This window comes from Lissotriton vulgaris, chromosome 3_1 (genome assembly GCF_964263255.1).
Source record: "Lissotriton vulgaris chromosome 3_1, aLisVul1.2, whole genome shotgun sequence".
Taxonomy (NCBI): Eukaryota; Metazoa; Chordata; class Amphibia; order Caudata; family Salamandridae; genus Lissotriton; species Lissotriton vulgaris.
In genome coordinates, this window is record NC_141689.1 from 217,501,100 (window position 1) to 217,573,188 (window position 72,089).

The window sequence follows — 72,089 nt, forward strand, 5'->3', positions numbered from 1 at the left end:
CTCGACAACATGGCATGAGCACAATTTACATTACAGAAGAACATATTCATTTGTGGTAGGCACGGGGAGACAAAGCGATTTGGCTGGAATCACAGGATGTTGAGCTGATGCCGAGATTCGAACGTAGCTCCCCAGCTCTAAAGTTCGCAATTCTAGAACTTGTGGCGGGAGGTGTGTCTAAAAGTGTCTGTCGGTGCTGGCCATCAATGAGAGAGACCTGTGCATTTTTCAAATGGGTGGTGAAAAATTATGAGTATGTTGCTGGAGATTTTTGCTGCTGTGCCACCAATGTACTTACCGGGGGAGGGTAAACACCCAATAGTCCGCAACTTTCTTTCTGCATACCATCACTCCACATACTTTGATTATGAAAGTACCATGACTACGCAATTCCATTATAACACATTTATATGCTTTTACCACGCATACATTTACAACGGAATTCATTGTAAATGCATGAATGGTAAAAGCATGTTTTTTTTTAATGTTTGGATAAGGTACAGGGGTATATGTTTTGGGGTACTGAGGTATATGTTTTGGGGTGTTTGGGTATTTTAAGGGTTCAGATATAGTTTTGGGTTATGGGGTACAGGGGGAGTTTTAGGGTTTAGGGATAGGTATGGGTTTTGGGGTACAGTGGTATTTTTAGGGTTCAGGACTAGGGTTGGGTTTTGGGGTACAGGGGTATTTCTAGGGTTCAGGGGTATGTTTAGTTTTTGAGGTACAAGGGTATTTTTAGGGTTCAGGGCTAGGTTTGGGTTTTTGGAGTACAGGGGTATTTTTAGGGTTTAGGGATAGGTTTGGGTTTTGGGGTACAAGGTATATTTATAGGGTTAATATGTGTTAGCGTTTAAAGGGGTTGGGGTATTTTAAGGAGTAAGGTTGGGTTATGATTATGGGGTGCAGGAGTATTTAAAGGGAGCAGGGTGGGATTAGCACAGGATATGAGACATGGCATGAAGGGTGGAACGTACCACACGCCCCCAGCATTAATCACACCCCCAGCACACGCCCACAGCACAACGCAGACACGCCCACAAGGGACTACTTTGCTGGCACGGTTCTTTTACCTTTTAAATGTATATGGTGGGAGTCTGCATAGCCTATGTCCTTCTGCTGCAACTGCCCTTTCCAACGCTGTATTGGGTGTTGTGATTGATGCTGTGGTTCCTGAGATTACCCGCCTCAAAGGTTTGGGCTCTCTCTTTCTTATATTATTATAGATAGACATACACGTCAGGAAAAAGACAAACACAAGAAGAGAAAGGAAAGCTGTTGAATAAGAAGGAAGCAAATGTAATAGACAGGAAACCTAACCAAATGTGTGCAATGGCCTACCCAAAGGCCATTGTTAGTATTGGTATTGTTTACAAAAGGTCTCAGAGGTGATGCAATTTATGACATGTATCACATTGTATTAGCACTCTTCATTGCTGTACCAATGAATGTATTTGTATTGTATTGTATTGTATTGCTACTTGTTAAGCGCAGCTGTCACCCAAAGGGTATCCTGGCGCTGAGACCACATCATTCCATCGGGTGAAACACACTACATTGCTCTAGGAAACAGATAGGTCTTGAGGTCCCTTTTGAAAGAGGTAAGGTCTTGTCTACGCCTCAGCATCAGAGGTAGGGTATTCCAAAGCGTAGCAGCTGTGAAACTGAAGGCATGGCCACCCATCCTCGCTCTATTAATCCTAGGGACCGTCACTAGAAACGCTGAGGAGGATCTCAGAATTCTGGCAGCTTGATACCAAGAAAAAAGATTATGAAGCGGTATCGGTCCCAGTCCGTGCAGAGCCCTGAAGACAAGGCATGAAGCCTTGAAGGCAATCCTCTGCTGGACAGGTAACCAATGAAGATCAACCAAAGCTGCAGATATAGAAGCAGAATGTAGGCGAGATAAGGCCAATTTAGCAGCCATATTTTTAATCCTCTGTCACTTTAGGATCAGAGTTTTGGGGGCTCCCAGAAGTAGTGCGTTGCAGTAGTCTAATAGAACTACGCACTACCTCTGCTCTAGCTTCCAGGGAGAGTAACGGCAAGATCTTACGTAGGGCACGAAGCAAGCCCATACAAATCGTCGTGGTCCTGTTCACAGAGGCGTCCAGCTGCAAATTAGGTTCAAACAGAACCCCCAAATTGCGGGCCGAATCATCAGCCTCTACTGTGCCTGGGATAGAAGTTGGCCAGAAGTCGTCCGATAATGGACGAGGAAGACGATCTAGGGAGCAGTGAAGAACCTCCGTTTTTGACCCTTTAAATTGAAGCGAGTTGACTCGCAACCATTCTGCTGTTGCCGACATACAACGGTGAAAGGAATCCCTCGACACTGTCTCTGTGCCCTCAAATGAGAAAATCAGTTGAGTGTCATCGGCATAATTGATGACAGATGTGCCGAATGACTTTTTCAGGTCTACCAGGGGTCGAAGATAAAGATTGAAAAGGATCGGACTGATCGCTGACCCCTGGGGGACACCCTGATTCACTTGTCGTGTGGCTGATCGAAAAGGTGGTAACGCCACCGCTTGCTGTCTGTTGCTGAGATAAGATGTTAGCCATCTCAAAGCCAGGCCAGTTACTCCTACGCTCCGAAGGCGGCTCAAAAGGACTGCATGGTCCACCGTGTCGAACGCGGCCGACATGTCAAGTAGCACTAAAAATGCTGACTTGCCCCTGTCGACATGCGTTCGTAGATCGTCCAACACGGTAACCAATGCCGTCTCAGTGCCATGAGCCGGCCTAAACCCGAATTGTGATACATCCAGGCTGGAGTTAGTTTCCAGGAAGTTGGATAATGTTCTTGTGACCCATTTCTCGATGATTTTTATCGCAAAAGGTAGAAGCGAAATGGGCCTATAGTTGGCCCGACATGAAGGGTCCAGAGAAGCCTTCTTTAGCAGAGGTGTTACTATTGCCAACTTCCAAATGTCTGGAACTGAAGTTGTAGTCAATGACTGGCAGCAGATGGAGTAGGGCGGGGAAACAGCTCATCTTGGAATGCCTTCCAGATCTTATGTGGCATTGGGTCAAGCTGTGATCCTGAGGACACGCCATTGGCCAGAACACAGAATTCCTCCAGGGAGGGGGTAGGAAAACAGGACAGCTGAGGAAATTCTTCCTTGTTGTTATCCCACTCAGAGCCCAGATGAGGGAGGGATTCTGAGGAAGAAGATAAAGACAATATGGACTGTCCAGAAATCCGGAGTCCATTCAAGATTGTCTTAATTTTCTCCTCAAACGCGAGGGCCAGGGAATCACATAATTCCTGAGAGGCCGGGATAGCTGGTACAGTACAAGACGGATTGGCTAGATTATTGACCAACTTAAACAGGGTCTGTGACTTATTGGGGGCCTTAGCCAGAGTATCTTGCAGAAACTGTGCTTTGGCCTTTCTTAACTGGGCCTTGTATTCCTGCAAGGCCACTTAATATGCTGCCTTGTCCGACTCCCTGTATCCTCTCCTCCAGGCCCACTTCGCCTGTTTACAGCAGAGTTTATGCTGTCTAAGGTCATCGGTAAACCAGGCATTAACTCCTCTAGGTCTATCCCTCACCCTCCGTAATGGAGCCAGCTCATCCAAGGATGTCGAAATTTGCTGGCAAAGGACGGCGTAGCTTTTGTCCACACTATCTTCCACCGTGAATGTTCTGGGCAGTAATGTAGGTATGTTCGGTTCCCTTAAAAGATGAGACCATTGCCTGTTGATCTTAATACCACCCGGGACACCTGTACTTAACGGACCAGACAAGGAGATAGACATACGAATCAGTGCATGGTCGATCCAGCATTGATCCACGACCTCTCCAACTGTAACCAGTTCCTTATCAGGAAATACAAGGTCTAAAGTATGTCCCTTAGCATGAGTAGGTGACATAACCAGCTGTATGAGTTGTATATTGCTGCATGCTTGACAGAGTTCTCTATAGGCCAGATCTTGAGGGCCGGAGGGCCAAAGATAGAAATCGCCCAACACTAGAAATCTAGCATGAGAGTTTGAGAGGTCATAGATCAGATCAACCAATGACTGGAGGGCCGAGGTGGTCGAAGAAGGCGGTCTATAACATAGAAGACCCGCTACCAGAGTGCCGCCCGGGGCCATAATAGAGAAGCCCATGAGCTCAAACCCCAAAACCTCTTTTACCACCAGCTGCGTAAGGGAAATTGAGTCTTTAAAGATGTATCCTATGCCGCCCCTTCTGCCAGATACTTGAGAGGTATGTCTTATAAGATAACCCGGAGGACAAGTCCATCCAAGTTCCACCCCACAATCAGCTTTGGCCCAGGTCTCTGTAACAAATAATATGTCCAGATGTGAACTTTCTATTAAAAGAGCAATCTCAGCATAGTGCTTTACAAGAGAACGAACATTCAACAGACCACAGGAGAAGGTTCTAGAAGAGGAAGGGGGCGGAATGCATTGCTCACCAGCATCGATGTCAATCAGTGGATCATAGTATTCCTCTCGGAGGTCTATCGAATGTAGAGTCGCTGTAGTGAGCACACCGGGAGCACCCGGGACGCGAACGGGCGCAAACGGGCTTACCTCTGGCGCACCTCCGGCGCTCCTACGGTGTTCCCCCTGCACGCACACGCTGCGCGCCTGCTTCCCCATTCCCTTTTATAGTATTACGCCATGCGGGGTTCCGGCTCGTAGATCCTCTGTACCCAACCAATATGGCGCCTGCAAAGTGGCCCAAGCCTCAAAACCCACCCAAGATGGCGGTCGGAGCGCCACACACAGGGACCCCACTGTCTAAGTCCCGCCAAGTGCGGATGTAATACAATTATAGTGCAAGGTAAGCCTGACTGTTCCCCACAAAGCACTGTATGACAAGCACCTAATAAGTAGGCGAAAATACAGCAGCGCGATCAGCGTGATCAAGGCAGCGCGATTAAAACCCTAGGTAAACAAAGATAGAACAGAATAAAATCCACAGCAATGCGCGCGATGTCAAATTAGGTCTGCCGAGCGTGCTGGATGAGCAGCTTACATAAGCTCACCAATACGCGGGGTTCCGGCTCGTAGAGCCTCTGTACCCAACCAATATGGCGCTTTGTGTCAATTACGTGCACCTCATTGCTGCACTGTGTTTGAATGTTAGTCTTTGAGTGACGCTTTGGCAGAGGTATTGTGGTGGAATTGTGAGCCTTAGCTGCCTGCTGACTATCATTGTACTGTGCCCTCACTGCTGCTTTTAGTTTCACTTTGCCCTCCATTTTGTGTTTGTCCTCTCCCCTGACCAGCCTCTCTGACCCCGCCTCCCAGCTGACCCTCCCACGCTCCGCCCCCTCCAACGACCTTTTAAGCCGGATGGTCCCACGCGCAGCGTCCACGCGCTACGGACACGCCGAAGGTGCGCCAAAGGTAAGCCCGTCTACGCCCGTCCGCGCCTGGACCGCGCCCAGCGCCAGACCCCCTGTCCCTCACGCTGCCCAGCCCCCCCGCGTTACCTACGATGCCGCCACCCTCCTATCCCTTAACCCCGGTCGCGCCCCCAACTGCGTCCAAGCCGCTCCTGGACGCACCCATGGACCGTTCTCCTGCTTCTCCTGCAAATTTAGCGGCACCGACAACATCTCCGCTACGACCACACCACAGACTCCCGACCCCAACCACCTACAATGCATCCTTCTCAACACCCGCTCGGTCCACAGGCACGCCATTGACCTTTGGAACCTACTAGACACCATCTCTCCAGACGTCGCCTTCCTAACGGAAACATGGATGAACGCTTCCTCCGCCCCTGACATCGCCATCGCTATCCCTGATGACTATAAGATCACACGCAAGGACCGCACCGACCATACAGGAGGAGGAATCGCTATCGTCCATAAGAAATCAATCCGCATCTCAACCAGCTCTGACGCCAACCTCGCTAACTCCGAACACCTTCACTTCCAGATCCACATCGACCCCAAGACCACACTCAGAGGCACCCTCCTCTACAGACCACCAGGACCACGCGCAAAATTCAGTGAAGACATCACGGACTTCATCACTCCACACGCGCTCCCCTCCAAAGACTACATCCTTCTGGGAGACCTCAACTTCCACCTTGAAAAGATCAACGACCGCAACACCGCCACCCTCTTGGACAACCTCGCCAACCTCGGACTTAAACAACTGGTCACTTCCCCCACCCACATCGCAGGTCACACTCTCGACCCCATCTTCACCTCCAGCAACCATGTCTCCTTCAGCCACACTACGCATCTCCTCTGGACTGACCACAGCTGCGTTCACTTCACCTACAACAAGCCGAAACCCATCATCCACCTCCAACCAACTCTACAAAGAAACTGGAACAAAATCACCACGGAGCAGATCTCCACATCGCTCCTTCAAACCTCCCCAGCCCTCTCTTCTAACGCCAACGAAGCCGCCTCCAACCTCACCCTTTGGTTATCCAAAACCGCCGACACCTTAGCACCACTGAAAAAACGTCAACACAAACTTGGCATCAAGAAGGCCTCATGGTTCAACGATGACCTCAAGAAGTCCAAGAAACTGTGCCGCTCCCTTGAGAAGGCCTGGAAAAAAGACCCATCCGCCAGCAACAAGAACGCCTTCAAAAGCGCCATCCGTACTCACCACCAACTGATCCGAAAAGCCAAGAAAACAGCATTCAAGGATCGACTTGACAACAACGCCCACAACAGCAAGGAACTTTTCAACATCGTCAAGGAATTTTCCAACCCCTCGGCCAACTCCAACGACATCACCCCCTCTCAAACCCTCTGTGATTCCCTAGCCTCTTTTTTCCACAACAAGATTGCAGACATCCACAACAGCTTTGACAACCAACCCGGTAGCCAACCCACCCTACCATCAGCTGACCTCCTTCCCCCCGTTAACACCCTTAACGCCTGGAACCCAATCTCCACTGAGGACACCATCCGCCTGATGAATTCCATCCACTCTGGATCCCCCACAGACCCATGCCCTCACCACATCTTCAACAAAGCAGACTCCGTCATAGCTCCACACCTCCGAGACGTCATCAACTGCTCCTTCAACTCCGCCACCTTCCCAGAAGACTGGAAACACGCTGAACTCACCGCCCTTCTGAAAAAACCAACAGCAGACCCCACCGAACTCAAAAACTACCGCCCCATCTCGCTTCTTCCATTCCCGGCCAAAGTCATCGAGAAAGCTGTCAACAACCAGCTTGCCGCCTTCCTCGAAGCCAACAAATCACTCGACCCCTCACAATCTGGCTTCCGAGCCAAACACAGCACTGAGACCGCCCTCATCGCAGCAACAGACGACATTCGAACTCTACTGGACAATGGAGACACAGTCGCCCTCATCCTCCTCGACCTCTCTGCAGCCTTCGACACAGTCTGCCACAACACCCTTTTACAACGCCTCAGAAACATCGGAATCCAAGAAAAGGCACTGGAATGGATCACCTCGTTCCTCACCGGAAGAACCCAGAGAGTCCGCCTCCCACCATTCAAGTCCGAGGCCTCTGAAATCATCTGCGGCGTACCACAAGGATCCTCACTCAGTCCCACCCTCTTCAACGTATACATGAGCCCCCTCGCGGCCATCGCCCGCCAACACAACCTCAACTTCATCTCTTACGCGGATGACACTCAACTGATCCTATCTCTCACCAAGGACCCCAGCACCGCAAAAACTAACCTACACGAAGGAATGAAAGAAGTCGCCGAATGGATGAAACAAAGCCGTCTGAAACTGAATTCAGACAAAACAGAAGTCCTCATCTTAGGTAAATCCCCCTCTGCATGGGACGACTCCTGGTGGCCGGAAGCCCTCGGAAATGCACCCACCCCGACAGACCACGCACGGAACCTTGGCGTCATCCTGGACTCTTCACTCTCAATGAACAGACAAGTCAGCGCCGTATCCTCCTCCTGCTTTAACATTCTTCGCATGCTCAGAAAAACATTTCGCTGGATCCCCTCCGAAACAAGGAAAACAGTCACCCACGCTCTAGTCACGAGCCGACTGGACTACGGAAACACCCTCTACGCAGGTACCACCGCTAAACTCCAGAAGAAACTACAACGAATCCAAAACGCCTCAGCCAGGCTCATATTAGACATCCCACGCAACGAACACATCTCTGGTCACCTTAAAGACCTCCACTGGCTACCCGTCAATAAGAGAATCACTTTCCGACTGCTTACCCACGCACACAAATCACTCTACGACATCGGACCAGATTGCCTAAACTCTCGACTGTCCTTCTACACCCCCTCCCGCCAACTTCGCTCTTCCAGCCAAGCCTACGCCACTGTACCTCGCATCAACAAGACCACCATGGGAGGCAGATCCTTCTCATACCTGGCTGCCAAAACATGGAACTCACTCCCCGCTTACCTTCGCCTCACCCAGAATCACCTAGCGTTCAGAAAGCAGCTTAAAACGTGGATATTTGACAAATAATCCTCCTCCCCTCCCCAAGCGCCTTGAAACCCTCTGGGTATGTAGTGCACTATATAAATGTTATGACTTGACTTGACTTGACTGCAAAGTGGCCCAAGCCTCGAAACCCACCCAAGATGGCAGTCGCAGCGCCACACACAGGGACCCCACTTACCCCCCATATTTACCACAATATGTTTTATATTGCAAGATTATGGTAACTGGTAAACTACTTATCCTGACAAGCAGAAGTAGAAATCAAACAAGTTTCACTTAAGACTTGGCAATGCAAATGTGTGATGTTAATAACCTTATACCTAAGCAAATTGAGACGCACTGTTTGCGAGTCTACGAAGAGTTGCACAGCCTTACGTACATATGTAATCCAAATATCTCATGTAAACCATAGATTTTTTCAAAACTTCATCCTCTTCATTCAAATCTATTTTTCACAGTTTATCCAGCACGTCAAAAGGTGCTCTGTTACATTAAATTCATGAGGGTTTATTCACTCAATAATTGCCCATCCAGGCCTATTCATGAGCTTGTTGAAACATTCGATTCCTTCGTCATATGCAAATTCACCCATTTGTTTCGGTCTAAAACCTTCGTCAGGGGTATCTATAATGTAAAAGATGTATGTCAACCAAACATTTCGTGATGTTCATAAGAAGGATATTAGCTACCCTTTCTTTTCCAAACCTCGAGGACTTTAAATAAATCATTGTCTCCCAACTTAAACACAGGCAATAACATTAATTTACAAACATAATATCCTTCTAACCATGCGTGTCTATCCCTACTTTCCTGTACCTTGTTTATCAAACTTCTCTTTTCAATCAGACTCCAACACTATACCAATGTATTCCTCAAATACCCTCTGAGTGAAAACATTATGTATTAACCATGAACACTCACTATCCTGTCCTAAGCAACTGTTGCAAGCTTATATCTTTCGTATTTCGTACCTGCGATATTCACCCACGCAACCTTCTTCTCTGCGTGCAAAAATTCAATGTGTTAGGAAGCAACCCTAGTGGCTTTTTACTAAACCACATGCTAATGTCATGTGGTGTTAATTATTTTGCCTTCAAACCCCCAATATCCACCCCAGAATGCACCAACAGTAACATTGTACTCCCCACACTCCCCAATATGCCCCTGCTTCACAGATAACAAACATTTACTACAATTTTTCGCTGATTCTGCCTATAAGGAAAGGGTGGGCTTCAGTTAAACGAACTGGTGAATAACCTTATATCACCATAATAGAGAAGGGTCACGTCAAATGGAAGAGGGTCTAGAGGATCAGAAAATAAAATAGCTATCTTTTGTATTTCATTCCTGCGTTAATCACCCATGCAACCTTCTTCTCTGTGTGCAAAACTTTAATGTGTTAGGAAACAACCCTAGCGGCTTTTTACTAAACCACATGTAAGAAGGTTCAGGGGTGATAAAGGCTCCAGACAGATTGACTCATATGGCTCAAAAGGGATTCTGTGTTATCCCTGATGTTTATATTGACATTTCATGTGCGTGCATGTGCGATGGGTATATAGCAAGTGCGTAGTAGAAAGACCACTTGCGTGATGAAAGTCTACGTGCATGGACCAGTGGGATGCATTTTGCATGAAGTGATGGAGAGTAGATCCAGCTTCCCTACACAGTGGATATGTATTGACTGAATCTCTGTGGATGGAGGATGGAGACCCAGAACGAAAGAGATTGAGAATGGAGAAAAGGCTACCCAAAACATTCTGTGAAGTCCTTTTTCATCAAAGAGCTGCTGATTCATTTTTCCTGAGTGATGACTTAGGGTAGATGGTAGGAATACAGGATAGGCCATGTGTTTTTTTTTCTTCTTGGTTTCATATAGCCCCACTTTGACTAGCAGGTATCAGAGTGCTTTACATGAGCATCAGTTGCATTACATTGGGACACATTCCTTTTTTTTTAGCGCTAGGCACTGGAAGATTAAGTGATTTTCCCAGAATCACAGGATTTTGAGTGTTCTTGCTGAGACTCGATCCCAGTTCCCTATATTTGAAGTCGACCTCCCGAGCCGTTAGGCCACATCCTCTCAGAGTGTTGCTCTTGTTGGTGGTGTCAAAGCTTTTAATCAGGGTTGCCCTTATGTCTTTTACTGATGGCTGCTCATGAAGGTTGATTATAGCCTGGTGCTGAGATCTTATGCTTCATTATGCCCTTGTTTTGGATACTTCCGCTTAGAGCAATCACTATTGCTACTGCTGTGAGAGCCATCGCCTAGCACAAAGGCTGTGCCTGAGCCACTGACAGAAAATAATTGAAGGAGCATCAGGTCTGAAAACTAAATTGTGGATCCACATCCTCTGTTTGGAAATAAGTATTAATATGGAACTATGAAATGATCGATCTGTAGGTCACAAAAATGGAAGCATCAAAATGTCTGTTTATTTAGCATCTTATTTCTTACAATATTTGTAACCAAGTCAATGAATGAAAACCTCAGAGTTTTTTTTCTTTGGTGTCTTTCATGCTTATGACTTTCTCTGATTTACTGTGAAAATTCCTTCATATTTCAATTGCATTCAGTTCAATTGCTCATAGTTTGATTCCTTTCCTCGTGGCTACTCGACTGAATACTTTGTCTAATGGCTCAAGCAGTAGGGGTTGTAAAAGCAAGAACTTTATAATGTATACCCTATTTAGAGATTAAACCTGGCTGTAAAGGACAGGGAAAAAATGACTCCTTCATCTTGGGAGAAATCTTCCAGCGAGTGGGACCGGTAGAGTTTTTGCTTTTCAAAAACAAGCTCCCTCTTTGGAGGTTTGCTGATATAAAAAACAAATATTTTAAAAATGTGATGGCCAGCCATCATGGCAGATGGCACTGTCCTTCAAACATTTGATGCATAGACAGGAACCTCCATGACAGTAGTTCTTGTAAATGTGGTAAGGTGCTATAGGGCCAGCAGTTAATTCTAAATTTGGTGAGCAGTGGTCCCTCAAGATCGCAGAGGTATTGTCCGTTGCCATCCAGATGCTTCTAACTTTGCCCTGGAAACTCTACTCAGGCCCATAAGTTTCTTCCTTCCATCTTGAGATGGGATTTGAACCTCCTAATTGAACTGTGTTGGTCATTTCATTGTCTTCTTTTGAATTTCTTTTAAACTCCGAAATATTAGATGGATCTGCGTCACTGGGACTTAACATTTCCAGTTCTAGTTTTTGTGTTTACAAATCATTGATTTTAGGTGTTTAAGTCTGATTTGTTTAATTGAACTGAGTCAGAATTAATAGTTCCAGAATGCACTGATTTGCTGCAAAATACAGAGGTGTTCTGATAACTCGGAGCCTTTTGGTAATCCTATATCTGGTCCTGGTGCATTACCATGGGTTTGTGAGTAAGTGTGGGTATGTAGCCTTAGATGACTAAACAGCTTTAAATAATCTTGGCCATTAGTAACCCCTGCAGGTAAACTTAAAGGAGTAGGAGCATTTGTGGAGCATAAGAAAGCTCCATAATGGGCCTCCCAAGTTGCTATGTCTTGGTCCATGGTGTATTGCAGTGTCATTCTATATATTCAAAATAACTTGACAACTTTCAAACACTTGGGACCTTTAGACCTATAAGTTAATGTGCACATCTATCTGAGCAATTTTTTGAACTAAGTGCCTTGTGTCATAAAATAATTAAATGTTCCACATTTTGAAATACAGTCATAGATAGATGAAAGTGTGCTGTCCCTTGCAAGTCACAATCTCTATGATTACAGCCAATCACAAAGGGTCACAAAAAGCCACCTTTCTAATAAATATTAATTAGGTAGGTCATGTTACAGCCTTCTATGACTCATTATTTTGTGCACTGACCGAACAGTGCATATGTGGGTTTTCAAAATAATATTCCATTCACAAAGTATGAGCCTTATTTGTGACACCTTTTGCAAATAAATGATACATGAGGACCCTAACTTTCCTAAGGAGATGAATGGCAGTTGTGCTTACTCCTTGTTTGCAGTTCTATTTGATGGAGACCTGAGAAGACTGTGAGCAGCATTTACAGCACCTCTAAAAGTACCTGTTACTCTCTTCTGAAGAAGGACAACAGTCCTAAAACACATGTCTACAGATACACAGCACTGGCTGCATTAGTATAGGTGAAAACAAAATACTTTTACTGAAGAAAGTGTTGCCGTTCACTGCATTCACCATAATGTATCTAAGCAAACTGAGTGCTGAGATAGGAGGCAGCATGCTCCCTTTCTCCTTTATTTGATAAGGCTTCCTTGAGCTAAAGAGCTCTGGTTAATGCACCTGCGTTCAGTGAGGGGTACAGAGACCTGAGAAGACTGTGAGCAGCATTTCAAGCGCCTCTAAAACAAATTGTTTCTCTGTACTGAAGGACAAAAACCCTGAAATGTGTACCTAGATAAACACAGTACTGACTGCACCAACAATGGTGAAAACTGAATACTTTTACTGATGTAAGTGTTACCATGTTTACCATAAGGCATATGAGCAAACTGTGTGCTGGGATGTGAATTCTCTAACTCATTTAAGTACATGTTGAAATTTGCATAAGGTATAATAAAACAAAATGTAAGATGTTTAGAAGGCAGCCGGGTAAATAGTAAAGTTAATCTGTTATTTGCTCGGCTTCAGGACAGGTTATGCACACTGTCTACTATTTAGCGAGGCACTAGTTAAAATAATGAAGTTTCATTTCAAGTTATATGCTTGCTCATCAGCAGTACAGTACATATTTCTGCTATGTAGCCAGCTGCAAAGTAAATATTGAAATGTCTTTGCTACATGCTAGGATACTGGTCAAATAATATAAAATGTATTTTACTTATCCAGCAAGACTGTTGGCCTAATTATTTTTGTCCCCTTTTTCGCAAGCAGATGGGCAATGTGTGAATATTTTTTGTTTACTTGACTGCTGGTCAAAAAACACAAAGCCTCTGCTATTTACCAAGTGGATATGTGAATAATAAAGTTTCCTTCTTATTTGCTTGGCCACTGGTCAAACAGTGCAGAATTTCTACTATTTTGCAGCAGCTGGGTAAATGCTGGAGTTTGTTTTTTGTTATTTTCACGGCTACTAGCCAAACAGTGCAGAGTCTCTACTATTTAGCCATGGACCAGGTAAATAGTAAAGATTCTCTGCTATTCTCAAGTCTGCTATCCAAATGGAAAGTAATTTATACTATTTAGCCAGTTAATAGTAGAGTAAATTCACTACTTACCTTGATGCCGGGTAAATAGCCGCTACCTATATAGAAACACAAAGGCTTGAATACTGGTTACCATTGACTTCAATTCCGGCAGGCACTCCAGCTACTACTTATGTTAGGTTTAGTTGGTAGGGGGCTTTAGCACGATGAATTGGAAGACACTCATTCTAAACAAAATGCACATTTTTAAAAGCTATAGAGTCTGCAGACATTGCAAAGTCTGGCTACAGATGTGAACCGAAATACATGAAACGTTACTGTTAGACCTGACAGCCTTAGGGTGTTCTCCCCCGAACTTTTGTGCCTACCTCCCTCTATTTTCTAACCTTGTTTTGCTGGTTTTAGGACTCTGGGCACTTTACCACTGCTGACCAGTGCCAAAGTGCTTGCGATCTCTCCCATAAACATGGTAAAATTGCTTTACCACAATTGGCATATTTACTTTACCTATAAGTCCATATTACAGCATACTATATGTGCCCAGGGCCTGTAAATAAAATACTACTAGTGGGGCTGCAACAATTATAGTGCCACCCACTTAAGTAGACTGCTAACCATGGTTAAGCCCTGCTATTGCAGAGCCTATATGTGTAATTTTACACTGCTTTTTCGATCTGGCAAGGTAACCCTCTTGCCAGGCCTAAACCTTCCTTTATTGTACATATAGGTCACCACTATGGCAATCCCCGTCTAACCCACAGGGCAGGGTGTAATGTATTTAAAAGGCAGGACATTTACTTTTAAGTTATAGGTGTCTTGGTTGTGAAAAATTCCCACATTTGTTTTGTAATACTGCAAGGCCTATCTCTCCCATGGGATAACATTGTATTTAGCTTATAACATCTTTTAAGTGTAATTGCCAATTGTAAAGAGAGACCTTTAAAGTTTAGTGTCACTGGACTTGCAATTTGAAACCACAACTTATGGTGAAGTTGGATTTTAAATTACAGTTTGCTAAACTTGGTATTTGCTTACTTCAGCATTTTGGTGCCTGATGCCTGTCTCTGTTCAGTCTGGGTTGGATGAAAGCTGGGCTTTGTGCATTGCCTCTAACAAGCCACAATCAAAGGGAGAAGAGGTGTGTCTTGATGGGCCGTCCTGGGAGATGTGAGGGAGGAGCTGATCACAGCTGCACACTTACACCCGAATAGGCTGTGTCCTGTCCACACAGACGCCTGCATACCCCCCTGTAATGAGTCTGGAACCAGGGCACGAAGAGAGGATTTTTGTGCACTTCAAAGCTTTCTTCGAAGCCGTCCCCCCTTTACAGGCATAACTGGGTATAAGCATTGATCCTCTGACACCATTACCTTAGTCCACTTCTGGACCTGCAAAGACTCTGCCATGAAGAACTGGTGTGATGCTGAAAGGACTGCCACTCTGCTGAACTGCTGCTATGCTGGACTCTTACCTTGCTGAGCATCCCTGCTGCCTACTGTTCTCCTGCTTGGGTGAGAAGGACTGGACAAGCATCACTTGAACCCAGAGTCTTGCCCTGACAATTGGTGTCAACCCAGTCCTGGGCCCTTAGAAGTGGGTATAACGTGCTGTTACAAACAGAACCCACACATCCTCACCAGAACCAGAAAACCAAGGCATCCCCGTCCTTGTGTGGAGCAGACCAGGCACATCGCCTCCATAACCAGTGCAGTTCCTTCTGAATCGATGCATCGCCTATTGCGGGAGCAGAACCCATGCTTCACATTCAAAACCAGTGTCTCAACTCGGAACAGACGCATCGCCTGAAGTGCGTGGAGAAAATCAACGCTTCTCGTCCACTGCGTGGCTCAACACCGATGCATAGCTTTAAATACACCTTGCATCTTTGTCGACATTGCATCCTGGATCAAGGTACTTTGATTCAGTGGGTCCCTGTACCTGGCTCAGGCTCCATTGCGGTAGGCCTGAACTTTTATAAAACTTGCCCCAGTACAGCACGACCAGATATACCATTTAAGTGCTTTTTGCTTCTAAGAGCCATTTTACCTTTAATTGTAAATATTAATTTCTCGATTTCTACTTGTTGGATGTTTGTCATTTTGGTCTTGTTCTATTTATAAAAGTATTCTTTATTGTTCTGACCTGGTGTGAAGTCATTATGTCATGTGTTCAGTGTGTTACTGTTTGAAGTGTTGCATACATACTTTACACATTGCCTCTTAAGGTAAGCCTGACTGCTCTGTGCCAAGCAACCAGAGGGTAAGCACAGGTTAAGTTAGGGTATTTTGTGTCTTACCCTGACCAGTATTGTGGTTCCTGCTTGGACAAGGTGCATAGCTCTGCCAATCAGAAACCCAATTTATAACAATTACTTATTCATGCAGAAATACTTGTGGTGAACACCTTACCTTCTTAATGACATTTTCCTCCTGTGGTAAATTGCCCAGTCGTTTGTGCACAACTTGTAATATGGGCCATAATATGGGCTATATGTCTGTTCCTTGCTCATAATTTGATGGCTTCCCTTCATATCTTATTTGCTCCCTCAATATTCTTGTGTTTATCTCACAGAAGATACATTTTGATCTCACTGTGTTTTGATTCAATGAGTTTCACTGTTGATGCAAGGACCTGGCAGTGCATGAGGGGCTGTACTCACTTCCTCTTTTGGGGGTATATCACTCAGATTTAGCACCATGTTTGCATCACCAGTGATGCAAACATTTCTTTTATAACCTACTGCACTGGAAAATAACTTCAAAGCAGAGCAGTGCATAGCGCTGCTTTGCATTACTTAGCACCAAGGGTACATTTTATGGGTGGTGCATGGGAGTTCTCTTGCAACCACCCAAGGTGTCTGATGCAAAACCCTATTTAGTTAGAAAGTAGACTGGGTTTTGCGTAAATAAATAGCACTCACTTCAACCAGGTGCTATCAAGGAGAAATGCTTTTATTTCTCCTTTCTTTTCCGACTTTGCATGTGTACTGCACTAGGCAGGACACATACAATGTGGAAAAAGTTTTAAAATTAGTCTATGCATAGTATTTCATACTCGAAAGGTATCCTTCCAATAACAAGCCTATGCTAGCCTCATGCAGTCACCATTGCACTATGCTGCAAATGTGTGTACATGGTGCACGGCAGTTCATTTTTGTGCCGCCGATAGGAAGAGGGGAGGAGAGTGCCATATTTCTGTAAATATGGCGCTCTCCTGCTCTCTCCTCACTCAGCTCAGCATTTGTGGCTGTTGCACTGCGCTGCATGATAGTTTAGTAAATCTGGACCTAAATCTTTTCTTCCACCCTCCTTTGCACCGCACTTGCTCCCTTTATTAAAATATTTGCCCGCTCACTCCCTGTATCATTGTAGGGTTATTCCATTCCACAGAGGGAACCTGGGGATGCTTTTCATTTGCTTTAAGAAAGAAGAAAAACATTTCAAGATGCATGCCCACACGGGGCGCTAGAGGGCGCACTGCAGGATGGCTTCTCTCTAGGACAGCTCCGCCGGGCAGGAGATTGCTAGCGTCTAAGTAAGCAAATGCAGACGATGTGACCTGAAAATAACGCTAGGTATGGATGTCGGAAGGTGTTGAGAGTAAGATTGAGGCAGCAGCGGTGTTAATATGTGCTCCACGGTGATATAAAATGGCAGAAATCAGAATGGCTGAGCACTACCTCTGATGAGCTCAAGATGGCGGCGCCCTGACGAGACGAGGAGATCCGTGCCAAAAGCAGACTGGAGATCGGACATCGGATGATTAGGTTCAGTGAGTACCTACACTTGGGACTGCGCTGCTGTGTGTTGAGCTGCAGCAGCCATTAAATGAACACACCTTGCTGCATGAAGATAATGAATACATGAGCCGCGATCGTTTCTGCTCTTGCAACTTATCATCGGAGGTGGCGGGTGGACGATTCCGACAAACTGTACCGAGAGCGCTGTAGAAGATATTGCCGAGTCTAATGCTTGGCGGTCTTACATCACGCTGCCCGTTGCACTAATTAAAGGCGGAGCGAATTTCCACATAGCGGTGCTTAATTCTGAAGCAAAGTGCTCCAGAGCGACAGACATAAGGTGTCGCCTTCATGGAGGGAGTTTGCTCTGCGCACTGAAGATTGTCTATATACTGTGTATAGGCCGCCTCACGTCTCCTGAACTGTGTGTATCTCAGTTTAGCACATTTCAATCTGACACCATATCTCATGTGTGGCAGGCAGGTCTGGATAGCATGCATTGTGCATGGACATTTTGAGCACGCCAACAACGGCTTAAGATGGCGGACAACTAGTACCCCTAAGCGCAATATTTCATAAAATGGTGATAACCCATGCTGCTCGTGCCCACTGCATGCACTGTGTACTATAGAAGTGTGGGTTGCAGGGTCCTATGAAGGTACATAATACTACTGCTGCCTGCAAGCAAGATTACAAATGCACGACGTCTCAGCGCTGCTGCTGCAGGTGCGACTAAAAATGGCGCCTCATAGCGGGCGCTTTGTTAAGGGCTAGTGTGAAAGCAACCAACAGATGCGTGTATATCACTGTTTGCCTGCACGAAAATAATATCTGCTTAGTCTCCCACCAAATACTGGATCAGTGACTATCTCCGGTGCCCTTTTGTTGGGTGATCAATAACACTGCCCCAGGGGATGCGGTCTCCCCTCGTCTAGGCGTGCCAGTTACAGTGGTGATACCGGTGCCACCTGAGTGGTGCAGTGCTTGTGAACCACGGTGCGCATTGCTGGGTCGAGATATCTACTTGAAAGGGCGACAGAAGCACCACACTAGAATCTCCAATTGTAACGATGAAGCTGCTGCGTCGCAAACAGATACCACCAAATACTTGTGTGTAGTTACAGTCTACATTCGAATACACAACCGGTCACCATGGGCAAGCCTGATGCGCAACAATCTAAATTGACTTTCGAAAAGAAAAAAGATGCAAAAACCTCAACAGCTACATCAGATGATGAACCAGACACAGAAGCGTGACGAAATGCTGGAATGGAAGGGGTACTGCTAGCAATACAGAAAAGCCTTCAGGATATAAACGAAAAGTTGGATACCATCACCTTAAGAGTTGATAACATGGCTGCAAAACTGGATAAACACAGTGAGCGATTTGTTGAAGCTGAGACGCGGATTTCTGCAGTGGAAGATGAGTCTCACGGAACGGCCACGAGGTGCGCAGAAATGGGGAAAACGTTGGACATCATTAGGAACAAGGCGGAAGATTTGGAAGCCCGCTCTCGCAGAAATAATGTTCGAATAGCTGTCGTTCCGGAGTCCACCGACACTAGAAAAATGGAAAAATATGTTGAAGACCTGATCCGCAATATATTTGGCACGGAGGAGCTCTCATCTGTTTTCCTAATCGAAAGAGCGCATAGATCACTGGCCCCGAGGCCTAAACCGGGTACCCCCCCAAGACCCATAATTGTACGAGTTCTAAATTATAGGGATTGTGATGCAATTCTCAAGATGGCCCGGAAAAAACAGACAGTAACCTATCAAGGCAACAAACTGGAATTTTATCCGGATTTTACAATGGCACTCCAGCTGGCGAGGATAGAATTCAACCCCATGAAAAAGAAATTACGAGGCATGGGGATAGATTATGCCATGCTATATCCTTCAAGACTGAAGGTTACCCATGTCAAAGGCTGCACAGGCATATCTTAAGAAGCTCAGCTCCAAGAGAAGGCCACGAAACAGAGATGACCAACTATGTGGATATGCAGATGAGATGAGAGGGCATTGTTGGCGGATGAGTGCCCTCCGGTACATTGAGGCGCCTCCGTGGAGGCCGGTGCCTTACTGTGTAGGTGTGGCGTTACTGCTGACAGTGAGGAACTGATGCATAGCGGTCGTACACAGAGACAAGTGGTTGTAGATATTGCAGAAGGAGGTCCTCACTCACTGTACTGCAGTCCCAGAGGTGTCTACATTGCAAAAACTGATAAGTATATGTCGCCGCATAATGCCTGACTTTACCACTATATTATGTAAGATGCGCTGTGAAATGGTGATACTGACTCACACAGTTATGGTTTTATTCGTGCTCACATTTGTGTTCTGTAACTTATGTCACTGTCTGTAATCAAGCAACACACCTGCCCACATCCATTAATTTGCATGGAGTTGTGTGACCTTTGCGGACCCCTCCGGCGGGTGTTCCCCAACACAAGTTGAGTTTTGGTACCAATGTTCAGGGGATCATATCTTTGGCATAGTTGGGTTGCTGAAGTGGGTGGGGGGTGGCGGGTGACAAGTAGGGATAGTTCTTGTTTTAGACCAATGCACTTAAGAGACATTGCCATGTCACAGACTGATACTAAACCAGGCGCTAACTATAGAACTCTTCAGGAGGCTACAGGCTGGAAGTACTATGGAGGTCATACATGTTCAGGCATAATTACTAAACTCGTTGATGTCTACTGAAACCCTGAGATCACAGAAATTATCCATGATAACTTGGAACATAAGGGGGTTGAACAATCCAAAAAAGATACGCCAGGTCTTTGCTTATTTGGATCGACATAAAATAGATATTGTTCTCCTACAGGAGACCCATTTGGCGCCAACGGATACCGGTAGTGTGGGTCGGCGCTGGGCAGAATCTGTACACAGTTCCTCCTACTCCTCGTATGCCAGGGGGGTTTGATATTGATCAGGAAAGGATTACAATTCCATATAATCAATACTGAGTCTGACACACTGGGACGCTATGTAATAATAATGGGTACACTACGAGGTCATGACTAGCCGTAATTGGTACATACGGGCCCAATGTGGACGACCCTGCTTTCTATAGCGAGCTGAGAAGGAAAATATGTGCCTTGCCTGAAGTCCCGATCATTTGGGGTGGCGATTTTAACATTGCGCTCCAAAACAATATGGATAGATCAGGGGTGACAACTGAGCCACATAGGCAAGCTCTGGGTAAGCTGAAAGATATTATGGCTGACGGTAGACTAACTGATATCTGGAGTTTTCAGCACCCTGAGGCTCTGGAAGCAACGCATGTATTGATGGTGAATAACAGTTGGTCCCGCATTGACTACTGGCTAGTCTCAGAGGATGTCATGTTATGGACAAACTCAGTACAACATTTAGCTAGGACGTTATCAGACCATAATCTTGTCATGCTAACTATCACGATCCCTCACTACAAGCCGCCCCCATACAGTTGGAGATTTAATGCAAAGGCACTGCTAGATCTGATATACTTGGACACAATAAGTCGAGCTATCACAGAGTATTTTGATATTAATGCGCCAAGCACTGAAGACCCGGGGCTCCTGTGGGAGGCCTTTAAGGCTACAATCAGAGGTACATGTATAAGTATGACTGCGGGTATACTAAAAGATATTAGAAGACAACTGGCGCAGTGTGAAGAAAAGCTGCGCACGTTGGAACTAGAAGATGGGCGCACTGGATTTAGCAAGTTATTGGGGGATATCTGAACTACACTGACAAAGTATCAAACATATGCTAAGGATGAAGTTAGATATGTAGCGAAAAGACAGAAAGAACGCACATATGGGGAACGCGGAAGGCCAGGTAAAGCACTAGCTGCTAAAATATGCTCAGGACATGCACCACAAGTAGTGAAGGCAATCAGGGAAAAAAACGGGGACTTAAAACATGACACGCAGGATATACTGCGTGAATTTGTGGCTACATACAGTGCATTATATACTACACAACATTCTGTGAATACAGAGGACATTCTGTCGTACCTGGCAGATGTCACCATAGCGTGGCTATCTGATACGCAGAGAAACTTTTTGTCCTTACCAGTTACGGTGGAAGAGGTGACCGAAATTATCAAAACATTACCCAATGGGAAAGCACCGGGTCCCGATGGATTCACTTGTGAGTTCTACAAAACATTTGTGGATCAGTTGGCGCCCTATTTAGTGAAACTGTATGGTGATGCGCATGAGAAACAGTTGTTACCGCTATCGCTGCGTGAGGCCATGTTGATTGCACTGTTAAAACCCAACAAAGATCCGGAGTCTTGTGACTCATATAGGCCACTGTCTTTAATAAATGTAGACACGAAAATCTTAGCTAAAATCTTGGCCGTCAGACGCTGCCGCATCTAGTTATTGCTGTTTATTGCAAATGTTTTGGTTGCAACTGAGTTACGTTTACACGAAATGGCACCCCGAGTGGAGAGGTGACGCAAAGACTTGCACGAACTATGACCATGCACGAAGGCCCGAGACTCAGTCGACTGACGCTTATGTCATAATATAACAGTGTCTAAATAGAAAATGGATATGTCGGGGTACTGATAGCGGAACACTGGGATAAAACGTTTAATGTGCATGGTGCGTGCAATATGTTTTTTGAAATGGAAAGGATAAAAATGGCAACAAAAAAAAAAAGTGTTGGAAAAAAAAAATCTTGGCCGTCAGGCTTCAGCCCTTACTATCTGGTCTCATTTTGCCGGATCAATCCGGATTTATTCCTGCCCGTTCAACAGCACATAATACAAGAACTTTGTTTGCACTGTCACATTACCTTTGCCCTCTCCAAAGCAGCAGCAATACTTTTAGACGCTGCTAAAGCATTCGACACAATAGAATGGGGCTACCTGCACACAGTCTTGATAAGAATGTGGTTCCCCCAGACTATTAGCAGATATATGAGATATCTACAATGTAGCTACATTTTTAACCATAGCGGTGCGACTCAGTAAAAAGATCAACTGGTCCTAGATGATTTATTGTAAATAATGAATATTGCAAATTGAATCAAGTCTTAACTTAAATTTTTTTGTATTGATGTACATATTGCTGTTTTTACACCTTGGCACTATGTGTGTATTTTTTTAACGGGTACTCCCTTCTTTTTATCCTTTCCCATGCTGCCGGGTGACTTGTGGACCAAATATTGCATGTTTTGTACTTTTATGGTTTTTGTAACTGAACCGAATAAAGTATTTTCTGAATCTATTACAACCCCAGGTAACCAACACATGGTGTCTAGACGTTATGCTAACTTGCAGGTTGAGATAGCGCATACAGCGAGTGAGGCACTGGAGAGGTGGAATGGTTGTTTAGAGACACCATTGTCAGAGGTAGAATGGTTCACTGCATGCTCACTTACCAGCTTGCTTACACCTAATGGAAACCTACGAATGTTGCATTATAAATATCTGCATCAAACCTATTACACTCCTGCAAGGCTCTGCAGATATGGTTTACGAACTGAATCCACATGTAGCAGATGTCGGGCGGATAATGCAGATTTCTTACATCTAGCATGGGCATGCGGGCCTGTGTTTAACTACTGGGAAGAGGTGACAAAAGTACTAAGTGAAATGCTGAGTGTTGAGATCGATTGTTCTATACGTACATGTTTGCTGGGACTGGTGTCAAATACACGTGCCTTGCAGATTTTTTTTTGTGTAATAGCATTGTTAATGGCTAAGCGCCAGGTGTCGCTCTGTTGGGGTAGCAAACAAGCCACCAAAGTCAAGAGGTGGTTAACAGACCTGACATTTTGCAAAGAAACTTTGAATACCTGCCTACAAGATCGAGACCCAAAGACTATTGGCATTTTCTAGTTACATACCTACAAACGCACCAAGTAGACTAAAGATGTATGACTACTTTGTTGTTATATTTATGCCTCCAATACTTCAGATATATAGCAGTTTGGAGACGTGATGTTGTTGTGCAACGGTCTAATGGTTTCTACTTTTATGTGTTTATACATTGTATGCCATTGAAATGCAAATATATATATATATATATATATATATATATATATATATATATATATATATATATATATATATATACATACATACATACATACATACATACATATATATATATATATATATATATATATATATATATATATATATATATATAAATATATATATATATATATATATATATATATATATATATATATATATATATATATATATATATATATATATATATATTTCTAAAGATGCATGCACACACAGCAGCAATCTTAGTTTCACTGGCGAGACCTACAGGCTTTGACAATGCTGTTTCCCAAGACGGATGCTTAGGTGTTCATTGAGTAGGCTCTGTTGCAGCTGATGTGTGTAACTAGTTCACAACAAGAGACATCTACTGAAATCAGCGATACAAAACCGCTAATGGGAGGGGTGCCCGGTGAGGCAAACCGGACCAATGGGGGCCTGCAGGTAACCCCTACCAGCGTTGGGAACACTGGAAGGGCTGCGGGCATGCCCGTGAAAAAAGACACCGTCTGAATTGATGCGTTTTTTGAAATACAGGAGCCGTCCAATGAGAACAGGCGGTAGGGGAGGCCAAAGGGGGGGCAAAAGCCTAGCCTAGCTCAACTCATCGCCTGGCATCGTTGGAACCCACCCACTCACACCAGAAAAAAAGGCAGTTGTCGCAGCTGCAGGAGGACACGAGAAAGAGGCAAGGCAGAGGCAGCAAAGAAAGAGAACCAGAAGGAAGAGGATCTTAGGTAGAGAAGCTACTCAAAGCGTGTACTTGGGATGCCTCACGGCAGGGACACGGGGGCAGAAGATGACAGCAGGAACAGATGAGCTGCTCAACCATTGTCCGTTGGATGTCGCATGGTGTGGAAAATTAATACAGTTTGGTGAACATTATCGGCGCCATCTTGCCCCTTTTCGAGCCCATTCGTGCGCGTAAGCGGCAGCCATTTTGAGCACCATGGCCTCCCTGCCCTTCGCTGATAGCCAGCGCGTCTCTCTCTCTCTTAACCTCGCAAGCATTCCCCCCGCACACTGACAACCCCCGCTCTCTCATGCCTTGGGTCATAAACCCCTCTTCAGCGCAGCTCCGCCACAGAACCCCATCCTGTTCCCAGCGCGACACCTCCCTTCATTCCTTTCATGGTCTCAGATCCTTTTGATGCAAACCCCCTTTTCCTGTGTCCCCGTTTTGTCTTCCTTATTCCCAGGCCACCACCTGGCCCTGCGGATACTGTTTATTACCCCGTACAGTAGGAAGCTTCCCCTCCCTATCAAAAGACCCTCGAGCCGATCAAAGCCCCCACCCTATGAGATCCGATCAACCCCATGCATTCCGTGAATCGGCGGAATGCCCTGCTGTGCGACAACCATCACCTGTTGTGACCGGGATGGGGAATCCAACTGTAAATGTATGTGGGAACGGGTCTGAAGGGGAGATTCCGAGGATGTTCTTTCAAGCATCAAAGTGTTGCGAGAATGTGTTATGTGCAATAAAGGTCGTAAACCCTAGTATAAGAGGCCAAGCCTCAGAGATGTGGTTAGAGCACCTCGTGACGATACTTGCTGTCTGACTTGATGTGTTCTCCTCCGGAGAGAATAAAATCCTCGTTTCCTGCCTTCCAGTCTCCAGCGCCTGCTTCTTCATTGATTAACATTGGTGGGTCATAGAGGCGATACCGCCGGGCAACATAAAAGGGTCTTTGGTTACTGGTTGTCTTTGAAACCCTTTTTAACAATTGGCGTCCCAAACGTGGGGCCCATCAGCGACTCGTGGATCCAGTGGGAGAGGTCCTGACGACAGAGTGAACGACTGCAACGATCGGAAGGTACCCTGTCCGATAGACCCTCGTCTGACAGCCGATCATCCGAACTTCACTGGTTCCGAACAGACCTCTCTCGAGTGATCTGCGGTCCTGGCTGGGAACCATCAGGAGTGCCACGAGAAGTACGAAGAGAAGAGGACGATCGGGCGCTGGATTCGGAAGACAAGAAACTGTCCATGCGGTCCGGGTAAGGTCGTGTAAACACGACGAATTGCGAAAGTGATTGATAATTGAAAGTGATTGATAATTGAAAGTGATTGATAATTGAAAGTGATTGATAATTAATGAGAAAATACTAGTATTACTTTTTGTTAATTTATTTGGAGATTCACTGTCTGCAAACGGAGAAACAACAGGCTCTCCCTTTATAAACAGCGAAGGATAGGTACGCACCCGTCGGACCTATCTTTCTCCCCCATTGAACAATTGCCCCCCCCCCCCCATTGATTAACTGTTATAGATTGTTTTCTGGAGATTCTCTGTCTGCAAACAGGGAAGATTAGGTCCCCTCTTTGCAGATAGTGAAAGGGTAGGTGACGCGAACCTTTGCGAGCCTACTTATTCTCCCCATTGACCATATTGATTTTTTATTTTTGACCTAACATTGATTGCTCAAGATTGGTTCATGAGGTATTCACTACCTGCAAACAACGTAGAATAGAAATATTCTGTCTAGTCTTTGCAAGCAGTGATAAGATAGGTAGTGCTGACTATTATCCCATTGTGATCCGTCATGCCTGTCTTCTCTCCCCTGGTTAGTAGCCTGTTTAGCCCGGACCGCTTATTAGAGGTGAACCATCCGGCTCCGCTGGAAGGCACCCCTAATAAGGACATGTTCATGAAGCATGGATTGATCGCTATAGCCTATAGTGAGCTGTGGCATAAATATACGAAAAAGGATCGAGAAAATCAGTGGCCACTGAGAGGATCCTTCGATCTTGATAAAATAGAAACGGTAGAAATAACCCTTCGTAGGAATGAAACAACACCTATTATGCTCGATAGTCTCGGCATGTGGCGCAAAGAAGCCACACGACGAAAGGAAAGAGACGAATTCAGAAAAGGTGAAGGGACACGACGGACAACCCTCCAAACGTCTAGTAGGCAAAGGGAAGGGCCAGCGATGGCACAGTTCCGAGGAGTAGACATGAAAAGAGAACGGCGTAACGGGATGTGCCGACAAGTCAACCCCGGAACACAACGACCCGAAGGTAATCCCCCGACACCATGCACAGGACGAACAGATTTAAAACAAAATCAATGTGCTTTCTGTAAATGTCTCGGGCACTGGAAAGCCCAATGCCCGACTCTGCAGAGCATAGGTAAGAACGGAGGGTCGACAGAAAGAACAGGCCGACAGAAAGGGAAAAGGCGCGAGATAAAGACCAATCAGGCTAGTGTAGACAGGACAGACAGAACCTCCCCGTTTGATTATGCTCGATGGCACAGATTTCGTCAGACCAATTTTAACAACATGTTAGAGTTCTGGGACTGATTGCTCTCTGTTGCTCCCCCACTCTGAAAAACAAACACAATTACAGGCCAGTGTAGACAACCCCCGTAAGAGAAAGGACTCAAGGAAGCCAAACGTCTATTATATAACTCAGGATTTAATAACGGTAAAGAAAACACACAACCAACGGTAAATGGAATAACTAGTAGAACACTCTCTAAAACAAACTGTACTAATAGGAGAAATATAAAACATATTATGCTCACTCCGGAAGTCCTCGAAATGTAACAGTTTGATGGTCCCGCCCATCCGAAACACATAGCACGTGTGGGGCGGGGCCTGCCAGTAGCCATGGACCAAAAGAGATCGCCGGCGAGAAGGTACCGGAGGCTCCACAAAGCAGGCAATGAAATGGTCTTCCCGTACTACCCTTCCAGGGATGGCGTCCCCCGGGCCACGAGTAGGGAGGGGGCGGATGCAAATGACCCCCTCCCTCGTATCTCCTGGTCCGGCCATCACGAACTCCTCCATCGAACGGATGCAGGGTGGGCAGGGAGGGAGAGGCGACCCGGATGAGCCTCTCCCGCCTCCGCAGGTAGGAGGCTTCCCTGCCCTGGTCCGGCGCCGATGTCCTCCAGCCGGGCGACGGCCTGGTATATTTCCGCAGCACAGGACATGCAATGCCCGACTGGTATATTTGCGCGGCACGGGACACACAATGTCCGATGGGCCTACCTGAATAACACCGGACGTCCAATGATCCCCCAAGAGTCGGAATCAGGGGTGTAGGGTGGTCATCATGTGCACCCCTGATTCAAAGGGACGGCGTGGGATGCGCCGGGAGAGGGGGACGGCACGGGCGAGCCTCCCTCACCTCCCCAGATGAAGGCTCCACTGCTGCACCCTGGCGCCCCGAACCAAAATGTCCTGCTCCAACAACATGATGTTCTGTTTTTCATCACCATAAGAAGTTTCTTCCACTCCTGATAGATACGACGAAGGGCGGCTGCCGCAGGACCTCAAAATGGCGTCTGGGCCCTCGGAAGGCGGGTCTAGGCCTCTGGAGTAACTTTGTCCGAAATTGCAACTCGGGCGCTTGCCCGCCTGGGCGTAAGCCCCCACCATCGACAAACATCCCCTCGACTTTGAAGATTCTACCAAAGTCCCAAGAGTCCTCAGCCCCTTCAGGCTTCCAGTGGGGAACAGCTGCATTGATCACTAATGAAATAACCGCGGCACAACAACAAGATGGCGGTGCTCTCGGGTCTGCATCAGCTTCCGTCTGAACCACCCAGGAACATTATGGGCTACCGAACTCGAGTAAGTTCCGGCTGAACATCAACATGACCCGGTAAGAAAGACTCTATCCCCCTCCCTCTCTTGATTGACGGCCCACACCACCAGCCCCTCTGTTAGCACAGTTTTTTGAACTGCCGAAAGGGACCCTGGTCCAACCGCCAATCGTCGGGGACATTTTTCCTTGATGCTACTTCCGGACTAAACCGGCCTCGCCCAAAATGGCGCCGGTACCAATAGGAACTAACGGATGCCTCGTGGTGTTCCTTAGCTAATGAAACTTGATGTACTAAGATATATATACGGACCATTGCGCACTCGATGAGAAAGGGAGGAGGGTTCACTTGGCGAACATTTGAACGGGGTTCCGTAAAAATGTTGATTTCAATGAACGATTTATTTTGATATTTATTGTAACTGGTACATAACGTCGCTTATGATGCATACCCACGGTATATATCTAGGAAATGTGATTACGATGAGCTTGACTGTGTCCCCATTTATGAACTGAAATGCCCCTGATTCCCCATCACGCAATGAAATGTTTTTAGTTACTCGCAAATGATTAATTAGGCCTTTTTTTTTTAACATGTTCTTGTGCTACAAAATAACCCCCTACTGTATGTGCTTCTATCGTTGCCATGTCCGGCCAAAATATGACTGCATTCTCACATTTTACGTACTGAATGATTATACAAATAAAGGTCTTCAAAACTACGAATAGGCATCACGTACTTTTTTAAAATGGGGGTATCGGTGGGAGGGTTTTTCTGTGCACAACCGTTCTGCTCCTTTTTTTAGGTTATCTGAAGAAATGGTTGTTCGGCCCTGGATTAATGATCGAATCAAAGGTATGATACGTTGCCTCCAAAGTATGCGACTAAGCTCAGGAACTAACGTATGAAGAAGGACCTCGACTTCTGAGAATGGGTAAAATAAAGCGGTGTGATTGACAAAATGTTATAAAGATATGGTGGTTGAAGGTACTAAGGTACAGGGTTGAACGAAGAACTGATATGCCTTAAGAACATCACAGCTTTGGGAATGATTTAAGGATCCCGATGGCCGGATATATCTATAAAACCGGGTACCTCACGCTAGGCACCTCTGATCCCTTTTTAGCGTTTCCCTACACACGATCCTTAAAGCCATCCTCGAACCCCCCCATGAACCACCTATCACATTGCCCCCCCCCCTTTTGACTTCGGAAACCAAGACCCTGGGGATTATATCCCGAAGAGATAAGTACGAGTATGCGGTAAGTAAAGGACTTTCGTGCCCGTACATTTGATGTGTTCGAATGTTGTTCCCCCACCTCCCCCTTTTTCCTCCTTTTCCCCTCTGCAGATTACATTGGGGTCCTGATTAGGGTACCGTAAAGGATCTGGAGCCACGTCACGCCCGATGTATGAAAACGGATTAACGCTGCAAGACGACACAAAAGGACGCCCTACCCGAAGCACGACCTTTCTGTACCTGACCTAATGCTCTTCCGTCCCAAAACTGCATGCTTTCTACATCCTAACACAGACCCGAAACGTCTAACGTTGGGTAACGCACTGAGTAGCCCAAACAATACACGGTCATTCTCCATGTTACACGTGTACTGTCTGGCCTATTGTCTCTCTCTCTCTCTCTCTCTCTCTCTCTCTCTCTCTCTCTCTCTCTCTCTCTCTCTCTCTCTTCCACCCCTCCACACTTTCCCTCTTCCCAGCGACTGGCACCTAATTGGCGAACCTGGTGCACCTCCTGATTGGCCCCAAATACCACAAGTATTTGCTCAAATTTGTCCTAAATAAAATTGTATCGGTACCACGTTACTACCTCTCCTTTTCTGCTAAATATGGATGAAATTTAAATTGGCCAAAAGGAAAGGGACAGGTAAGACGACTAAGGTTCCCTAAATTTGACCCCCAGCCGGGGAACTATTTGTCAGTGGCTTCTATGATAAAATATGTCTGTGGTAATGCGACCATCCCCATTCCAAATTGTCTCCATACCCCAAACAGTAAGAAATGATCGAGACACCCCCGTCTTCCCAAAATGCCCCCAGTTTGGTATCAGCTGCCCTGAACGAGAACCTGAAAAATGCCCCTTGCTCCAATTCGCTGTGTTCCTAATTGTTTTCCATAAGATCCCACCCACCCCAAGGATAAGTTTAGTAATTATCGCAAACCCCCCCCCCCCCCCGAGTTTTTGTAGTAACCAGGTTGCGAGAATTTATATAGAAAGTTAGGAAGATGTGTGCAAAGTAAAAATTAGATCGAAAATCGAAAGAACTTGTTGCAGTAAGCCTAGTTGAAAATAGGATGTTTTGATGTAATGAAGAGTTGTTTAGCCTATGTTCATCCCTCAGAAGGATGCCTATCAGACTATGGTGAATAGCACGTTGCACTTTTTCGTAAAATACAAAGCCCTGAAGACCAGCCTAGCCTTGCAAAACTCGTACTAGGGAAATGGGTCGCTACCAGAAGAACTGACATCTACTATAATAGACGAATGCAATAAATGAGTACCAGACCTCGTACCTATTACAAATGAATGTAATAACCAACAAAGCGCCAAAGAATTAGCCACAAAAGGAAGTTGTAAGGAATCCAGCAAACCCATCATCAATTGTTTATACGTTGGCTGCAAAATCTCAAATGTAGCGAGTGCTTACCCCAGTTGCTTGGTGTTGGGAGAGAAATAGATCTATGTAATTACCTTCTTCTGCAAAATCTCTAAAGACTGTCTTTTCAAACTCATTTAAAGGTATTACTGTCGGAGGAGAAAGAGACCGGATGTGGGAGCACGCGGCCTGACTGCGGATTGTGAAACCTCAGCGACGGAGGCCAAGGCGAGACCACAGCAGTAGGGAGTCGCAGGATGAGGCACTGTTTCAGACAAAGCTAAGGAGAAGGCTGACCTGAAGCCCCTGCTCTATGATCGACGTGTGCCAAAGGTCCCCGCTCTCTGAACCTGGTTATGGACCCGCCTGTCTCAAATTCTCCGTCCCCCTGATCTGTTCCCGACTTGGCCCTGCTCCATCCCCTCCTCCTCCGACCTACCATAAGGACTGTTCACACCCACACCTTTCCATCTGAACTTCCAAGTTCCTCCAAAATCCCACTGAGCTACCCAGAAAGGGGTATTCCCTGCGTCAAAAGGAAGGGAACTCCGACCGAGTAGACCACGAACTATGTTAATCTCAGAACAGTGACCTAGAACTCCACCAAGGGTCACCCCTAAAGAGAAGATGAACGAAGTATGTGGTTCTACCCGCTGCTGAACGCCTCGAAGATGATGGAAGCAACAGGAAATACCCGCCACAGAGACTCAAGAAACAAACAGATCTCACAACTCAGGGACAATTGCACTTTTCATCGCAATTCTATGCTCTGGGTTACGGAAGAAAATGCACCTGCTCCAAAACCGTAACGCATTTCTCCTATGAGGTCTGGCGAAAGCAAACAAAATGTACCCCTGCCCGCAGACCTCCAATGACTCAATCCACATGAACATTCCTGTTGACAGAACGAATTGCAATCCAGGTGCTTAACAGTGCCAACAGAAGACGACAAAGACACCGAGAACTCTGATATTTTTATTTTTTCTATATCTCATTTCTCTCCCGATCACCATTGGACTGACTATGCTCCCACCGAATACAAAAAAAGGACTTACTTATATGATAACTTACCAGCTCCTATTCCGAATGACTATAAGTATCTATGATCTGTACCCAACGCCCTCGCTACGTAATTCTAGTCTGATATTGCATTACGATGACTTTTTCCTGCGACCAACTTAACGATGAACCCGCCTACTAGATGATGAGATTTTTTAATGTGATGTTTATAATATGATGTACATGTACAGTTCCTTTGCCTAAGTCCCCTCTCCCTTACTTATGACCGCTGCAATAGGTATAGATAGGAAATAGGCCAGCAAGATGTCTTGGAAATGTTAAAGGGAGGACTGTGGAAAATTAATACAGTTTGGTGAACATTATCGGCGCCATCTTGCCCCTTTTCGAGCCCATTCGTGCGCGTAAGCGGCAGCCATTTCGAGCACCATGGCCTCCCTGCCCTTCGCTGATAGCCAGCGCGTCTCTCTCTCTCTTAACCTCGCAAGCATTCCCCCCGCACACTGACAACCCCTGCTCTCTCATGTCTTGGGTCATAAACCCCTCTTCAGCGCAGCTCCGCCACAGAACCCCATCCTGTTCCCAGCGCGACACCTCCCTTCATTCCTTTCATGGTCTCAGATCCTTTTGATGCAAACCCCCTTTTCCTGTGTCCCCGTTTTGTCTTCCTTATTCCCAGGCCACCACCTGGCCCTGCGGATACTGTTTATTACCCCGTACAGTAGGAAGCTTCCCCTCCCTATCAAAAGACCCTCGAGCCGATCAAAGCCCCCACCCTATGAGATCCGATCAACCCCATGCATTCCGTGAATCGGCGGAATGCCCTGCTGTGCGACAACCATCACCTGTTGTGACCGGGATGGGGAATCCAACTGTAAATGTATGTGGGAACGGGTCTGAAGGGGAGATTCCGAGGATGTTCTTTCAAGCATCAAAGTGTTGCGAGAATGTGTTATGTGCAATAAAGGTCGTAAACCCTAGTATAAGAGGCCAAGCCTCAGAGATGTGGTTAGAGCACCTCGTGACGATACTTGCTGTCTGACTTGATGTGTTCTCCTCCGGAGAGAATAAAATCCTCGTTTCCTGCCTTCCAGTCTCCAGCGCCTGCTTCTTCATTGATTAACATTGGTGGGTCATAGAGGCGATACCGCCGGGCAACATAAAAGGGTCTTTGGTTACTGGTTGTCTTTGAAACCCTTTTTAACAATGGGACATGGGATAGTAGACGAGTGGATAGCAAGCGTACAGGGAAGGGAACAGCACTTGCATCCCGGGCCAGGTCTGTCGGCTGCCCACAAGGTAAGCCTAGAACCCGCAAAGCCCGAGACATCTGCAAATGGCCACCACGCAAGGTCAGTGCTCCTAGTCGGGAACGGAAAACAAACATTGGAACAATGTATAAGCAATTGGAATATGTAAAAGATAAATATGGGTCGTGACCAACCAGCAAGTTGTGCTATGTATGATCCATGTTGTGTAATAAACTGCAGCCTCTGTGCACCACAAACTGTGTCTCCTGATTGTTTGAAGGGCTGTGTGAGACATGATATGGGCCGTTAGGCAGGAATGAACTGGCACACGTGGGAGCGGTTACCCACATCATCTCTCAACAATAAATATGTCTATCTAAAAACTATTTATCCTAACATGTCTCTATTATATTTGCTTCACTGATCAATACTCACAAATCAGCATCTTGAACTACTTCTGCCCTTAAGTACGAAATGTCAGGATGCACATGTCAAGTAAATATAGCTTTTGTTTGTTCTTTGGTACAGCAAATAGTGAACTTAAGGGGAAAACGACTGGGCGCCCACTGAATTTGCGTTGGTGCTCCCAGGTTTATTGCACAACATTTAAAGATTTTAATCCAAACCGGAGAGCAACATGACACAGGATAAATGGACGTTGATCGGTAAGGAGGTGTAAGCAAATTCACCAAGGCACCCTAAACGGCCGCCATTTTGTTTCTTAGCTTTTGTTTATAATGTGGTTAGCTCCATTTAATTCATTTAAGTGTTTAGCACGTTTGGTACGAGAGAGTCAAAAACAAAATTATACGATTTCCATGAATTCTGAATTGCCAGCTGCTTTATCCACTGTTTGGCAGCAGCCACGGAAAGCAGGGTTATATGTTATGTCTCCTGAAATTCTATCACAAGGCGATTGAGTTTCCTATAAAACTAGGATGGCGAAGCAAACCTATGCGTTATGAATACAAATATGTTTATATGTTTAAACTATGACCTGTGAGAAATTAAAATGCAAGAAAATAACTGAACATTTCCACATCGTCAAGCTACATATACCAGACACACATATACACATTTCTCTTCGCTGGAAAAAAATCATATTATATTCTACCCATGATGCCTCCTCCTGTGGAGAGGAGGGCTGTGCAGCGAGGCTGAAGATGAAGAACCCTGGCCTGATTGCATATTCTCTGCAAGCAAACACGGCCTGAAAACAAGTTAGTAACTATCTAAGCAAGGCTTTCTACTCTGCATACCCTCAAATATTCATTATAACCTTAGGACAGACACATTTGAATGTATAGGAGCACAGTAAAAGCAGTGGGACGCCTTTAAACGAGATAAGGCTGCACACAACCCCGCCTCCTCCTCCCCCATTCGAAGCTGCCTTTCCTGGCTCGTATTAGCCGCACTGGGAGCCAGGGGCCAATGTTCAGAAATGCGTGGGAGATACTCCCCGTTGTGCTTTTTCAAGAAGTAACATATTTTGCGCGAAACCCTGCTTAAGATATAAATCTGCTGCTCTCGGCCCCCCACCAAGAGCCATGTTTCAATTTAAACAAATGAGGAGGCACTTTCACATTGCTAATTAGACTAATGCACTTTAATTCAATTTACAACTGTGCATTCGAAGGTAAGACAGAGTAAATAACAAGCAAAGTGGAGAGATGTTTGGGCCTCACATTTACAGTCATTATACCTGAACTTGATATCTATCGATTTCGTATCATTTCCAATTTTCCTAAGGCAAACTAGTTATGAATAAATAGATTTTAAAGAAAATAATGTTTACAGCAGGGAGGCAAAGTCTTGGGAGCCCAATACCCCAGGCCAGGGCATGCCCTGATACCAAACCTATATTATTGGACTTGGACCTCCCTGCGGGGTCACTCCCACACCTTTTATCTTTACCCTCCACTTTTTGTTGAATTCGTGTTTTTTGCTGGCCTTAGCACTTCACCAGTGCTAACCAGTGCAAAAGTGCATGTGCTCTGTCCTCTAAACATGGTAACATTGTGTTATACCCAAAAGCAATATTTAATTTACTTATAAATCCCTAGTCCCTAGTCCCTGGTGCGTGTACCCAGGACCTGTACATTAAATGCTACTAGTGGGCCTGCAGCAATGACTGTGCCACCCATTTAAGTAGCCCTTTAAACATGGCTCAGGCCTGACATTGCAACCTGTGTATGTACACTTTTAAACGGCCATGTAGACCTGGCAAAATTAACATTTTGCCTGGCCCAAACCTTCCTTTTTGACAGACAAGTTAACCCTAGGGTAGGCCCTTGACAGCTCAGAGGGCTGGGTGCAATGGATTTAAAAGGTAGGACTTTTGACTTTTAAGTTTCACTAGCGCTGGAAGTGAATTGCTTTTCACTACCGCAAGGCCTACTTCTCCCAAAGGATAACATTGTAGTTGCCTAATTACATTTTATAAATGTATTTCCTAACGGGAATAGGTGCCCAGTTCATGTTTGGTGTTTCAGTAAGCACAATTTAAAATCCTAACTTTCATGTTTTAGACTCTTTGCCCTCATACAATTTATGTTATAATTGTATGTGTTAAACCCATTTTTTCTTGCATTTTATTAGTTTCTTTTAACTTCAATTTCCCCTCTTTGTTTTCTTTTTTTTGCATTGTATTAGTTTCTTTTAACTTTAATTTTTTTCCTCTTTTTCCCTTTTTTATTTTCTTCTGCTGCTGTTTTCTTCTTGGTCTTTCATGTTATTTCATCCTCTGTTTTAATTTGGATTTGTTTGCCCGCTTTAAGTACTTTCCTAATAAAAATATAAAAAAAAAAACTTTTTTTTAGAAAAAGGTATTTTGAGTTAGGGATTTATTCTCAAGCGGAGGCTCATTTGTTATTTATATTTGTTGGTTGTGTTCCTGATGAAGAGTAGTCCTTCGCTATGGACTGCTTTTTGTGTAATATCAATAAGCATGAATGTGAATCTTCTGGCAACTGGTGGCCATGTACGGCCCTCAATTTATTATTATTTTTAATTTTTTTGTTTTATAGAGCACAAACCTGACCCTTTAGGGTATCAGAGCGCTTTACAGGAATGAAATGATTGTACAAAAAGACTTAGAGTCACAAGAGTATAGAATCAATTAGGAAGTGGCGGGGTGCAGAATAGGTAAGAGATAGGACACGTATTTACAGATTACATTTACAAATACTCAAGACATGACCACAGGTTTCGTGCTGGGATGACTGGGTAATCCTTAGGGAGGCAATAGCCAGACGTATATCAGGGTCATAGTGGTGGTTGAAGGCAAAATTTGAATGAGGAATTTACCCATAAGGAAGGTTTTGGTATCCGTTTTGAAATGAGACAGAGAAGGGATTCTTCTATTGGCGGGTGGGAGAGAGTTCCATATTCTAGGAGCGGCCCCAGAGAAAACACAATTGTACGTTTTTTTTTCTCCGAAAGTGAGCAGGTTGCAGCAGGCGGTCTCTGGCAGACCAGGATTTTCTGATTCCTCCAGAAATCACAAGTTTCCGTGCAAGATATGCAGGGGAGTTTGAGTAAAGCCTTGTGTGTAAGCTGTATTCTTGCCTCAAGAGGAAGCCAGTTCAGAGCTTTGAGGTGTGGGGAAATGTGGTTGAATTTCCTTGTGCCGGTAAGTAGCATGGGGGACGCATTGAGGCCGGCTTTTAAAGGTGCCAGGGAGATCTTGGGTAAACCCGAGAGGGTAGAAAAGCCATACTCCAGTCTAGAGATGACTAGTGCTTGGACTGCCATTTTTAGGTCGACAGCATCGAGGAAGGCTTTCAATTTCCTTAGGTAGCTCAGGCGGAATCTGGCTGATTTGGCCGTCAAGTTAATGTCATCCCGCATGTTCAACTTGCTGTCCAGGGTGATTCCCAGGGGTTTGGATGAGTCCACGATGGTCAGTGGGCAATTTAAGGCTGAGATAGCCTTGATCCATATTTGCATCTCAGGGTTGGTTTTAGTGGGGGAAATTAGGGAAAATTCTGCTTTCTTTGCGTTGAGTTTGAGTTGATTTGAGGTGAGGTGAGCCATTGGACAGTTAGTTTCAGGGCTTTGTTCAGGGAGAGGATCTCCTCGAGAAATGAGGTTTTGATGTAGATCTGAGTTTCATCAGCATACATAATGGTAGGAGATATTGGCAGTGTGTAGTACTTTGGCAAGCAGTTCAAGGTAAAGGTTAAAGAGGGTGGGGGACAGGGCTGATCCTTGGGGGACTCCAACCGTGACTGGGGAGGGAGCAGATTGGTAGCCGTTGATTAGGAATCTCTATGATCAGTTATGGAGGATGGACCTAATCCCTTCTAGGACAGAGCCTTCCAATCCCATCCTGAGTTTGAGGTGTTCGAGTAGTTTTTCATGGTTGACCATGTTGAAGGCCGAGGATAGATCTAGGAGGATTAGGAGACAAGTTTTGCCTTGGTCAAGGGCTTGAAGGGCATCATCAACGATGTGGAGCATGGGGGTTACAGTGCTGTGCCCAGGTCTAAATCCGGATTGGAAGTCATCGAGTAGGTAGAAGTTGTTGATGTGTTGACTTACCTGCTGTTGGAGATGGATCTGAAGTTGTCGGGGGAAGCAGGATCTAGCAACGGCTTTTTCAAAATGGGGAGGACTTGGCCGGCTTTTAGAGAGTCTGTCATCGATCCCTGCCAGAGAGAGTTGTTAATTATTGCAGTCCAGCTAGGAATAATAGATGCGGCAACAGCGGCTAGGCAGTTGGAGGGGAGCGGGTCATTAAAATGGTTGTTTGGTTTTAAGGTAGGTAGGATTTTAGAGATGGAGTCTTCGTCATAGGCTTTGAAGTCGGTCCAGTGAGCTTGATTTTTAGGTAAAATCTGTGGAGGCGTTGCAGCAGGAGGAAACAGGTCCAGAAGGAGTTGAGAGTATGTTGCGGGACAGAGTTTGCTTCCTAAGGCTATGATTTTGTCAGCGAAGAAGGAGGAGAATTCCTCAGAGGATATTAGGGACTTGGGTGTTTCTTTCGATGTTTTGGCCAATTTATTAGATTGGTGTTTGACCAATTCAAAGAGCTTGCATTCCCTAGTTCAGATCTGAAGAATTCTTTTTTTGAGTTGAGGATGTTCCTGTTGAAGGCATTTCTGGCATGGCGGAGAAGATTTAGATGGGCGGCAGAGAGGGGCTGCCTCCAGATTCTTTCCAATTGCCGGAGGCATCTCCTCTCATTGTTGAGGGATCCCATTAACCAGGGGGTTCTGTCTTTGATTTGGGTTCTTTTCAGTTTTAGTGGGGCTAGATCATCCAGAATGTTCGATATATTCGCAGAGTGGTGATCGTTGAGGTCACTGACCATTGTGATATGCAACGAGCCTCAAGTTCCCTATGGTCTAGGTTCTTGGTGTCCCTGATCCAGCGTTTGGGAATCACTGGTTGCGGTACCCTTGTCTTATGTGTGCCAGGTAGTAGGAAGGTGATGGCGTGGTGGTTAGACCAGTCACATGGGTCTATAGAGATAAGCTTGCAATGTTATAGTTGGGAGGGACTAGGAGGTCCAGGCATGGAGATGAGGATTCGTTGAGCCATGATTCTGTTAGGATTGCTAAGTTGAAATTGTTGTTCAGGATGTGATCATCAATATCAGTGGCGGGCTTCGCTGCTGATCGGCAGTTGATTAAAAGACCAGACAGAGAGGGGTCGGAAGGAGTGTCTGGAGTCTGGGCGGACAGGTGAACAGGAGCTAGATTACTTTTGACCACAATTCTGTTACGGAGTGTAGCTGGTATGTTGGGGTTGAAAGTGACCATGCAGATAGCATGTTCAGCACTCACTTCAAGCGGATAAGGGGTAGCTGGGGCCGTGTTGTAGTCAGGGAAGATGTGTTGTTGTGACTTAACATGTAGGAGTAGTATAGCAGCAGCGATCTGATTTCTCTGTAATCGTATCATAGTTGACAGAGGTGATCCATGATACAGACGATTAGCCTAATTCTGTTTGAAGAGGACAAGCAAGATGGTAGCTTGAACTTTGTGAGGGAACCCTAGGTGTGGAAAGATATGTTGCATTGTTTCAACATGAGAACAGGATTTGGCAACCGTGTTCACTTGTTAGTTTGGCATTCATGGTAATTCAAAGATTTCTTACCTCCTCAATTATTTTTGGTGGTGGTCTTAGATCATCAGGCTATGCGCTGAGAGGGTCATAGGTTTTCCAGTCACCACAGGTGGGATTTTCAGTTTTGGCGGTATTCAATTTAAGGTAGCTCCATATCATCCATTGGTCAAAAGCCCAGAGGCAATTGAAGATTTTTGATGATAAAATATAATTTGGGTTTTCCAATTTCAGAAGTATCAGGATGTCTTCTGTGTAGTTATTGCAGGTGCAGTCAAACCAATTGATTAGATCTAGTAATTATTTTATATAATTAAGGAAAAGAATGGGAAAGATAATTGAGGTTCCTGCTTTAATCATGCTTTAGAAGAGAAAGGAGTATGTATAATATTTGTCCTTTTGTGCAAGTGTAATGTGATCCAAGTGAGATCTTTTCCCTCTAATACTACTTCCTCAAATCTTTGAATTAGTGTTTCATGATCCACTGTGTCAAAGGTTGCGGAAAGGTCCAAGAGAAAAAGGGCAGTAGCTGTTCTGGTCTACCATGTTTTTAAGGTCATACCAGATAGACCACCACTCCTTTGGCAATATGGGCCACGATACGATGGCAGATTTAGTGCCTCTTCTTGGACAGAATCGAGTCAGAACGTATGGATTTCCCTTCAATGAATTATGACATCTGTCAAAAGTTGCTCTTTCCATTAGTTTGCCCAGGACTGGTATGCTTGCTATTGGTCTGCTGTTGTGTAGGGTCTGAATTGTCCAGGCTAGGTTTTCTATGAAAACTCTCTGTGAAAACTACGGTTGGTGTCTTGTGTTGGAAAGCAACTAGGCAGTGATCTGACCAAGTGACTAGAGTATTTGTTTGGAGCATGACTAGGTCGGGCTTAGCGGAGATACATGTCCAGTGATGAGTGTGGGATTGTGAATGAGGTGTTGCAGGTTGTGTGTGCCTAGGCAAGTGAAGATGGTTCTGGGGTGTAGTATATTACATTTATCAATGCATATGTTTTGAATATATAGCAAAAACGATTAAATATTGTATCTAGCAATGTGTCTGGGAATGTTGCATTGCTAAGAGGTGGCCTGTAGAGAAGGAGAAGCAGCATTGCAAAGTTTGGGAAGGGTTAGATATGACAAAGAGGGTCTCAGCCTTAGTGATATGTGTTGTTTCTTTAAATTATACAGCTAAGCGGGACCCGTGTTCTGAGATAGCCCTGCTCACCCCCTCTGTAGTTTAGCACCAGCAGCCACGTTTATCTTCAAGGTAAATGTATTAAGTATTTGCAATCATGCACAGCAACCCAATGATGACACCACAAATAGACTACACACAAGTTTTATAAAAACGAGTATAAAGTTTATGTAAAAAGATATACGATAAGACCACACAATATAAATCCTACATATGCGTATTTGTAATATTTCTCCTGCCCGGTTGTCAGGCCAGACAGTCCTTGTAAGTTCTGGCGATATTATTGAGCACTTCTAAACATTCTACTGTAATCCTAACACCATGTTATGCAGAACGCATAGCTAGAATCAGGCACTTTTGCAAGGTGAAAATAATGCAATGCGTACGCAACAAACAGGCACTTTGTGATATAAAAATAATGCAATGTGTAGCACGACAATCAGGTTCTTTGCAATGTAAAAATAATGCAATGCGTAACACCACCACCAGCTACATCGGTATACAGATGTAAGGCTAAATGTAATCCACTAATCAGATAGTTTGTTATGGAAGAATAATGCACGCGTAATACGCTAATCAGGTAGTTTGTTATGCAGAAAAATGCAATGCATCATACGAAAATCAGGTAGTTCATTATGCGGAAACAATGCTGTGCGTTATACACTAATCAGGTAGTTCGTTATGCAGGAAAGATGCAATGCATAATACACTAATCAGGTACTTTGTTGTGCAGAAATTATGCAATGTGTAATACAACAATCAGGTACTTCGTTATGCAGAAATGAAGTAATCCGTACTACACTCCGGCACCGATCACGGTGCCTGCGGTGATCTCTCCGCCTCTCATGCTTACTCGCAGGTAGCCTCTGACAACAGTTGTCCCCAACACGAGTATGGTATAACACAAAAAGTGCTCCGGCTCCGGCACTGACACTCCTTTGGCAATATTGGCCACGATACGAGCCGAAGCAGAGGTTCGTGCTGCTGGAGTGAGAGAGAGGCGGGGAGCATCACTCTCGGAGCCTGCGCCCCTCCCCGGGTGTCGACACACGTTACCTGTAGGGCACAAACTCACTCTACTCTCCTGGTCCAGTGGTTTGGGACTTGGCAATGGCTGCTACTGCTACGAAGATCTCAGGCTGCCACAGGGCACACGCACACAGTGTCACTGAGACTTCCTTGAGCTTCAGGTGCACGATCACCAGGCACTCCACACGAAGGACTCAGGCTGCATGAAGATCATGCGCCCAGCGTCACTGAGACGCACTTTAACTCCGAGTGCACGATAACAAGGCAAATCCTCACGAAGGTCTGACAGTGCACAACACACATGCACACAGCGTCGATGAGACTCACTTGGAATCCAGATGCATGATAACAAGCCAAATCCTCACGAAGGTCTCATGGTGCAGGATGTCGATGAAACTCACTTGTATTCCGGTGCACATGATAACAAGGCAAATCCCCATGAAGGTCTCAAGGTGCACAACTCACAGGCACATAGCGTCAATGAGACTCACTTGGATTCCGGTGCACCCAATAACTGGACTATCCTCAGAAAGGGGTTCAGGCTGCACAAAGCACAAGCACACCGCATTGCTGATCCTTGCATGGACTCCAGGTGCCCACGATCACAGGGCACACCTTACGCGGGTCTCAGGCTGCAGCAAGCACGTACACACAGTGCCTCTGAGACTTTCCTGGAAACTTTTGTGTTCCTGTGTTTCCGCAACAGGGAGCCAGCTCACCTCAGGGGATAAGTTACTTCAGGACGGCACACAGCAAAGTCCTTTCAAGCAGGTGGACATAGCACACAGCAAAGTCCCTTTAGCCTTTCCTTCGTTATAACAGCAAACTGCAGGCCATCCCCGGATCACAAAGCAAGGGTCAGTCCTCTCCCTCAGTCTATTCAGTTGTTTCTTCCTTGGCAAAGGTCCTATTGACCACGAAGTAGCTCCAGTCTTGTTCACACTTGCTCAAGCTAATCTCCAAAGTTAAGGGGCTTAAGCTCTCATAGTTATACCCCTCAATGGGTTTGAGGTTTTTGTGTTCAGGGGGCACTGACCCCTGTTTACCTCAGTTCTGGGTGCCTCCCTGCCAGTGACACCTTCTTCCTTTGATTAGTGGGGGTCTGGATTCTCAATCACTCAGCAGGAGATGGGACACTTGTTTTATAGCAGCAACCCAGGCCTCTTCACCTCTAGGGGCTTCTCCCCCCCCCCCCCCCCCCCAGATCCTATCACCTTCAAATCCAGACAATCCACAAATCCACAGCCAAGCAGAGACATACAGAAATGTTAGAGCACAAAAACTCAGCCACTTCTAAAAGAGTGGCTTCTAAACACACAATGCAAAAACCACCTTCATAAAAAGATGTGCTATTACATTGTGAGCTCATGTATACTAAACTCCACCTTTCCATCTTAAGCCTTTGGGAAGATAGGCTGAAAAACATATTACATAGCCTTCCCATTCTATCTTTTGGGCAAGATGGCCTTTCCACAGTGAGAAACGAAATAGAGATTGTTTCACTGTCAGGACATGGCACACACCTTAGTACATGTCCTACCTTTCACATGCACTGCACCCTGCCCAGGAGTACCCTGGACCTACCATACTCTCTTACAAGCTCAATGTATCAGGTTCCGTTGGATGTGGAAGAGGCAACGGCTCCACAATAAATGGCTAACTAATGCTTGTGATCAGTTAGCACCCTGGAAAAAATGGATTCCTAAACAAGCATTACCCACTGCTCCTTGGCATTCTGAGTAGCTCAGAGCCAAGAAATCGATCTGCAAGCAATCTGAAAGGACATGGAGCAAACATTAGGCAGATGTAGACAAGGAAAGATACAAAATTTGCGTCATAAGCTATAAACAATCACTCCTAATAGCTAAAAAGGAGTACTTTTCACTGCTAATAGCCCAGGCTAAATCTAACTCAAAAGAACTTGTTTAAACTATAACCAAACTGTTGACCCCAAACACTTCTTAGAGACAAGGAGATGCAGAATTCTGCAATAAAATTGCTGACTTTTTTAGAAATAAAATAGAAATCATATTTTCGTCTCTTACCGGTTTGATCAATAAGGATCAGAACAGTTCTAATACAAAGGAAGTGGACAGAACTGGTTCCTTACTGCCACTTGACCACTTCTTATCCCTGGAGAGGTCAGATACACTCAAATTGCTGAACTCGATCAAATCAGGAGCTCCTAGTGACCCTTGCCCATTATGAATTATTAAACAAATCCCGGAAGTAATTGGAACAGCACTCACCCCTCTGCTTAATGCCGTTTTGTCAACCAGCATATTTACCAAAATGTGGAAGAAAGCATCTGTCCTTCCCTTACTGAAAAAACATACTCTAGACCCTAAAGATCCTAACAGTTACAGACCAATCTCCAGGCTCCCTCTCCTGGCCAAAATATTGGAAAGGGAGAGGGTGCTTTTATTTCTCTCAACAATTCCGTGGACTCATCGCAATATGGGTTCAGAGCTTTTCATAGCACGGAGCTGGCTTTGTTAAAATCCACGGAGGAAATCAGAGAGGCAGCGGATAGGGGAGGAAATGGTGTTCTAATCCTATTGGATCTATCCACTGCCTTTGGCGCAGTTCATCACAAGGTATTGATGAACTAGCTGTCTGAAATTGGTGTAAAGGGTTCCGCTTGGAAACTTTTACAATCTTTTCTGTCGGACAGGTCGCAAACTGTAGACCTAGAAGGTAACACCTCAGAACCTTTCTCACTTCCGTGTGGGGTGCCACAGGATTCGGCTCTCAGCCCAATGCTTTTTAATATTTACGTGGTGCCTCTGGGTGGAGTCATTAGGTCCTTTGGCTTTCAGCTCACCTCTTACGCTGACGACACACAAATTGTGTTGTCGCTGACAGAGGGAGCTGCAAAGGAGGCTGGGGATCGCTTCTGTGATTGTATGAGTGCTATTTTGGTCTGGATGTCCTCCAATTGTTTAAAACTCTATTCCTCTAAGACCGAGGTTTTAAAATTTGGCAACAATGCTCGGGTGTGGACACCAGAATGGGGGCCGGAGGATCTGGGCCTATGTCCAGTACCCACAAGAAAAGCCAAATATCTCAGAATTTTGGCGGATAACAAACTTAATTAATGTTTGAGCTTGTAAAGGGCACTGCTAACCATAGGTTTCCTGGCAAAGTTACTATGGGTGACCAAGTAAGTCTCGAGACCTCAGCCTGCTTTATGGTTCTTAGAATAATCAAGAAAATTTAGTTCTTCCTGACTGATAGCAACCTTAAGACAGTGGTGACAGCACTTATAATGTCACGTCTGGACTACTGCAATAGTTTATACCTTAATGTTCAAAAACAACATATGAACAGGTTGCAACTGATCCAGAATGCAGCGGCTAGAATGCTGACCGGAACACCTAAGTTTGTCTTTGTCAAGGGAGAACTCAAGAAATTGCACTGGCTCCCAGTAAAGCTAAGAACACACTTTAAGGCATTGTGTGTTGTCTTTAAGGCCGTTAATGGAACGGGACCTGAGTTTCTTCAACGTAAACTTCAATGGTCTGTTCCAGGTAGACGATTACAGTCAACTGGGGCCAAACAAGTCCTCGTTAAAAAAAAACAATTGGGGAAGTAGAACCTTTATTCTTTGCACTTCTAGAGCATGAAATGAACTCCCTTTGCAGCATAGAAATGCCCCCAGATCTCCTTTCCTTCCGTAGGAGCTTGAAGACATGGCTCTTTTCCCAGTAGTATGCCCTTAGCTTCTCCAGGTAATCAATACTTTGGCCAGGACACTCCAGGGTAATTGTGCTCTCTATAAGTATAAATAACATAACATAACATAACATAACATAGGGGCCGCTCACAGCCGTGGTGTATTTGCTGAGACTTCTGCCCTGTGGATTTTAACGAGGGGAGAAACTGTTCTTCAATCTTGCCCTGCTTAACATTGGCTCCAGAACTGTGGCGATTTGAGGCCATTACCTGCAGCACTTTTCCATCGACGAGAGGAGCGGGACTGCGATGACCATCAGCCTGTGCGCAGTAACACCCAGCGCACCTGGGTTCTCTTCCCGCCCTCACACTCTGCAGGCACTTAACGGCTCGCGGCCCCCGCTTCGCGGGACCCGCTCGCAGGCGTGGTGTATTTGTTGAGATTCGTGCCCTGTGGATTTTAACGAGGGGATAAACTGTTCTTCAATCTTGCCCTGCTTAACATTGGCTCCAGAACTGTAGCGATTTGAGGCCATTACCTGCAGCACTTTTCCATCGACGAGAGGAGCGGGTCTGCGAGGACCATCGGCCTGTGCGCAGTAACACCCAGCACACCTGGGTTCTCTTCCCGCCTCCTCACTTCCTATAAGACTCTGCACACATCCGCGTTACGCGGGACGCGCGCGGGACGAAGACCGGGCAAAGTCTGTGCAAAGGGCGGGCCATCTGTGGCCGTCAGGGGTCGGTAGAGGCCGGGCTGGGCCACCCCCCTAATATCGTGAGTGCAATACATTTTGACTGCAAAGCCATTTATTTGTTTTTTATATCTTTTTGGTGTGAGGTTATAAATCCCGTGGTTTGCCGTCTATGATTGTCCAGATAATATTGCTTACTATAAACTTCATTTCCCATATTGATCTTCTTTGTAGGGAACCATGAGCCATCCCAACAGTCTAGGTAGACCATCACTGGCCGGGGGAAGTATAAGGGGGACTCTTGATGCTTTTATCACTAGGGCTGCTTCCGTGTTGGAAAAAGAGATTGTTATAACGGAAAAACGATTGTCCCAGGAGCTGATGATTAAAAAACGCTCTTCTTTAGGGGCAATAAAATCGGTAGTAACTCCACTTAGACAGCACTTAGATGAGACCCCCTCACTTATGGATACTGCTAATTTACATACTGTAAATGATCTACCCCGATCGCCACAGCTAGAATTGATCACAAATGATTTAGATGAAGTAGAGTCACTGTTAGAAATCACGCCAAGTTTCTCCCCCGCCCTAGTAGTAAGAACCCCTAATAGAGAACCTGTTAGAAGTGAGGTCCAGACACAAAAATGTATTGCTCCGCCCTCAAAGAAGAGGAAACTTCGGAGCAAGGAACAGGGTGACAATAGCCATAAACGGAGGCCCACAACTAAAGCGCAACTAAAAAAAACACCTGCCACTACCCCTGACCTTGCCATGACAGAAAAACCTCCATCAACCTTAATAACTGAGTTGTTGCCAAATATAGAAAAACTGGCAAGATCCTTAATCCTCCACCTACTAGAAAGGGTGAAGAGATTAAGTGAACAGCTAGGCTCGGTTGAAAAGGAAGTAGTAAAGACCTCCATGTTGCTAAGTAAGCAACATGACGTCTGTTCTGGGTCAAAAGGTAACGGAGAAGGAAAAAAGCCATCATCTGAATCTCTTGCAAAGGGTCAGAATCTTCCCTCTACACAGAGGCAAATAGTGCCTAAAGAAGCACAAGCACCCAAATCAAATGACCAAAAAAAAAAGAGATAGTGTAGGAACAACCAATAAATCAAATTCAGTAGGAAAAGAGGGTAAGGGGCCAATTTAGCCAAAAAATGTAAATAGTTTAAATAAAAGGAGAGTGGATTTACCTCCGGAATCTGCTCCTTACTTTGTGATTATGGCAGGAGTCCCGGTTCTCCCCGTAGAAGTAAGGGAAGACCAACGAGCCCTTAAAAATAAAGTAATATTTTGGCTGTGTAAAAACAGACCTTTGCCAGCTCATATTAACGGAGAAATTCTAAGTGTTAGGCATGTTAATTGGATTGGCACTAGGCCTAAAGACAGAACAGGAGATATTATCATCATTAATTTTAAAGACATCAGAGCAGTCAGACACATTGGTGACTGGTGTGATATAGGAGGTTGCGAAGGCATTTCAACGCATCATCTAAGTTACTTTTATCCTCAAACCTCCTTCTCGAATCCTCAAGGTCCCTTCCCAGGTCACAGAGCATTAAATAGGTATAGTACAGGATTCAATGGTTATACTCATCGAACTTTTAGCTATCCACAAAATCCAACTTGGGGAAACCGGGTTGTAAATAGGCATAATACGGATCACTATTGTTTTAATATTCCAACATTTAACCAATTCTCATTGCTATATGGGTTGGAAGATGTGGACTGACTGCAGCGCATTGGCAAAAAGAAGTTTTCCACATCCGGCAGTCATGAAATCTCTAATATTGAGCTTAATGCAAATATTGGGGAGAGGGAAGTAGAACCCTCTAGTAGTCATGAGTATGACTGTCCGGGAGAATTTCTAAATAGCCATGAACAAACTAGCTCTAGCACAGTAGAAGAAAGATCATTGATATTAGCTAATGTAAACGATAGAGAACCAGACCCACCCTCGAATATTATTAGCCTTCTCTCTTGGAATATAGCTGGTTTGCAAAAAAAATGGCTATTCCTGAATGGAACCATTTTATTGGTTCATTTAATATTTGCATGTTCCAAGAGACTTGGAGCATGGTTCCGCTCCATAAAAATGGGTATACCACTTATTTTATCCCTGCAACTACATTAGGAAGAGGACGACCATCGGGTGGATTACACATATGGATCAGTGTGACACTGAATTTGTCTATCACTACCCGCAATTTGCCCTCAAATGATTTATTACACCTATCTCTGAGGGACCTGACGGGTGGAACTACATTAGAATTTTTCTGTGTATATGCTAGAGGTTCTAAGAGAGGGCAATTGTCACCAACAATAACCCTACTTGATGAAACACTGGTGTCTATTCCACCAAAGGCCAAAGTGATAGGAGGAGGCGATTTTAACTGTACCTATGAACCCTTAAATGATGAGGAGTTAGTTGGACTTAATGCAGATGATTGGAAGCAATCTGTCCCCCTGGTTAACTTAAAGCCTATTAAGAAGTGGACAGCTAGAGCAACACAAATGAATGCTCTAACCCTAGAACATAATCTAAGGGCACTTAACGGAAGGACTGTCTCAGATCCTGATGGGGCAATGACATATAATAGACTGGGATGTCCTTCGCGTATAGATTATATATTGATGGACACGCAATCTTGGGATAGTTTGGTAGATATGATGGTCAGGCCATCTCAAGACAGTGATCATAACCCACTCTGTATGAGCTTTACCTGGGGTAATAAGATTACAACAATAAATACCCAGAGGATGATTACTAAAGAAGTTATCCCTACAAATTGCAATCGGAAAGTAAAATGGAGTAGGATCAGTTGCGAGCAAGGGAAATTAAATAGCATCAAAGAATTGGTACACGCAGAGATCAGAAAGCTAACATCTAACAGCCTAATACACCTAATACAGCCCACTTCACAAGACTATAAACCAATGGACTCCTTTAAGATTCTAGTAGATAAAATAGGAGTCTTTTTAACCATTGAGACGAGAAAGGGCGCTTGTAATACTAGAGTTTCAAATGGCACCCCTTGGTATACTGCTGAGTGTAGGGCAAAGAGGAAGGCAATAACAGCTGCCATTAAAAGTAATGACCCTCCAGCAGTAAGAATAGCTAGAAAGGAATACAGCAGGATCATCAAAGTAGCTAAGAGGAACTGGGAAGAGGATCATTGGCAGCAACTTATATTAGCTGCCTATGCAAAAGACTCAACCCAGTTTTGGAATCTGGTTAACAAAATGGAGAGAAGAGGGGTCGAGGCAATGCCAAATCATATAACAGAACAACAGTGGCATGCTCATTTTTTTAAATTATTTTGTGGGACAGCAGATCTAGAGCAACCTATGGGTGTCTATAATAATAATAACATGGAAAAACGAACTCAGCTAGAAGACTTTGTACCCCGGGAAGTGAAGGATGCTATTACCAACATAATACCAGGTAAGGCGGCAGGTCCAGATGGACTGCCGGGTGACCTACTCCTGCATGACCCTAAGTTATGGTCGGACCTTATTGCACACTTAATGAATTTAGTTATGGCTGGACACCCAGTCCCAGAATCTTGGAAAGGTGCTGAGGTCGTTACCATATATAAAAAAGGCAACAGAGAGAACCCTGCCAACTACAGACCAATAAGTCTAATTGACACAGTCCAGAAGGTAGTTGGCAGGGTCATAGTTAATAGAATTGAGACATGGCTCCATGAGTACAACATTCTAACCCATTTCCAGGCGGGCTTTAGGAAAAATGTAGGCTTGATGGACTAGGTTTTCAGGTTTTGTGCAGTGTATTGGAAATCTGTGACCATCGCAAAGGGTAGCCTATATTTGGCCTTCATCGATTTAAAAACAGTATTTGATGTAATCCCCCGTGTTAAACTCTGGAAGGTCTTGTTGGCCATGGGGTTTCCGTGTTATCTCTTGCAGCTCGTTGTAAGGCTTCATGAAGACACCTATGCCAGAATCCGGTGGGGTAGTCAAGGTCAACTCACAGAGAGGGTGCCAGTCAGCAGAGGGGTCCGCCAGGGCTGTGTTATGGCTCCGACATTGTTCTCCCTCTTTATTAATGGGGTGGTAGACCATTTGAGGGAGGACTCTGCGGATGCCCCAATCCTGGCAGGGGAGAAAACACAGACCCTCCTCTTTTCTGACGACACTCTCCTGATGTCAAAAACCCCATCAGGTTTACAGAAACTGCTTGATCGATTCTGTGTGTTCTGTGATGAGCGAGGGCTAACCATCAACACCCTTAAAATAAAGTTGATGGTGCTAGCCCCAAAAAAGATTAGGAAATTCCATCTTACCCTAAATGGGGCCGCTTTGGAGGTGGTTGAAGAATTTGACTATCTGGAGTCAGATTATGTAACAATATGAAATGGGATTCTCATTTAGCAAAAATGCTCCTGAATCTTAAAAGGGTTTCTGGAGTAATACTGAGGAATCAGCGCCTATCGATTAGCAGGCCAATAGCTACAACCCTCGCAGTCTATGAGGGAAAGGCACTAGCCGCGGCGGTCTATGGCTCTGAACTGTGGGGAGGAGAAAACACAATGGATTTGGTAAAAGCTGAGAACAAGTTTGTGAGAGACCTAGTTTCACTCCCCATCTCAACCCCCCTAAGACCCCTTTATGTTGATTTGGGTAAGAGATCAATTGGTGATGTAGTACGCCTCCGCCCCTTGCTGTTCTGGGTGCGCCTAAGAAGGACACCTGAACTGGCTAAATACGCTTTGGTGTTGGATGAATTGATCAACCTGAATGTCTCCAATAAAATAAAATGGCTCAGTAAATTAAAACAGCTGGTGATGAATCTATGAATGAGAGAGTTTTGGGTTTCCCAATCACCACCTCATAAACAAATTGTCAAAAAAATGTATTGGGAGTGGGTGGAGGCCGAGGAACTAAAAAGTACAAAGCATGGATCATTGACCAATCAATTTATGGAATGTAAACCGACCAGGAAGTTAGAGCCACTCTTGGATTACATTCAAATTCCTAGAGACAGATCACTCTTTTTGAAAATGAGATATGCCACACTCCCGTTGAAAAAGTTTATAGCGGGATGGAAAGGAGTGAGAGACTATGATGCTACCTGTCCAGGCTGTTCATGCAAGATGGAGTATCTACCGCATTTTCTGTTTGCTTGTAGGGCTTATAAGCTACCTCGAGCTAGGTGGTTAAAACCTGTGTGTAGAGAGATGGATGTTAGAGATTTTAGGATTGCATTACGTATTCTGCTAACTGACACATCCTCTATGTTCATTGTTTGTGGGATTGCAAAGTATCTTTCTAGCGCTTGGTTCATAAGGACTAGGCTGCTGGACGCCACAAAATAGAAATGCTAATCTCCTCCTGATTGATCTTTCCTACTGAAAATGCATTTGAGACTTTTGTAACTATTTTTTATTATAAAAAGTGTTTTTAAACTTCATTTTAAGATCAAATTGTATTATGTATGTGATACTTTTTGTATATTGACTTTATGATTAATGTATGTCTGCACTTTTATGATATGGAAATATTGAATATAGTATTACAACAATAACATAGGGTGTCTGATGTGCATAGAAAGGGAAGGGTAAGGTCTGGCAAGTGAGTGCACTTGACAGAACAACATGGCAGTTTAACAAACTGCATGCAGTTCCCTTTTCAAGGCTACTTATGTGGGTGGCACAATTAGTGCTGCAGGCCCACTAGTAGCATTTGCATTACCAGCCCTGGCACACATAGTGCACGTTACTAGGGACTTTACTAGTAAGGCAAACATACTGTAGCGGGAATTCCGTTCTCCTACAGAACTGTGCATAGAGACCTGGATCCTCGGTGAATTAGGATGGCCCAAAACTCCCCTCAGTACCCAAAATCCCCTTACTGAGCTAGCTACAGTGTCTCATTGGTCATAACAAACTCCCAATGCTTAGACAAACCAGAACATGAACTTAGATTACCTCAGGTATCATGGAACACATGAACACTCTTTCGCTATATAATCATTTCAAACCAGAACGTGGAGTAAATGAAGACACGTGCATATTTGAAATATTTATTTACTAATGCAGGGTTCTCAAACGCAGTATCTTATATAATACAAGCAAACATATTATAAGCAACAAAGTTATCAGCATAGTTATCAGTCCATAAAAGGCTAATGGTGACAGCATACTAAGATGCTGTAATGAATAGGAATTAACAATACCTAATTCTCACCCTCCCTATTTAGCATAGTATATTTATATCTATGAAGGTCTCATTTGGGTTTTAGCAGGGCGGGCCCATACCTCAAAATCTCAGTGGCAGAGGATCACATCATCTTCCACCATCTCTCTGCATGCGAAGCAACATCAAGTGTCTTATGTGTGTTTGCCGCACAACAATACAAAACCCGCTTAGAGTCAGATTTTGGCAGCAGCATGTGTGTTATGTCTATGGAGGTGCAAAGATCAAACCTCACAACAACACTGTGTCGAGTTATCCTTGGAGCCTTCAGCACTCACTGTGCAGACAGTGTACCAAGCAAAACTGATATCAGAGCAATAACATATTATTTCTCAAGTAAATCACGAAGCTCTTCTGGGTTGAAAGCTAAAACAACAATTATGTGTCGTGTCCAAAATGAAGCAAAAGGAAAAATGACCTTTAAATATTTAATAAGGTCATGCTAACTTAACACAGTATATAGAATATGATTAGCTATATGACAATACCAATCATGGGAAACCATTTACCATTACACTTTACACAGGGAGCACTTCCACTTTGACACTGTCTAGCATTCGCAAAGTGTCCAAAGCCTCTAAGGTGGGAACACCATGTCAGAAAAAGAGGTCTAGGGAGAAAGCAAAAAGTTTAGAGAACTTTAGCCAAAAAGGGCCAAGTCCTACAGATATTTTGGTGGAACAGCTTTGTGCAGTACTGGTGCCATATCCTCCCACAGCCATGATTCAGTTATGAAAAGTAGAACAAGTTCTGTGTCTATCAATAGGTCAAATACATGGTGCTTGTTTTTTTAAATACAAAGAGTATTAGTAAGCATATGGCAAGCATGCATTTCAAGATGGAAACTCTTCAGCTGACCCACCTTTGTTTGTCTCAAGTGGTGGTGTTATGGTCTAGCAATTTGCAGGATGCTTATCTTAATGGACAATTTCAGTCTGACAATAATGTATGTCAAGATTCTGCCTGTTTCAGATTTTCCTTTTGAAGTCTGTTTCCTGTGCCCCCCTTGATGATGATTCTTCACAAAGAGAGTTTGATGGTTCTCCTGTATCTCAAGGTCCACTGATTAAGGCCCTTGCATGAGAACAGGTTCACCCAGATAGCCGTCAACTTGTGGTTAATCATAAGCAGAACAAACCTCCTCACCCATATCTGGAGTACATTCTGGTTTGGCTCTAGTTCTGAGAAGGGTATGTATACCTTCTTTTTAAGCTGCCAATCTGCATTCCTACTTTGTCACCTGTTGCAGTTGTACTAGGCATTGTCTTGGTATCAGCTTGGTAGTGGCTTCAGGTTCAGGGTATTTTTTCCACTGCATTGTTGTGTAGGAATCTAGGACCCTAGTGTAATTTTCCCGATTCATGCCCATACATAGGTATAAATTACCCGATCCTTATATAGGCATAGAATTATTACCATATTTAGACTTAGCCTATGCAGCCCAAATACGGCATGGCTATTTCCACTAAGTTCTGAGAATCCACAATGATTTCAACCCGCCTTCAGCAGCTAGGGACTTCCCCTTGCTTGAATATTGATTTATGTTAAATGTTAAATGTCGTTGTAAAGCGCACAGCTGCCCCAGCAAAGGGGCATCCCGGCGCTGTATACCGCTGGGGAACACATCCTGGCTTTCCCTGTGAGATAGTCCCTCCTCCATCCATCCTCCTGGGCATCTCCAAGGTGAAGACAAGCATTCCCGGTGCTGATGGTGCCGTTAGTAGTGATTAAGCAAGCTATTGCCCAGAGTTGCTGAGTGGGACCCATTATTGGAGTAGGCACTGAGGCGAGAATTATTGAGTCCGCTGACCATGGCCCAAGACCCTGCCGCGTCGGGAATCAAACCCTGGTCCCGGGTCGACCTCTGCTTACGGGTCTGCCGCCTCTAACCAGTGAGCCACACCACTCTACTGAGAAGAACTCCAATTACTCCAAAAACTTATCCAAGAACTCCTGGAGTTTCAAAGAACTGAGTCTTTGATGACGTTATTATGTCCAATCATACGTCAAACTCGGCACCTTCAAGGTATAAATATGCCTACATTTGACCAGACAAACACACAGTGTTTTGGAGCAGTTCGACTATCTACTTACCCGACGCGCCCTGCAGCAGCAAGTGCCAAAGGAAGCCGACCCTCCAGCTAATGCAGAGACGCTGTCTTTTCTCCTGCTGAGAAATCCAGCTCCAGTGTTTTCCAGGCTACCCTTGCGGGTTGCTGGGAAATCGAATCCTGAGAGAGAGATGCAAGACCTCCCTCATTCTAAAACCAAGGTACGCAGCTGATTAGACCCTTAAGAGAATTCTTTGAATAGATTCTTGGCAAAGAATACTAAACTTAAGCTACACCTCACTTACTTCTTCCCTGGTACTAGACTTAGGTTAGGTACACCGGGGTAGGCATATTTTAGAAGCACCAGTTCAGTACTTTTAGTCATTATTTTATCCCTGTATGTATTTTATGTATTACATGTTATTTTATATGGCTTAGAAACCATACCATGCTTTTACAGTACTACTTTATAACTTTTCGTATTATATGCCTTGTACTTTTTACCAAGTATTACTATTGTAGCAGTACATTTCTTATGCTTGAGAAAGAAGACTTTTCAATAAATACTTTTTATTGAAAACGCCCGTCCCTCTATTTCTCAGCACCTCTGGTGAAACAAGCATGCATTATCGACTGAGTAAAATAGTTATCTATTGTTTCCGCGACTCTAGAGATTGATTTCTTATTCTTGGGAAACAAAGTTGTCATGTTTATGCGGTTGTCAGAAACTAATCCCCTCTTGTGAATTCGAGAAAGTTTCTAGTGACCTCTGAGCTAGCTGGCACTCACAATTAAGTCCAATATATTTGGTGGAGACCTAGTCAACGTCAGTCCTACGTCTAAACTGCAGGATATATTATTCCAATGCGCAGAGCCTATTGGGAATATAGGAACTACACTACATGGCGCCCAACATTTGGTAAGGCGATAATTTAACGCTAGATACTAGAGTAACTCAGTCGTGCTTTTCACACAGATCCCTTTTTTCCTGTAAAATGCTCCAATAGACGTCTGAAGTGGGTGAAAGGATAATATCCGCCAAAACTGAGTAGGGCAAAAAATCCTATGTATTAGTTTTTGGTTTGTTCAACGTTGAAGGATGCAGTGTTCCAAAATATTGTGCACCTAATCTTTATTTCCTTGAAACTCTTCAGTCAGTAAAATAATGATTAACTACAGCTGCAGCTCAAGCAGTTTTAGATGACAGAAATCTCCTACAGAATGACCCGGATGCTATAATCATCCCGGTAAATGTAAGAAAAACTATAACTTACAAACTCATAAATAATGGAGTATCATCAAGAGGTGGTAAAGTAATCTTTGTTATAGAGGTACATGAATATCAGCAGACAGAAGTATTCTATTCATGGATTCACTTTCCTCCAGCAGATGAAGAGACACACAAGCTCCACTTCTACAAAGTAGAGGAACCTCCAGAGGAATATGTTCCTTGCAAGGACATTGAAATTCCATTAACTTACCAAGAACATCAGCTCTGGTTTAAAGGCGCCCTACAACATCAAAATCACATTACCAGGCTTGGTCACTAGGTACACCAGGAGCGCCATGGCCGGTACTAGCCAGCTATACTCCACATCCTGACATACACAACATGACAGGTCGAGAACTGTTAGCTCAGCTGAAACAGCTAATTAAAATACATAGGCAATTGGTTCAATATGTCATGCAGACCTTAACAGTCCAACCTACTGTAAGGATTCCACGGCGAACCCCTCATCAGGGGAACACAAACAAAATCATACCACAGACTATACAATTAGTCATTGGTAAATTGCCCGCAAAAAGGGAACAAATTCCGTTCTGGTTAGCTCAGAAAATTACTCAAATAGAGGCAGTATTCCCTGATAGTACACCTCATGAGAAACACAGAATTCTGACAATCTGTTTACCAATGGGGATAGCACCACATGTGGAGGACTGTGACACTTGGGGTACAGTCTTTGCTTCAATCTACTCAAAAACACATGGTGTTCCGTCTATGGCGGTAATACCAGACGTTCTGAGACAAATTCAAAATGAATACGGACTAGAACCTACCTTAAATCTTGGTATGAAATTACTAAAAGATTTCAAACAGGTCTCAGCTATACTACTAGCCAACATCAAAGGTGAAGCAGCATCTGTGGCTATCCGCCAAAAGCTAAAAGAAACAGATATAACAGACCAACCATATGAGCTTGCTTGAATTATTGAAAAATCTTATGAAGAACTAGGAAGAGATAGTTTGGGTGGGAAACCATTAAAACCACAACTAACTGAAAATCCTGAAAAAGTCTTTATTAAAAATAATCTCACTACTCCTAAAAAGAAGTGGGAAAACAGTAAACAAAGACCTCCTAAAGAGAAGTGTTCTCAGTCCATAGGACGATCTCCCCAACGTGGAGGTAGGTCTCCCCAACAGGAGCCCTCTGAAAAGAGATATAACCACAGAAATAGGGATAATTTGAGAAAACCTGATAGAAATCAAAATACTGATACACGTTCCTCTCGTACCTTTCAGACTTTCTTGCAGAAATCCGAGAGAGGACGATCAGAACAAAAAGAAGAATGCGTGAAGTCCAAAGACGAACAGCACGTTCCTAAAAATAAGAAAACTCAATTCACCAAGAAGAAGGTAGCAAGCGTAAAAATCAGGCATGCCGATGATCTTGAGGACACAACTCAAGAACGGGGAGTGGGCCCAAACAATGCTAGACAGCGCAGCAGAAGTAACCATAGCTCGCAGGATCTTGAAGGATCATCTGGAGACAGTGGACTTGAATAAATGCTTCAAGTTGAAACTGCCAACACCAGGGTTAGTGTACCCCACAAGTTATATGAAGTAACACTCCGGATGGAGGAGGACATAACTAGAAAAATAAAAGCGCTCTTTTGGGATAAGCTTTCTAAGGGTTATGACATTATTTTAGTTGAACAAGACTGGCCACCTGAATTTGTCAGGGAGTGCCCACATGGCGAAGAGATAATTATGCCAGCCTTCTCAATTCACATTCCAATTCATAACAAAATATACATATGCCAGAAAATGGGCAGTAGCCCATTCTCCAGCATTATATAAAAATCATGCAGGATGGGATGAGGACTCTCCTCACCATAAAATCCAGTTAAAAACTCAACCTACTGCTCAGAGGCAGTATCCAGTTAAGCAAGAAGCTAAAAAACAGGTCAGGGAGATTTTAAATCAACTTGAATACCAAGGTGTGATTGAAACATGCACCTCATCAATGAACAATCCTTTGTTTCCTGTCTCCAAAGCAGACAATTCATATTGTCTAGTTTTGGACTACAGACACTTAAACTCTTGTTGCAAAACATTTGCAGTACACAATGTACACAGTGCAGCACTGATGAATAGCATTGTGCATAAAAAATATAAAACCACATTAGATATTTCAAATGGGTTTTTCTGTCAAAACATTGCACCTGAAAGCAGGCATTTGACCGCTTTCTCAATTATGGGGACTCAGCTACAATTTTGCTGTATCCCCAGGGATTCAAGAATAGTTCAGGGTTATTTTCAGCCAGAGTAACAGATTTACTACAAATTTATGATGATGAGGCATTATCTTATGTCGATGACATCTATCTTACAGACGATGATTTGGACGTGCACTTGAAAAGAGTGAACACCATAATACTTGGGTTCGCTTCTGAAGGGTACAAATTCAATTTTGAGAAATCACGAATTGCCCACCTCAATGTTCTATTCTTAGGATACGAGTTATCAAGTGAAGGCAAAAGCATGGCAGCAAACTTTCTAGAGAAATGTGCACTGCTCCAGCCTCCAAAGACGCTGAAGAACTTACAGTCAATTCTAGGCTTCCTGAATTTTGAAAGAACTTATGTTCTAAATTACGCAGAAAGGGCTAAACCTCTCTACGAACTAATCAAACCTGATTTCAAACCAACAAATTGGACTCAAATCCATACAGAAATTTTGTGTTCAGTGGAAACAGACATGTTAGCAAAAACACAGTTAGAACCACGAGACAATGTGCACAATCTTGTGATCCGAATCATCCCAGGGAGATGCGGATTCACATACCTGACCTTTAAAGAAGGTGAAAAGGTACCAATATTATACAAATCACACTTGTACACACAAGCTGAAATAAAATTCACTTCAACAGAAAAAATTCTGACAGCAGTTCAAACTGCAGTAGCAAAAGAGAGAGCTCTCTACAGGGTAAACGCATAATGATCGTTACACCTGTACCTGCCTTTATGGCAGTGATGAAAGCAAGCATTCCCAATGCTATGGCTTTACATCCGAGATGGATACAATGGGTTAACTCTCTTGCTGCAACAGACGTTGAATACGTCTTTGACCCCTACTTGAAGACACAAGAATTCCTACAATACAAACACGAATGTCCTCTGCTGACCGAGATTCTGCCTCAGAACATTACAGATGTATAATCTATACAGACGGATCAGCACAGCCCGCAATTGGGGTAAACAAGCCTATACTGCTGCGTGCACGATTGTTAAAGGTCGCTGGCACGAAGGTAAATTTAGACCTATGGTCACTAAAACTCAATCACTCGGAGACTGTACAGCTCAGCGAGCTGAACTACAGGCTTTTAAGATGGTGCTTGAAAATACCGATCGCGAATTCCTCACACTCATAGTGTGCGATTCGTTTTTCTGCGTTGAATCTTACAACGAGCACTTGCAAAACTGGGTTCGAAACGGTTTCAAAAATACAAAAGGTGGCACAATCAAGCATAAAATGCTTTGGGAACAAGTAGTTCTTTTGCAAAAAGAACTACAAAAGACTCACGTGATCCATACACTGAGTCATCAGCGTGATGGCGTTCACGTTGCAGGGAATTCATTGGCTGATGAAGCTGCAAAGGCAGCTGTGCAAACGGCTTCCGTAGCTACAATCACTCGATCGAAAAGAGTAATAGACTGTGAAACAATGCTAACGGTCAAAGCCTCAATGGAAGGTAGCTATGCAGCGTTACCTGTAAACTATCCACTCAGTAATACATACATAATTGATGCAAACTCCGTTCCTTTTGCTCGAATCCCTGGAATGGAGGACAGAGTAATTCCAAACAGGAACGAGAGAGGTGCTTTGGCTCACGAAGCACATATGGGAGAGGTTCTGAGACATCAAGGGATCTTAGAATCTCAAATAGAATTAGAAGAGATGTACTGGTGGCTGGGGATGAGCGTCAAAGTTTACAAATTTGGAATTAACTGTGACACCTGCTACAAAGATCACAGCTTCGAAAACCACCAGGTACCTGACTACAGTTTAGCCAGCCCAGTCCGGACACCACTGTTAGACAGCTTCAGCTTTCTACACGCAGACGTCGCCATAGACATACGCGGTCCCACAAATATCAAGACAAGATTTATTTGGATGTGGCATCAGCGCTCAGCTGATGCCAGAACTGTTATAAAGGATTTGCGTGTCTTTATCAGCACATACGCAATCAGCACGCTACATTCTGACCAGGGCCCTGCGTTTAGCTCTCGAGTTTGCAAGGAGGCCATGGCTAGCTTGGGCGTTGCATTGCGGTATTGTAGTCCCTTCCATCCTGAGGGTAATGCGGTAGTGGAAAGAAAAAACTGTGACATAAAGCAATCCATAACAGCTAAGGTATTAGGTTCGGGTGATGGGTGGGTCAAACATCTAACAAATGTCCAACGTAGCCTTAACAAGCCTTTACTTCTCTGGGGGGAATCACTCCATATGAATTACTATTTGGTACTAGAATGATAATCGAAGACCTCGATTGTCAAACTTCAGTGGTGGAACAAAAACCCTTTGATGTCAAAGATCGTTTGGCTGTTTTACAGGACTTAAATGAAACAATAAGAAGTCTGAGTAACACAACACAAAAGCCAAAAGCCACTGAAGAAAAATCACCTGTCCCAGCAAAACATGTCTGGATTCCACAGATTGGGGATCTAGTCAGGGAAAAGATCTCAGTGAAGAAGGAATTTGGGCCTTCTTACAGAGAAAGCAGTACCTGTCCAGCAACATACTCATATTTTTTCACCACCCATTTGAAAAATGCACAGGTCTCTCTCATTGATGGCCAGCACCGACATACACTTTTAGACACACCTCCCGCCACAAGTTCTAGAATTGCGAACTTTAGAGCTGGGGAGCTACGTTGGAATCTCGGCATCAGCTCAACATTCTATGATTCCACGCAAATCGTTTTGTCTCCCTGTGCCTACCACAAATGAATGTGTTCTTCTTAATGTAAATTGTGCTCATGCCATGTTGTCGAGTTCGCGCTATATAATACTGCAAGGAAAAATAAAGTAGGGAAACTCGAGTTCACACACTACTGAACGCGCACTCTTAAGTGCATCAGCAGTGCACTGTGAATCGTAGCGTTTCACAGGCCTGTCACAGATAAGAAATGCTATCAAAACGAAATCCTACAAAACAATATACTACTGGCCGGCAGCAATTCATACCCGGACAACGTCGGGACGGGCTGCTAGTATATATATATATATATATATATATATATATATATATATATATATACATATATATATATATATATATATATATATATATATATATTCGCTCCAAATTCCGTAACTCAGGATTTCCATCCTACGGTAAAAAAGCACTCACGGGGTCGTTTGGGTTATTTATTTTTCACCAGCAAACAGACACTTCATCAACAGACGCGTTTCGGTAAAGAACCTTCATCTATGTCATCGGCAAGGCTAATGAGAATTCTTGTTAAGTATGCCGAGAGTGACAGACTTAAGCTCCAAACGGAAATTGAGGAAATAGAGGCGGAGCTGGCCAAAAATGATGTGAATGAGGAAATGAAGAAATTGAGGGAGGAAATGGAAATCCGACTGACAAAGGAAGAGGACATCATCAAGAAACGTAAAGCTTTCAAATTTGAAAGAGACAGGCTTGATTATGTGAATGGACACATCTTCACATTTGCACGCAAATTCGATGGAATCAAGGCTAAATTTGGAAACACAGGACGAAAAACAAGGGGAACAACCTCAGTCTCCATCTCCTCTGCGGACCTGAGTTCAGCAGCTGAAAGTGAGGCAGAAGAAGGTACCTCCAGAGCGCAGACGCAGGAATTGGGGTTTACAAAACTTACCCCAGCACAGGAGGTGAGCTGCCTGTGCGAGAACAGAAGGGACACTCTGCGCTCAAGCTCACAACAAAAGGCCCCACAAGGAAACAGAGGACAAACAGGAAGCGGGCAGAACGCAGGAAATGCAATAAAGCAAGGAGGAGAAAAGAAATCAAACAGGGGAAGGTGGAACAGGAAAAGAGGGCAAACAGCGGTGCCCCCTCAGTAATTAACCTCACGGATACAACTTTAACTGACAATGAAACCTCCATTCTATCTTTGGGACTGTCGTATTGTCCCCCCAGGGACTTCAATTATGCTGACACCCGTATGGATGTTTTCAGGTATGTGAGGAAATTAAAGCTCAACAAATTCCACCGACAACACCCCTACAAAAAGTCCAAATCAGCTGCTCCAATTAGTCCATCGATACTAACGGCCAGTGAAGGCTTGGAAATGCAAGAAATTTTAGAGCTGCAATGTGAGAATGTGGGAGCTCCAATGCCAGGTGATGAAATCGGCGGCAGGGGCACCAGTACAACCCCTTTCAAGCCCAAATCCACTTTCCTCCCAATATCTATTCATGACAATTTGGATGTGTACCATGAGCTTATAATTGGTGACTTGAAAAAACTCTACATTGCCTCCAACAACAAAGAGAAAACAGTCAACAGGAAAAACGCCTGCTACTACAATCTGGTCAAAAAATTGAAGAATGACAACAAAGTCATAGTTAAGCCTGCCGATAAGGGCGGTAATATTGTCCTATGGAAGCGGGAGGAATATATCAAGGAGGCAGAACTCCAGCTTGGCGATATTGACTGCTACAAAAAGAGCAACTTATCGACTGTAAAAACAGCATGGGCGGACCAGAACTCAAAACTAATGGCATGGCGCAGCGGTGGTCTCATCTCATTTGATGAATACAAATGCTTAAAGAAGGATTATCCAGTCATCCCCAGTTTCTATCTACTTCCGAAGGTACACAAGGACCCCCTTGTGCCCCCTGGCAGGCCCATTATATCGGCCATAGACAGCTCTACTGAATGTATTTCTCGCTATATAGACTACTTTCTCCAGGAATGGGTAAAGAACTTGGGTTCTTATGTGAAGGACACAACTGACTTTTTGTGCAAACTGGCCTCAATTACCTGGGACAATGAACTTTTACTTATTACCATGGATGTATCCTCATTATATACATCAATTCGACACCGTGATGGTATTAAGGCTGTTGAGCACTACCTAGGCAGACGCCCCATGGAATGCATGCAACACAACAAAATGCTTGTTGGTATGTTAAAAATTTGTTTGGAACAAAATTTCTTTGTTTTTAATAATCAAATATACCAGCAAATGAGGGGTGTAGCTATGGGGGCCTGTTTCTCCCCAAGCTTTGCTTGCCTCCACATGGGGCTTTGGGAGGAACAGGTCCTAATGGGCGAACACATGGAACTAATGCAACATAAGGTCGTGCTCTACCTAAGGTATATTGATGACCTGTTTTTTATTTGGAGAGGCACACATGATGAGGCTACTGAATTTGCGAACTTATTGAGTGTAAATAATCTGAACCTAAAATTTACATCACACATCGATAAGGAAAAGGTCACTTTCCTTGATGTGGAGGTGTACATCAGAGAGGGAGCCTTACATACTAGATTGCATAGGAAGGCGACTGCCGGAAACACGGTCCTACATGCCAGCAGCCAGCATCCCCAACATTTGATACGCAGCATCCCCTACGGGGAGATGCTAAGACTGCGGAGAATTTGCAGTTCTGATTTGGAATGCAATCTGGCCCAACAAGCTAGCAAAGCGAGATTCCTACAGAGAGGGTATAGCAGTACTCTGATAGAAGGAGCTATCAGACGTACTAGGGATATCTCGAGATCAGATGCACTCATGCCCAAGTCTAAACTCAATGCGGAAGGGGATGACAATGAGCGTATTACATCTAGAGCCATTGTGACCTATAGCAACCAGCACTCCCAGATTAGAAAGATCCTAAACAACAAGCATTTACAATGCAATGGTTTTGCCTTTGTTAAAGTTAGAGCTATTGACATTGCTCTTGACATTATTTTTATATGTTTTTTTTTAACATAAATAAATGGCATTGTCATTTACAATGCCACTAGCTTTATCTCTCGCAAATGACACACACAAACACACACAGAGCCCCCCCACACACACCCACACAGAGCCCCCCACACACACAGCCACACAAAGCTCCCCACACAGAGCCCTCCACACACCCACACAGAGCCTTCCACACACACCCACACAGCACAAGCAGGCAACAGGGGCACGAAAACGGAGGCACAAGCAGGCAACAGGGGCACACGGAGGCACAAGCAGGCAATAGGGGCACACAGAGGCACAAGCAGGCAATAGGGGCACACAGAGGCACAAGCAGGCAACAGGGTCACGAAAACATGCACAAGCAGGCAAAAGGGTCACAAGCAGGAATTGTAATTTAGACGGGGCTGAAGTGGAGAACGGTCAGTAGGGAAGTAGTGCGGCTGGTGCAGTGGTACCAGGCTGAAAGGTGAGAGGGGCTGTCTGCACCCCAGTTTGGACAGTTTCCACTACCTAACAGGGATTGGTGGGAGGGGGGTGTACTTCTTGCTTTCTTTAGGGCTGTTACTTCGGGGACGCAGTGCACGCTCTTGCCTGCTGCCTGCTGCCGCCGGGACACGACAACAGGCAGGGAGAGGACAGGCTGGGAGTGGGCAGGGAGGGGACAGGCTGGGAGAGGGCAGGTTGGGAGAGGGCAGGCTGGAAGTGGACAAGCTGGGAGAGGACAGGCTGGGAAAGGTCATGGAGGGGACAGGCTGGGAGAGGGCAGGCTGGAAGTGGACAGGCTGGAAGAGGACAGACTGGGAAAGGGCAGGGAGGGGACAGGCTGGGAGTGGGCAGGCTGGGAGTGGGCAGGCTGCGAGAGGACAGGCTGCGAGAGGACAGGCTGCGAGAGGACAGGCAGGGAGGGGACAGGCTGGAAGTGGACAAGCTGGGAGAGGACAGGCTGGGAAAGGTCATGGAGGGGACAGGCTGGGAAAGGTCATGGAGGGGACAGGCTGGGAGAGGGCAGGCTGGAAGTGGACAGGCTGGAAGAGGACAGGCTGGGAAAGGGCAGGGAGAGGGCAGGCTGGGAGTGGACAGGCTGGGAGTGGACAGGCTGGGAGTGGGCAGGCTGCGAGAGGACAGGCTGCGAGAGGACAGGCTGCGAGAGGACAGGCTGCGAGAGGACAGGCTGCGAGAGGACAGGCTGCGAGAGGACAGGCTGCGAGAGGACAGGCTGCGAGAGGGCAGGCTGGGAGAGGGCAGGCTGGGAGAGGGCAGGCTGGGAGAGGGCAGGCTGGGAGAGGGCAGGCTGGGTGACGACAGGCTGGGAAGCAGAGAGGGTCTTAACTGAGAAGTCTGCCAGCGCGGAGCTCTCCGGGGCGCAGAGCAGCAGCAGGGCCCAGCAGAGCAGGGCGGGGGGCGGTAGGGGCTCGCAGAGGTGGCTCCTGGGGCAGCCGACCAGGTCCACCATGGTTTGGCTCCGAGCCCCAAGCTCACATGGTGCCAGCCCTCCTCCGGGGCAGGCGCTTCACACCTTTGTGACACTTCACACCCCTTCACTGGCCTCTTTTTAACAGAAGGCGATGGTTGTCAAGCTATGCTCCTTGCTAATAAACTAGCGGGTCAAAAAGGGACATTTGCACCTAAAGTATCGGAGAAACCGATACTGGAAACACACACAAGGGCTGAAGTAATGTGCTTAATTAATTGTATTTAACGCACTCCAATTTAACATATATGAGATATGATCACATTCACAGGAGTACATTATGCATTTTACGGACCTTCATTTGAAAACATGGACACATAAAACGTTGACACAACCATGCATACTAAGGCCGAGGGAGACAGCCTGGCATCTGATATATTGGGTAACACCGGTTCTTGTCCTTGTGTCTCGTCCATGCAACGAAAGTACTGACGTTCTCGGATGGGTGTGCGCTTACCTATGAGCAGGGCATATAGGATCTGAATGAGGGGCTCGTGTTTCAGCCCCCTAAAGGCAGTGCTGGGGATCCGTTCCAGAATCCCCTCGTAGATGCGCCGTGCCACCTCATGGTCCGAGGGCTGAAATTCCCGAATGTAAACCCGGTCCTTGGTCCTGGCATCCTCCTCTTCAGCGGCGACAAAGGACGAGGAGACCGGGGCAGCTGCTGGCATCAAGGGCCACATCTGGGAGGAGGACACGATCTGGGCATCTTTCTGTGTGCTCCCCGGTATGGAATTGTGATCTTCAGCCACTATTTTACTCTTGCAAACCATTTTGGAAGACGAATACATCCTAAGTCATTCCGATCCTTACGACTCGTGTGGGGGGAAGGGGGGGGGGAGGGAGGGGGACTCACGCGGGGGTTAAAAAGTACATTTTTTTAAAATAAGAAAACTTACCTGACTGCCCGTGTCCGCGTCAGAGCGGAGGAAGCAGCTCTAGTGATTACGCGACTCTTTGCACCTGCCCTCCTCACCACATCTGTTGCCTACAGCCACCGGAAGCCCCTCTTTTTCGTCCACTTCTCACCACATCCAGTTTAGATTACAATTTACAAGTAAAGCGCCTCGAGGCCAGGCTTCCCTCCTCTGCTTGCTAACACCCTTCACAGTTTGCTACACTATTGGTTAAAGCTTTGCTGATGCATTGCTGCTCTCAAGTTGCTGCCAGTGCCAGTTTAGTTGCTCCCTTGGTTAATCATTTGCATAGTTACACCCATGTTTATGCCATGGCTTTGAAAATAAATGTGGCCCATTAACACATAACATGTTATTTAGATTAACCGTACTAATAAGCGCACATTCACACGTTACTACTTCGGTGCAAAGATCAAATTAGATGTTATTATCGCAATTCAGCAAAAGAAGCAGGAGAAAAACACCTATGTTGCTTCACAGATTGCATTCAACTATTACTCTACACAGGGAAACAACTCCCCTAATAGTCACAGATTTCCCTTCGGTGTGGTTGTACAGTGCTGAACAAATTGCAATAGCCTCTGCATCCTGATTTCAGTGAAATATGGTTACAAAAATAAATAAAGAAAAGAAACAGAATAAAATTCTCCAGCACAAACCATATATGCAGGTGCACAATATATAACATGAGATTTAGTACCACAGTTGAGTTTAGGGAGGGGGGTCATGGCCTGTTTTACAATGGAAATAAAAGACAAATTATATACCTGCGTGTTTATTATATATATGTGTGTGTGTTTACACACACACAGAACTCCCGCTCCCGAAGAATAATTTATGTATCTCATTGATTTCCTTTTTCCTGGTCACAAGCTGATTACTCGAGTTGACAGAAAATATCCGAATACAACGAACACATCCAAACATGATACCCGGATTCACCACTAGTATTGATGCAATCAGCCTCCCCTGCAAGAAATGTACACAAAACGGGGACATTTCCATTGAAACCACGGACCACTGCAAGCCGAACACTGCAGGAATCTGCGAGGCAACCCTTCACTTCTGCATACAATTGTGCTCATTGTGCATTCATAAAATCTCCCTCTTCTCAAGAGCAAACTCGAACATGCCCTGTTCTTGTACCACAGAGAACGGACAGCCGAACAGCAGGTGCAGTATTTGCATTTCTGTTTTCAAAAACATGTTCCGTTTTAAAAAAAGGGGCCAAGTATTCCATACCTAGTGTGGCAAAACAATCATGAAATACATAACGGGTGACAAGTGTTTTATGGTCTAAGGTGGGGATGGACATCTTGTGATTAAGGGGAGAGCACAGTAAATTCCCGCTTCCTTTCCCCCATCTTCCTTCTCTCCCTAAGCTCTCACGAGCTCTCGAGAAGAGAGAGACACTCGGGAGAGCACCTACCGTGTCACATTCACACGCGCACAGACGGTGCTGTCACAGGTACCTTATGGTCTAAGGTGGGGATGGACATCTTGTGATTAAGGGGAGAGCACAGTAAATTCCCGCTTCCTTTCCCCCATCTTCCTTCTCTCCCTAAGCTCTCACGAGCTCTCGAGAAGAGAGAGACACTCGGGAGAGCACCTACCGTGTCACATTCACACGCGCACAGACGGTGCTGTCACAGGTACCTTATGGTCTAAGGTGGGGATGGACATCTTGTGATTAAGGGGAGAGCACAGTAAATTCCCGCTTCCTTTCCCCCATCTTCCTTCTCTCCCTAAGCTCTCACGAGCTCTCGAGAAGAGAGAGACACTCGGGAGAGCACCTACCGTGTCACATTCACACGCGCACAGACGGTGCTGTCACAGGTACCCTATGACGCAGAGGAGACTGCAGCAGACACTTCCACGTGCCGAGCTGCGCGAGGCCCGCGGTGCCCAGTGTAACATGGCGCTCCCAGTGCCAGGCGGACTCGTGCACAGTACTCAGCCATGGCAGTGTAATGTATGCGGTGCGGTACACATAAATAACGTCCCAGTTCGATTTCAGATGTGCACAGAGTAATGTGCTCAAATACGTCTGCGCAGACCAAGAGAAGGCAGAACTATCAGCGTTTGGAAAGATAATAGTGGCCATCTTGGGAAGGTAAACGCAGGCATAACAGGCGATCACACCACATAGATCAAGAGAAGGCAGAGCTTTTCAGTGTTCATAAAGGTAAAGGCGCTAATGAGCAACACTTTCGCCCGAACTACCCGATATAGCGGTGGGAGGCAGAGATGTTGCTTAGTCACAACAGAACACACCAGAGACCAACAGATAAAACGAAAACAAAACTCCAACTTGGGGGGCGGCCGTCGTAAGGGCACACAAGCGAAGGAAAGTCACGAGACCTACACAAACGCCTCAAACCCAGCAGGAAAGGCAGTGTAAAAGGCTTAGCTGTAGTGAGACCAGTCATACCCAAGTCACGTTCTTTCCCCGGGGCTCCTCCTGTGCTCGGGAGCCTCGGGACGGTCGGTGAAGGCTGCTTCCTCCTTCCGGCTCTCTCCTCCTCCTGCGATGACGCAGAAGGGGGCTCGGCCGGCTGGGCCAATCCCAGCGCGGCCCCAACAGATAAAACGAAAACAAAACTCCAACTGGGGGGGGGGGGGGCGGCCGTCGTAAGGGCACACAAGCGAAGGAAAGTCACGAGACCTACACAAACGCCTCAAACCCAGCAGGAAAGGCAGTGTAAAAGGCTTAGCTGTAGTGAGACCAGTCATACCCAAGTCACGTTCTTTCCCCGGGGCTCCTCCTGTGCTCGGGAGCCTCGGGACGGTCGGTGAAGGCTGCTTCCTCCTTCCGGCTCTCTCCTCCTCCTGCGATGACGCAGAAGGGGGCTCGGCCGGCTGGGCCAATCCCAGCGCGGCCCCAACAGATAAAACAAAAACAAAACTCCAACTGGGGGGGGGGGGGGGGGGGCGGCCGTCGTAAGGGCACACAAGCGAAGGAAAGGCATGAGACCTACACAAACGTCTCAAACCCAGCAGGAAAGGCAGTGGGGGGGGGGGGAAGTGCCGGCAATGCCGGACCAGACACGGGGGCGTTCCCGGCGTCGCGTGACGTCGGCAAAAGCCAAAGAATGTCGGGAACGCCCCCGTGTCTGGTCCGGCATTGACGGACAGGCCCTCTCGTCCAATGGCAAGGCTCCGTTTACGGAGCCAGCCAATCAACGACGAGGGCCGAGCCAAAGCCACACTATGCAACTCAACAGGATTTCGCCTGCGCCGAAAAGATGCGCAGAGCGCATCTTCGGCGAGGCAAAACCTAAAAATTGGAACCTGGTTAAGGGTGACCCTATTATAGGGGACCTGGTACCGGATAAACCAAGTATAACGTTTCGCAAATCCCCCAGCCTGGCTAGTGCACTAGTCAATAACATGTTAGAGCCCACTAAGTCCTGGATAGACAACATCACTGGCTTCAAAAAGTGTCTCACGTGTAAGGCTTGTCGCCACGGGATTAACAAAACCCAGGTCCAACGTCCTTTCTCGGATAAACCCTTTATCATCAATAAAAGATTAACCTGCAAGACAGAATATGTTGTTTATGTCTTGCAGTGCCCTTGTGGATTGCAATATGTGGGAAGTACTCGCCCACCTGCACACAAGCGTATTTTACAGCATTTAAGGGCAATCTCCGGGAAGGATCAGGCCTACCCAGTGGCCAGACACTTTGAAGCTGTGCATGGGAGCGATCCCAGTAGCCTACAGTACTTCTTGGTCGATACAGTGTTGCCTCTGAAAAGAGGGGGTAACCGGGACGCAAAACTGCGCCTCCTGGAAACCAGATTCATTCTTGAATTCAACACCAAAAGCCCGGGAGGTCTTAACAATAGCGAGGATCTTTACACCTGCCTCTAAATAACTGATATACAATCTTTTCCTCAAGTAGGCATATACTCAGTGTTGTTTGGATGTAAATAGTAATTTCCCCCTGTACCATTTCTTGGTTTTCTTTTGATTGACTCTGCTACCTGCTGTCAACTGTAGCATGTTTTTAACCATTAGTATAGATTCACTATTTTCACTTTATAAACATTTCTCCTGCTATACAGTGACTAAAAGAGGTTGTCATAAAGTGCATGCTTTTAATTTAAACACCTTGTGATATTGCCTTAAATATGCCCACTTGGGCACAATTTCTTTTTACATTTTCTTTTAAAGAAATGAAGACGAACATGCCCAGTGATGATAAATGAGGGTTCTCCAAACTTAATGTGCTATATATACTGTAAAAATTATGTGGATGTATATATATGAAAATATGGTCGTTTGAGTTTGCCACTTTTGGTTGTTTAGAGACTTTTGTCCTAATCATTGTGTACATATATGAAATATTTGGGGCCATAGTATTATATTTATAGCCCAATAGGGATCTATATATATATTTTTGTAGCTTTGTATATATGTATATATAATGTAATTTATTTATATATTTATATATTTGTACAAAAATGATGACCATTTTACAACATTGCGTTTTTGCACATTTGAGACCCTTGGGCACTATGCCCTCTATTCAAATTTAGAAATATGAAGTTTGTCTTCACTTTCCATGAATTGTCAGTATTTGAAAAAAAAAAAAAAAAAAAAAAAAAAATGCAATTTGCACAGGTGTGACTAATTATGTATTTGCACTTTAAAAACCCTCGTTTGTGTTCATGACACTTTGTGTGAGCAAGCCTCTTTACGAGGTGAAACGCGTCATGGCGACATTGCAGGCTTGGATCTTTTGCACTGAATAAACCACGCTGAGAAACTGCACTTACTTTGTGGTCTTCGCTTCTTTCGTTGTTCTGCGGAAAGCAGGATTTGACTACGACCTTTGGACATATATATATATATATATATATATATATATATATATATATATATATATATATATATATATATATATATATATATATATTCGCTCCAAATTCCGTAACTCAGGATTTCCATCCTACGGTAAAAAAGCACTCACGGGGTCGTTTGGGTTATTTATTTTTCACCAGCAAACAGACACTTCATCAACAGACGCGTTTCGGTAAAGAACCTTCATCTATGTTTACCGTAGCGCCATCTTAGACACAGTTTTAACCACAAATGCATATTATCGCAATCAACGACGGACTCAAAAATACAAAAAGAGTCATTACAAATGGAGCGCCATTATTAAACATTCAAATCAATGAAAGAAAGTTCAATAATGCCCATGGATGGGCATTTAATGGAAATAAATAAATACCCGTTGTTCCAAAACAATTGTATATACAATTAAAGCTGTGATAAATCAAAGCATACTGATCCTGCCCATAAGGGGCATGCAAATACTGCCCTGAATGGGCTTGCGATAACCTGCAAGGCTTGTGTCTAATGTAGACCATCCATACTTCATATTCACAGGTCAAGGATTCTATATACCTATATACATATATACATCTATACTGTATATATGTATATAGGTATATAGAATCCTTGATCTCTGTTTCTTCCCCGCCTATCTTCCTAGTCGCCCTCTTTCTGGAGTGGTTCTAACATTCTTTCCTTCTTTCTTCTCAGATGTACATGTATGTGTGAATATGAAGTATTGATGGTCTACATTAGACACAAGCCTTGCAGGTTATCGCAAGCCCATACAGGGCAGTATTTGTGTATTTTTCTTTGCATGACCATTATACCATTAACATAAAGGACCCCCGTGAGTGCTTTTTTACCGTAGGATGGAAATCCTGAGTTACGGAATTCGGAGCGAGTATTGATTTGTGGGAGCACCCCCACACTGAAAAGCACCCGCCTGTGAGTCCCCTGCCCAGTGCCCAGGTGTTCTTGGAGCGTTTTATATATATATATATAGACCAATGCTTTACTTAATACACGACAAAGTGGCAGCTTGCTAATAATCCTGATGCGTCTGGGCTCGTATGAGGGCATTGTTCCCTGGTGAGCCATCCTACTGATTGCGACATTGGCAACATGATTTTATACGCCCTTTGAGACTGCAAGGTGGTTAGCAGTGGTAAAGTGTGCACAATCCTAAAATCACGAAACATTAATCTAGCAAAACAGGAGGGGTGAAGGCAAAATGTTTGGGGGACTACCACCCAAGAATGGTACATCTAACACCATACATATGTATGTTTTTTAAATAAAACTATTTGCTCTTGTTGGAGATAATCAACATCACCTTATAGGTCTGCCTAGAGTAGTTTAAAAAGTTGGCCAGAGATCATATCTTCAACAGAAAATTTGGTCCGGGTGAAATTTGCAGAGTTGCACTACATGGAACTCTACGGAGTATTTAAAAAAATTTGGCTGCGCTAAGTGGAGTTTTGGAGTTTGCCGAATTGTCTGTCTGCATTGCGATGGGCAACATGGAGTGCGTACTCAAGTTCCCCATATCAAATGTATCTAACCCTCATTTGTATTTATTATATTAGTGTGTTTTTGTGTGTTTTTGCGTTTTTTTGTAAACAGTTTTGAGGTGTTTTTCATGACTTTTTTTGTATTTTGCTTATTTTTCCCCTTATTTCCTTATTCTTTCTTTTCTTTCATTTTTTTTCCTTCCTATTCCTGTTTCTTTATTTTCTAATATTTCCTTACTCCCCCCTGGGCCATGGGAGAGGGTCACCTACTGTGCAAGCAGCACCACCGTCCAGGTGTGCACCCCCAGGTGATCTTCAGCGAAGAGCGGATGGCAGCACTAGCTTTTTTTGTACAGTGCCACCTCCCCTCCATCCTGGTAGCAGGCGAATGGCCTGGCAGTGGATACCTCCTTCAGAAGCGTCGGCTGCGCTGGGGAGGGTGCGTCGGTCCTTGTG